The sequence below is a fragment of the Drosophila persimilis genome, unplaced genomic scaffold (assembly GCF_003286085.1).
Source record: "Drosophila persimilis strain 14011-0111.01,24,50 unplaced genomic scaffold, DperRS2 tig00000766-arrow-arrow-pilon, whole genome shotgun sequence".
Taxonomy (NCBI): domain Eukaryota; kingdom Metazoa; phylum Arthropoda; class Insecta; order Diptera; family Drosophilidae; genus Drosophila; species Drosophila persimilis.
In genome coordinates, this window is record NW_020825350.1 from 839,492 (window position 1) to 902,199 (window position 62,708).

Consider the following 62,708-nt stretch of genomic DNA (forward strand, 5'->3'; position numbering starts at 1 on the left):
AGGACATCGAAGAGTCTATTAAGGGAGCGAATAGGTATGGTGTCACGATGAACTATGAAGAACTCACAGCTCCGATGCCAATGGTAGCCATTGAGAGGCTCGTCAAGAGTCTATAGGCCGCTAAGAAGGTGCAAGACCTGTCCGATCCCTATCGGAATCTCTGGGATCGGCCTGCATCTTCAGTAACCAAAGCAACATAATCCGTTGTAAAAAATTCTCTCTTGCTCTTTCACCTTTTTTCTCTTTCTCCACCGCTCCACGGCTGTTTGCAGCAGTTTTCCAAGCCGCTCCGCAGCAGCAGATTTGAAAATCGTATAAATGATGTCCACATTTTAAGTATCTCAACCTGCCCGACTCGCATCTAAAGTTGCTCCCGCGTTGCATTTGAGGCTGGGATATAAAGTATACGTTGGAATTACTTGAGGAAACCAGCTACAGCGCGGGCCGAAATCTTAAGACAGATCTGTACAAATTTTATTTGCAAAAACGATCTATTTTCTTTTTATCTCTCTTCGTCTTGTCTTCTCTTTAATTACAGTACACTTTAATGGTGCCACTTCATGCCATTCTGCTATATGGTGTCATTTCTGTAGCCACGATCGACAAGCAATGTATTTAAGCATTCAGACTCCCAAGGCTCGCCCGCGAAGGTAAGTGTAAGTATTTTAAAAGTATTATTTTAATTACAAATATTATTTGCTTATCTACCGCCTTATCAATCGTAAACACTGGTTTTTTTAATGGTGCGCCAAGACACATCGGCTCAGGTTCCACCGATAATTAAGTTTATGGAAATACAAAAAAAGGAGGGATTGCTGATAGTCGTTTTCCGTGCAGGTCCGCAGAGTCGCAACATTCATGTGAGCTTGGCTCCCATACCGGTATGCAAGGACAATCGTACTCTGGTTCGTACTCAAGCGCAATCAGTACAAGTTGTGATCAAATGATCCTAATATTTCTATAAATTTATTTATGTAGGTGAATAATTAGTTAAGTTTCCGAGTCAATAGTGTCTATGATTTCCGACTTCATAGCTCATTTCATGACTGTACCGATCAATCAATTCGTCATTTTACGTCAGAGTATTACGAGCCGGTCTACGAAGGCGGCCATAGCAAAGACCACATGATCCCCTCTGTAATGGTGAAACGCCTGGCGATATCGGATCATTTGCATAGCCATAATGAAGGAAGCATTTGCCGGTCAAGACTGAGTTTCCCGCAATCTTTTCTCTCTCTCTATCTCTGTCTATATCAGGGGTATCTTAAAAGTAAAGATTGGTTTTGTGAAGAATCGGAAGCAAATGCAGCGAGTCCCGACGATACGAGTATGATTAAACCAAGACGTTTGGATGATTTTTTATCTGATTGAACAATGGCTTGCTTCAACTTAAGATACGATCAGGAAATCGGCTGGAACTCCTGAGAAGCTTTGATCTGTTGCAGATCTTTTGGCATTTCAGACTGCTTCTGGTTCTGCTCTTTCGGATCAGGCTTTGAATATAAGCAAATGAATCGGTTGTACTGCTCGGGCAGTGCAGCACACTCGTAGGGATTATTCTGCCAGCAGGAGATCAGCTCGTCCTCCATCGGTTTGACTTCCCCAGCGACTCCTTTGGACCATTCACTTGGGTTTGTTGGAATCAAGAAACTTTCTATCCAAGCAGCATGTCCTATGTGAATGCCCCGCACTCTACTGGAGTAGGTCTTAACATATGAGTAGTGCTGCAATGCCTCTTCACAGGATTTCCATCAGCATCCCTGTGTAGAAAACAGCGCAAAGCCGTGCTAGTGCGCTTTCTTAGTGCTTTAATTCTGCTGGCATTGAACTCACCCGTTGTCCCTTGCTTATGCTGGCCAGTTGTTTCGCACATTAAGCTACTAAAGCAACTAGGTGGGATGGCGGTGCCCCCATTCGCATCCGCCTCTGTTGTCAGCTGTTTTATGGCTAAGTTATGACGTGCCTCAGTCAGAGGCTTAAGTATGTACAAAAAAATAGAACACGAAGAGAAGGCCAACGAGACGAAACGAAGCATTAGACACCCTTCACCGATTCATCGATATTTTAATCACAGTCAACATAACTAACAGTCAACAGGGGACTTGCCTTTAGTATATATTTTCAACTATATATCATACTTTTTGGGGTTGAACTGCAGCCTTTTTTCAGACAATTTAACCAGATTTATGTGTACAAGGGTCTTGGGGGATCAGTATTTAATGTCAATTAATGTCATTAAATGTCAATGTACAAATTTTTTTGAAATCGGAGTACTATATCTTTAAGATTGTGAATACCTCAGGATCTCCTTGCCATTCAATTAAATTACACAAAACATATCTCCGAAAGCTAAACGATTATAGGGTCTGAAATACTTTCCTCTCTGGGATCGGATGCCCTCTGAAAGAGTATAAAAATACGACGATGTTGGCCAAAAGGTGGAGGGCGCCTGAAAAGGCAAACTTTTATACGATGCTGATGTAGCTGGCATACACAACTTTTGGCTTTTACGAGCATGTCCTTTTCACGTCTCCTTGTTGTCGTCTTCTATCAGTAACGGCTTGCCTCTCATCTCTTCGAGAGTTTGGGACCGGGGCTAGGACTGAGACTGTGTGTGTCCTTATGGCGTTTTGTGTGACGTTTATTGTCATTTAACTGTGACAAAGTTTAGGGATAAGCACACACAGGCATACAAACATACGAGTTTGTGCCTAGTCAGGCATCACTCCGCCAGACTAACATGGTGAGGGAGATAATTCCACGTAGAAAAAGTTGAATATCACAACGGCTGTACTGTCTACAATTGCGGGATCCATAATACAAAAACCAAACGCCAAATAAACGTAAAAGTTCAATCAAAATTTAGCCACAGTCTCTTAAGGGATGAAAGTTTGTTAATCTTCTAATTAAAATCCTCGGATTGTAAATAGAATTTAATTTGTTCTATGAAATTTCCAATGAAAACGGAGTATTCGCTTGCAATTAAAATGCAAAAACTCAATTAAAAACGATGGAGCAAACGCTTGACAAAGTCCTGAGACTTGTAGATATTGTCAATGCAGCGTATAAAAACGAAAATTCTAATAATGCATCTGCCTCAGTGAAAACACATACCAGAGGCAGATATCATTTTGCATGCTACCTCCACTGCCTTGGTCATTAGCAAGAGCCTTAAGCAATAGGCCACCACCCTGTTTACCGTTCTGGAATTTCTTAAATAACACAGTCACCCGCTTAGTTTCAGTCAGTAGTTTGTGACTTGTTCTTTTGTTCATGTTGTAAGTAGTATTGATTTACAATTTACACATTTAGCAGGAGCAGCAATGTGTGGAACACCGCTTCGCAGTGCTACGATCGGCCAATTCTTCGAATTCAATTAAGAAAATGTTCAGCGTCTGCAAGTGGTAGGTATTTGATGTGTTCATTTGTACATAATGAAATACATACATATACTAGTGGGGTAATTCCATGAAATAGCGCTGCTTGTAGTTTGCGCACCTACTAAAAGACGGTTGCTGCTCATAGCACTGCAGGTCCATTCCATTTGAAATGGAAATTCTCAGCCATCGTTAGCTTCTTTCTGCTACTCTCATCAGACATAGGAATCTCCATCGATGTTTCTGTGAGTATTTGTGAATAAAGTATTTTTCAATTGGTTGATCGACATCTTTGCTTGCTGAAGAACGATGGGACCACAGCGATGGAACGCCAGCAACAACCGATTCTTCTGATACTTCGGACCCACCGACACCACCCATCAAGAAGCGGAAGACAATTTGAAGACCTTGACAGATGGAATTTTGAAGGAGGTGGGAGCACGGAACGAAATGCAGAGCGACGCCACCTTGCGATGCATTCGCGTGACGACATTACCTTCACAATAATTTGCCTTGAAGAACAAAATTATTCTTTACTGTTGCTGCTGGAGTGGTAACCTCAGCCAGTTGATGCCTTGATCATCATTAGGAGCCAGGATGCCTTGATCATCAACTGGCTGGTGAAGCCACTGCAGCAGCAACAGTCCAGACCATCTTGTTATTGAAGACAAAGTTAGGACCGGAGCCAAAGGAAATCTGGACTATTTCGGACTATCTGCTGATAATATTTTGATAACGTTTTTACAAATTGAATAAAATTAGATAACTAAATACTCGAACTAATTTAAAAACGAGGGTGAACGTTGTGAGTCGCTGCTACGGCCGCGACTCTACACTTATACCCGATACTCAGTCAGTACGGCTTACCTCCGCCAGAGTGCGCACACATTCATGAAGAAGAGTGTGTAAGAAAGAGACAGACGGAAAACTGGTAGATATGGTTATTCTCTACGCTTATGTCTATACGTTTTTTAATTTTCTCGCATCTTAAAAATTTTGGATGCCACAGACTTTCGTCTTTTGCAGTGTCGGAAGGGGGCCAGGCGAAATTTTGAAATAAACTTGTAACAGTGAGATATCACAGAAGTGTGGATACCAAATTTGAATACTCTAGCTTTAATAGTCTTTGAGGTCTATGGATGCCACAGATTTTCGTCTTTTGTGGGAGCGGAAGGGGGTGGAGCGAAATTTCGAAATGCACTTGTGCAGGTTCGATATCACAGGAGTGTGGATATCAAATTTGGTTGCTCTAGATCTTATAGTCTCTGAGATCTAGGCGCTCATAAGGACGGACAGACAGACATGGAGGAGGAGGAGCTCGATCTCTCTTTCTCGTTCTCTCACAAGATATTTACAAACATAGATGGCACCAAGCTCTGCTTTCCTGATAGCCCTGGGGTAAATGATGACAAATGATGATAAATTTGTTTTTATAGTATGTAAAAAACGTTTTCTGTAAAAGCTTTTATTCTCATCAAAGAATGTCTGTTAAATTTCTACATTCTACGAATTTTGAACGTTAAATTTGTCAGTCACCTGGTAGTCTGGTGAGAGCCAACAGCGGCTCCTCTGGCTGGAAGAGCATGTAGGTCAGCTCCCCCAAACGATCGTAGAGGGAGCGGCCAGTGATCAGGTTCGAAATGACCTTTAGCCAGTAGGAGAGTTGGGGGGGCACGGGCGTCAGCTGGAACATATCCTCCACGTAGTGGATGTTGCCCATCGTCTGGGGGTAGCAGTAAACGAACTCCCGGAACAGGAGGCAGGGCACCGTGACGTGGGCCATGAAGTCTCGTCGGTCCTTAAGGACATAGCAGAGGACAAAGTAGCGGTGCTGCTTTGGCCGGTGGCACAGATACATCTGGAACTGCAGGACGTCGGCGAAGCGGAAGAACAGTTGCATATCCTCCGTCCGCGGTATGGCACGATCGTTGATCCGATCCACCAGGTCCCCAAACGCGGAGAACGCCAGCCTCGCGTTCACCCCCAGCAGCTTCTTCTCCAGATTTAGGCGAGCGGCCACCGAGAAATCGGGAGGAATCGGCAGGGGGCCAATGACCCGGGCGAGAGTCGTCGAGGATATAGTAATCACGGGGACGTCATCGGTCATGAGCGGACAATCGAACGACACTGGAATCTGCCCCTTCGACTCCTTTATGGATCGCACGTCCAGCAGGGCGACCACACCGTTCTCGTCCGGTCTCGCGCTCATGCTCCTCGCTTCCTCCTCCTCCGCTTCGATTATCCTTTGATATCGGATCTCTTCTTCCTCGTCTAGCTTCTGGCGGAATCTTCGACGGATCTCCTGTATGGTGGTACTCAGCCGCAAAGTGTTCCTGGCCTCCGCATTCCTCCGACTCGGACTCCGCGCCCGTGTAGCCTCGTACCGCAGCCCCTCGCAGGCCACTGCCTTCGATCCCAAGAGATCCCCTTCCCGCTGCCGGTGCTCTGCCCTGATAATCTTTTCGGCACTTACGTCTCGCACCTTTCGTGGCCTTCTGGGTAGGCGGTGGGGGGCGCGTGACTCCCTCTGCCGATGGAAGTATCCGGGGGAGCTATCCAGACAGGTGTCTGTATTTTTCGGGTAAGCCATTGTTCATTAATTTTTTTCACTTATAATACCACTAAAAACTACTACAATTTTTCCAGTTTCTGGTTTAAAACTTAAACTTTTTTAAATGAAAGAATTTCCAAAACCTGAATGAAAGATGATAAATTTGTCAGGGATCCCGTTTAGAGGGGCTTATTTCATTTCGTTTGTCAAAATATAGAAGAATCGATGGAGAAACGTTTGAAATACATACATATATTATCCGTCGATAATCTGCCATCTCTGCAGCCCCTTCCTTCGATCGTTGTTTTCTTTATTTTTATTCCCGACGATTCTTACATATTCCGCTTTGCTGATACTCGTAGGTACCCACGGACGTGCCCTCGGATTTTTCGCATTACCCACCAGGGGATACTACATGCCCGATGGGAAATTTCTGGTTTTCTGTCATTTGAGCGGTAGCAAGTTGGTTGTACCTTTGTGAAACGTACAATAAATTGATATATATTTGGGTTGGTGTGCAGTATCGTACGCAAAGCCCAAATGATGATCAGATCTCTAGACACAACGAGCGAAAACGAAGATACGATCCCTAAACACAATGAGCAGCAACGATGATCCCATTGCTAAGATAACGACGAGCATCCCATCGCTAAGGAGACGATGAGAAACGAAGAGGCCATCACAGAAATAAAACGACGACGGTAAACGACAGACGAAAAAACCAGGACGGGAACGCAAGAGTGTGTTCACACAAAACTAAACAACGTAAAAGAAAGAAGACAATTATCCCAAATTTACTAAACATGAACTAAAAATTAACCATTAAATCCAAAATAAATAGAGAGAATATCCAATTACTACAGAAACCACACCACCTTCAATTTAATGGAATATTAACATGTCGGGTTTCTATTAAAACTCCGATCTGCTTCCATTGCAACACGTCAAAAAGCGAATAGCTCCGCTGGGAAACTCCAATAACTCAACTACTCTCTGAGCATTGCCCAGCCATCCATTGTAGAGATGTGCCAGCTTATACACCGAACATGTGTCAATCGAACTCTCTGGATTAGATCCCAGGGTCTTCTGCTCTGGCCGAACGGCTACCGCCGCGTCAATATGAGGTCCGGAGGTCCAAGGGATTAGCTCCTGGCTGTACTGTGGCAGGCACTAATCATGATGACGCTAATGTGTTGCTGAGTCGACAATGTGTCGTCCCGTTTGCTGGATCAGAGACAGACTAGTGATTGTCTGGGAACCGGGAAATATTGTCAGCAACCCTCCATTCTTACGCCGCCGAATCAAACGCTGGGCCTCAGCTTCGAGACGGGTAAGTGAATCGTTATATAATTGTTGATATATTTCACAATATATCTTCCTTCGCAGAGAACATATATACCCTACGATTTTCCACAAAACACAAAACAATACGATTTCCACCCGCCACACGGAGTCCTATCCAAGCATTTCCGAGCCGTATTCGAGATAGGCGTTTTCGTATCCGCCACTTGCAAGATCCGAAGCTAACAAGTCATCGTCATTCTTCGACCTGGCCATCGACAACACGGACTTTGACTACGGCAACCATATATAGATCTCGTTGTTGTTAGGTTTAAGGATATACGCGTCCATTCAATTAGATAGTAGAAACAATTGTTTTCCACTTGTTTATTTATTTATACTAAGCTAAGTTTACGTTTACAAACTAAGCCAATTTGCACTAGAATCAACTCTTTGTATGCCTCTCAAAATCGAAATCGGCGTACCTCGATTTCTCGAGACAAAAATGCTGACCCATCAGTGCATTACATAGATATCTATCTGTACAAGTGTACAAAAGGATACGTACCTAGATTGATTCCGGATACGGACACGGCATATAAAAGTTGCATGAAAAACATCGAATAATAAAACACTAAATTAAAACCTGACAATGGAGAAATTTTATTCGCAAATGTGGAGCCAGACTTGCCGAAAATGCTCGGCATTTTATAATTTGTCATTAGCTTGTAGAAAACAGATTAGTTTGTATGCATTTTTGCAAGAAATTTATTTATTGATTTAAAAAAAAAAAGAAATTTTACTAATCTTATAACATTTGTGAAAAGAAGAGAAGTTTTTTTGTCTTCGGTTGTACATATTATAAAGTAAGCCAGAAATTTAAGATTTTCGCCTCTTCCAAAGTTTCAAAGCAACGCGCAGAACTCGTGAGGTTTCTTTGTGCTCTCTTTGTATTAATCACAAGTGCTACGGAGAAAGAAGTGCGGAGAGAGCCGACTACCAATCGAGCTTTCGATTTGTTCGCTTTGCCGATTCTCCTCCATTGTTTTGCTGTGTTTACTTTGGAAGCGAAATGCAGCTTTGACAGTTATTTGTGTGCTTTTTGTCCACGCTGTCGAAGCACGGTCCCGTCGCAAAACACGTTTGAAACTGCCACCGTCGAAAAAAAAGATAAGAGCAAGCCTGTTTACTGTCCCCGAAGCGTTTGATGCCCTTTAAGATGGATAGTTCGTGTGATAACTGCATACATTCATACGTACATCGTATGATGTATCGACCCTGTTTCGATAATCTTGGAGAAACTGTACACACGTACGGGGTATGTTTGCACTTCTAAATTTTATATTTATATTTATATTAGTCTTCCCGTCTAATGGGTTGTTTATGCTCTGGATAATCAGGAATATACCTTATGGGTCGGATATGCTTTCTACTGTGTGTTGCAAGCATCCAGTCGAAATCAAAATACCCTCTTCAGGGTGTATGTATGTGCTCAGGTGAAATGGAAAACAAACGCATAGAAAGGCGGGAACAAAGCAAACAGAGCCATAAGCGAAACAAGGCGCAGGACGGATGTGCGGTAGCTGCGGATGTCAGTGCGGAAGCGGATGGTGGAATAGTTAGGTAAGTGAACAAATAACGAGATATTATTGCATTCGAATAAAAATTCCGTAAAAACTGTCAATATCTCTCAATTTGTAAGGTTTGTTTTATTTATTTGTATGCATATGTATGTACACTAGGTTTTGGCTGCTTTTGACGTGTGCCACTGTACCTTTACCGGCACTCGGATCTGTACGGATTCCCATTGGACTGAGACTTGTAACTCCTTGCTCTCTTGACGCCTTGTTCCAATACTTCGACACTGCTCTTAACCAAAGTTTGCAGAGCGAATAGAAAAGTCACAATTTTATTGACAGACAATCAGAGCCTTCGACAGTCTTCCATATAATTCTTCCCCCTGCCACCGACTCTACTGACATACAAGTGGCCCCCTAAAACAAGGACAATTCAAGCGCAGAAAAGGGAAAGAATGAGACGTACAATAGAGAGAGAGATAAGCTGGCTTAGAGAGACGAGTGAGAAACCTAACCTGATAAGCCACTTTTAAGCTATGACTTTTCCGAAATGGTCGCAAAACCCCCATTCCGAGCGGATCCCGCTTCTGTATATAGAATGCACTGATGAACCAGCATTTTTGTCTCGTGAAATCGAGGTACGCCTATTTCGATTTTAAGAGGCATACAAAGAGTTGATTCCAGTGCAACTTGATTCGCCTCTAGTCACAAAAGATCCCAAAAGAGAGACTTTGCTTTTAAGTTTCGATGTAGAAATTGGCTTAGTTTGTAAACGTAAACTTAGCTTAGTATAAATAAATAAACAAGTGGAAAACAATTGTTTCTACTATCTAATTGAATGGACGCGTATATCCTTAAACCTAACAACAACGAGATCTATATATGGTTGCCGTAGTCAAAGTCCGTGTTGTCGATGGCCAGGTCGAAGAATGACGATGACTTGTTAGCTTCGGATCTTGCAAGTGGCGGATACGAAAACGCCTATCTCGAATACGGCTCGGAAATGCTTGGATAGGACTCCGTGTGGCGGGTGGAAATCGTATTGTTTTGTGTTTTGTGGAAAATCGTAGGGTATATATGTTCTCTGCGAAGGAAGATATATTGTGAAATATATCAACAATTATATAACGATTCACTTACCCGTCTCGAAGCTGAGGCCCAGCGTTTGATTCGGCGGCGTAAGAATGGAGGGTTGCTGACAATATTTCCCGGTTCCCAGACAATCACTAGTCTGTCTCTGATCCAGCAAACGGGACGACACATTGTCGACTCAGCAACACATTAGCGTCATCATGATTAGTGCCTGCCACAGTACAGCCAGGAGCTAATCCCTTGGACCTCCGGACCTCATATTGACGCGGCGGTAGCCGTTCGGCCAGAGCAGAAGACCCTGGGATCTAATCCAGAGAGTTCGATTGACACATGTTCGGTGTATAAGCTGGCACATCTCTACAATGGATGGCTGGGCAATGCTCAGAGAGTAGTTGAGTTATTGGAGTTTCCCAGCGGAGCTATTCGCTTTTTGACGTGTTGCAATGGAAGCAGATCGGAGTTTTAATAGAAACCCGACATGTTAATATTCCATTAAATTGAAGGTGGTGTGGTTTCTGTAGTAATTGGATATTCTCTCTATTTATTTTGGATTTAATGGTTAATTTTTAGTTCATGTTTAGTAAATTTGGGATAATTGTCTTCTTTCTTTTACGTTGTTTAGTTTTGTGTGAACACACTCTTGCGTTCCCGTCCTGGTTTTTTCGTCTGTCGTTTACCGTCGTCGTTTTATTTCTGTGATGGCCTCTTCGTTTCTCATCGTCTCCTTAGCGATGGGATGCTCGTCGTTATCTTAGCAATGGGATCATCGTTGCTGCTCATTGTGTTTAGGGATCGTATCTTCGTTTTCGCTCGTTGTGTCTAGAGATCTGATCATCATTTGGGCTTTGCGTACGATACTGCACACCAACCCAAATATATATCAATTTATTGTACGTTTCACAAAGGTACAACCAACTTGCTACCGCTCAAATGACAGAAAACCAGAAATTTCCCATCGGGCATGTAGTATCCCCTGGTGGGTAATGCGAAAAATCCGAGGGCACGTCCGTGGGTACCTACGAGTATCAGCAAAGCGGAATATGTAAGAATCGTCGGGAATAAAAATAAAGAAAACAACGATCGAAGGAAGGGGCTGCAGAGATGGCAGATTATCGACGGATAATATATGTATGTATTTCAAACGTTTCTCCATCGATTCTTCTATATTTTGACAAACGAAATGAAATAAGCCCCTCTAAACGGGATCCCTGACAAATTTATCATCTTTCATTCAGGTTTTGGAAATTCTTTCATTTAAAAAAGTTTAAGTTTTAAACCAGAAACTGGAAAAATTGTAGTAGTTTTTAGTGGTATTATAAGTGAACAAAATTAATAAATTAAGAATGCCTGCCCCGAAAAATACAGACACCTGTCTGGATAGCTCCCCCGGATACTTCCATCGGCAGAGGGAGTCACGCTCCCCCCACCGCCTACCCAGAAGGCCACGAAAGGTGCGAGACGTAAGTGCCGAAAAGATTATCAGGGCAGAGCACCGGCAGCGGGAAGGGGATCTCTTGGGATCGAAGGCAGTGGCCTGCGAGGGGCTGCGGTACGAGGCTACACGGGCGCGGAGTCCGAGTCGGAGGAATGCGGAGGCCAGGAACACTTTGCGGCTGAGTACCACCATACAGGAGATCCGTCGAAGATTCCGCCAGAAGCTAGACGAGGAAGAAGAGATCCGATATCAAAGGATAATCGAAGCGGAGGAGGAGGAAGCGAGGAGCATGAGCGCGAGACCGGACGAGAACGGTGTGGTCGCCCTGCTGGACGTGCGATCCATAAAGGAGTCGAAGGGGCAGATTCCAGTGTCGTTCGATTGTCCGCTCATGACCGATGACGTCCCCGTGATTACTATATCCTCGACGACTCTCGCCCGGGTCATTGGCCCCCTGCCGATTCACCCCAATTTCTCGGTGGCCGCTCGCCTAAATCTGGAGAAGAAGCTGCTGGGGGTGAACGCGAGGCTGGCGTTCTCCGCGTTTGGGGACCTGGTGGATCGGATCAACGATCGTGCCATACCGCGGACGGAGGATATGCAACTGTTCTTCCGCTTCGCCGACGTCCTGCAGTTCCAGATGTATCTGTGCCACCGGCCAAAGCAGCACCGCTACTTTGTCCTCTGCTATGTCCTTAAGGACCGACGAGACTTCATGGCCCACGTCACGGTGCCCTGCCTCCTGTTCCGGGAGTTCGTTTACTGCTACCCCCAGACGATGGGCAACATCCACTACGTGGAGGATATGTTCCAGCTGACGCCCGTGCCCCCCCAACTCTCCTACTGGCTAAAGGTCATTTCGAACCTGATCACTGGCCGCTCCCTCTACGATCGTTTGGGGGAGCTGACCTACATGCTCTTCCAGCCAGAGGAGCCGCTGTTGGCTCTAACCAGACTACCAGGTGACTGACAAATTTAACGTTCAAAATTCGTAGAATGTAGAAATTTAACAGACATTCTTTGATGAGAATAAAAGCTTGTACAGAAAACGTTTTTTACATACTATAAAAACAAATTTATCATCATTTGTCATCATTTACCCCAGGGCTATCAGGAAAGCAGAGCTTGGTGCCATCTATGTTTGTAAATATCTTGTGAGAGAGAACGAGAAAGAGAGATCGAGCTCCTCCTCCTCCATGTCTGTCTGTCCGTCCTTATGAGCGCCTAGATCTCAGAGACTATAAGATCTAGAGCAACCAAATTTGATATCCACACTCCTGTGATATCGAACCTGCACAAGTGCATTTCGAAATTTCGCTCCACCCCCTTCCGCTCCCACAAAAGACGAAAATCTGTGGCATCCATAGACCTCAAAGACTATTAAAGCTAGAGTATTCAAATTTGGTATCCACACTTCTGTGATATCTCACTGTTACAAGTTTATTTCAAAATTTCGCCTGGCCCCCTTCCGACACTGCAAAAGACGAAAGTCTGTGGCATCCAAAATTTTTAAGATGCGAGAAAATTAAAAAACGTATAGACATAAGCGTAGAGAATAACCATATCTACCAGTTTTCCGTCTGTCTCTTTCTTACACACTCTACTTCATGAATGTGTGCGCACTCTGGCGGAGGTAAGCCGTACTGACTGAGTATCGGGTATAAGTGTAGAGTCGCGGCCGTAGCAGCGACTCACAACGTTCACCCTCGTTTTTAAATTAGTTCGAGTATTTAGTTATCTAATTTTATTCAATTTGTAAAAACGTTATCAAAATATTATCAGCAGATAGTCCGAAATAGTCCAGATTTCCTTTGGCTCCGGTCCTAACTTTGTCTTCAATAACAAGATGGTCTGGACTGTTGCTGCTGCAGTGGCTTCACCAGCCAGTTGATGATCAAGGCATCCTGGCTCCTAATGATGATCAAGGCATCAACTGGCTGAGGTTACCACTCCAGCAGCAACAGTAAAGAATAATTTTGTTCTTCAAGGCAAATTATTGTGAAGGTAATGTCGTCACGCGAATGCATCGCAAGGTGGCGTCGCTCTGCATTTCGTTCCGTGCTCCCACCTCCTTCAAAATTCCATCTGTCAAGGTCTTCAAATTGTCTTCCGCTTCTTGATGGGTGGTGTCGGTGGGTCCGAAGTATCAGAAGAATCGGTTGTTGCTGGCGTTCCATCGCTGTGGTCCCATCGTTCTTCAGCAAGCAAAGATGTCGATCAACCAATTAAAAAATACTTTATTCACAAATACTCACAGAAACATCGATGGAGATTCCTATGTCTGATGAGAGTAGCAGAAAGAAGCTAACGATGGCTGAGAATTTCCATTTCAAATGGAATGGACCTGCAGTGCTATGAGCAGCAACCGTCTTTTAGTAGGTGCGCAAACTACAAGCAGCGCTATTTCATGGAATTACCCCACTAGTATATGTATGTATTTCATTATGTACAAATGAACACATCAAATACCTACCACTTGCAGACGCTGAACATTTTCTTAATTGAATTCGAAGAATTGGCCGATCGTAGCACTGCGAAGCGGTGTTCCACACATTGCTGCTCCTGCTAAATGTGTAAATTGTAAATCAATACTACTTACAACATGAACAAAAGAACAAGTCACAAACTACTGACTGAAACTAAGCGGGTGACTGTGTTATTTAAGAAATTCCAGAACGGTAAACAGGGTGGTGGCCTATTGCTTAAGGCTCTTGCTAATGACCAAGGCAGTGGAGGTAGCATGCAAAATGATATCTGCCTCTGGTATGTGTTTTCACTGAGGCAGATGTACTACAGATCCAGAGTTTCATATCCATATATGAATAACTAGAAATATATGGAACCAATAAGGGTATACCTTAGGAGGTGGACACGAACATCCCAGATTTAAGCAAATGCCAGCCGATGCACGAAAACACGAAGCTATAAGTTATTTAAAGACGTTCTGATGTATTTGGTTGGGAATTAAAGACTCTAAATAAATAAAATAAAATAAAATAAAAACAAAACCATACCATACAAAAAATGTATAGAAAATGCCGAAGTTGAAGGAATGTAAAAAAAAAGGTAGAAGGCTGAATATAAAATATTTTTAATTTTTCTTTTCATTTTTTCGGTATCGGCGCTTTGATATTACATATTTATTACGGTCAAACAAGCTTTGAACAAGCTCCAAAAAAGGTATTAATTCCAAAAACTTAAAACCTTTTCTATACGCGATTATTAAAAAAGAGTATAGGGGTATATTACTTCCATGGCGGATGTGTCGAGTCGGTATAGCCATGTCTGTCTGTCTGTCTGTCCGTCCGCCAGTGCGTCCGTCCGTCTTGTTTGATGCCTAGTTCTTAGAGGCTATAAAAGCAAGATCAAATTTTGATATCACACTGAATCAAGTCTGCTTCGAACAAGAACAGAGAGAGTCAGATGTAACATCGTTTCCGCTCGTTTCATTGTTATGAATGACCAAGAAAATTTTGCAAGCTTATATTGTGACGAGTCCAATAAATCCGATCGCGTAAATCGTTATTGTGACTTTTACCACTCATAGGGGCATTGCCCTTAACCTCCGTTACAGTACCGGCTCCCCTTCCGAGCTGTTTTTTCGTCTCCCTTTTCCCTACGTTTTGTGAACAGTGTGAGCGCTGTGTGTCACGTAAATCTCTTCAATGTAGCTCCGTCCCGCTCTTATTGGCCGTCTCCCCCCCGGACGTGTCCTCAGCCGTAACTTAAACTTCAAGCTGTACGCGGAACCGTACACAATTTTAAATTTTTGCCAGCCGCACGCACTTAGGGGGTGGCAAGGGTGTGTTTTGGGTTTAACAGTGAATTAATTCAGGCAACAGAAAGTGGGAAAGCACCATAACTAAGATGAGCGTTCACGGGGCAATTATGTGACATCGACTCGCCAATTTTTGCAGTCTGGGTGCAGTCTGAAAGTCTTTGGGGAGGAAGGTAAGGCACAGTGGACTAAAAATGATGAGTTAGGGGTAAAAAACAAACATTTGAGATTGCTGTCACAACAGGACTCAGCTCGAAACACACAAATAAAGATTTTGCCACTCAAAAATTAAGCCTTGGATAAACCTGTCAATAGAAAAAAACGAGAAAAAGAGCGTAGGTGATTATTTTAGACATTTAAAAACAAAAACAGAAAATAAAAACACCCGGATATATTTGCTTTTTTTTAAAGAACCAACCAGAATGAGTTGTGAAGAAGCATCGGGCGATAAGGCGGTTGACCAGCATCCGAACATGCACCAGGCCATTGTCGGGTTGGTGGAGCATGCCAAACGCCTGAAAATGTTGACTGTGGACGGAATCGGAGCGGAATGGTCCGCAAGCGTTGGCCGCCCGACGAGCTCCGGCCAAGGCTGGCGCGGGCCTGCGCTCCCATCTCGCTTTGTTAAACGCAATAGGAAATTTGAAACCAAGATGTTGCGTCTGTTGCGGCGCTGGGATTCTGATCGTGAGGCTACCACAAAGCCACCAGCACCACCACCGTCCCAACAATCGTTGGCAAACGCCCTGAAACTGACCAGCAATATGATCGAAAGCTACAAAACGTCAGAGATCCTGGTTGACAAGTTGATTGGGGACTCGCTGTCCCTGTACAGCAACCTAGTCACCCAGACACAGATGCATCGCAACATCCAGCTGATCCAACAGCTGGAGATAGAGACAAATGACCGCATCCTGGACCAGCTGCACATCGACTTTGATTTAGAGTACGAGTCCGGGAATGTGCTGGCGAACCCTCGTAGCTACCTCCAGCCCTTCCAGTGCCCTTCGTGCTCCAAAGGATTTCCAGAACAAAAGTCAGTGGGCATCCAAACTCAGGAGCATTATTACTTGCCATCGCTCCGAGGCCAGGATGGCGCTCTCGTCGTGGCTGCCATCGTCAATATGGACCATCCTGAGGGTGACTCCAGCCAGGGCGGCAGCAACAACTCGATGGAGGAGATAGTCCAAGGTCTGAAGGGTATCTCTAACTTTTGCCAGATCATGACCAACTATAACGACCGTTTCAAACACAACAAATCTGTATTGACCTGCGGAGACGTATCGAAGGCAGACACTCAGTTGCTCCAGGACAAAATTCGTGTTCGGTGCCAACTCAATATTTACTTCTACAAAATGATGATCATAGCGGAGTCCGAGCTAATGAACCAACTGCCACACAAAGAAGCAGCCATTGGGACAGGCGGAGCAGGTGCCGATGCCGGTGCCGGTGCCTGGGACGAAAGCTGTGGCGATGGCCAGGCAAAGATGTAAGGCCACCTGTAATAATATAACCACATCAATAAATGTTGCATATATTTTGTTAACGTTCGACACACTGTGCACGACTCTCCCTCTAGATGTGCATCCTCGAGTGTGTACATACATATGTACATATGTATGTATGTATGTATGTATGTATGTAAGAGAGCAAACTTTTCTTGTTAAGCTGCAGATTGAATGGCGCCGGTAAACACAAATTGAGAGGCAGGAGAACCCCTTGGGGGCGCCGTCTCGATCCCCCCACGCACCCCCCATTCCGCCTTCTGCCGCCAGTGATTGAGCCAAATCCATGCTCATAACTAATTGCCAACCCCGACGAAGTCGCCGTCGCCGTCGCCGTCGTTAGTAGCCTTTGGCAGCACTGCAAAGTTTAAATTAAGTTGCGTGTCATAGTCGAAAAGTTTTCCACTTATTCAAAAGAAGAACGTGCTCCTCCTGTCCTCTAGTACCCAAGAATAGGAGCAGTAGCAACAGCACCAGCATCAAGCCACAAACATGTAAAAACAAGAAAAAAAGAAAAAAGGCTGCATAAGTATGTAATATCCGGGCCCGAAGCCCTCAATTTCTCTGCAGCTATGTATATACATACATATGTATATGTAGGATCCTAATATTATTCACAGTGAATTTTTGTCTGTTTTCTGTCCACGAACTCACTACGAGATTGTTCACAGTGGCATCTTACGTTGCCTTCTTTACGACTTACCGTTTGCTATTATCCACTGCCTGTCCCATTATTATCATTATTATTTTGGAGAAACAAACGCGATGCAAACGCAGTAAACAGTTATATTTTAGAAAATATGAACGAAAACTGTCCAAACGAATGCAATTCACCGAAATGCAATGCATGTTGGACTGATTCAAATCAAATCACGCACGGGGGTTTTCATCTAACATGGTTTTAGCTATTGGGAAGCAACAAATGACACTATGCAATAGAATGGTCGAAAGCATATCAAATACAGGATCGCGCCTTAAAAGTAAATTAGCATCTGAGCTGGCCTCAGAACAAGGGCATTCAACTTTACTCCTTGTAAAACGAGCCAGAAGTGCCCTCTGTATCAAAGAAAACCATGAGCAAACTAGTTGCTATAAACAACTGGATTCGATTTTTTGACTTTGTGTTAAGAACTCCTTGTAAGTAGTATTGAGTTGAAGAAATGTCGCGTCAAATGACATGAAGTGTATGCAAGAGAAGTTGTGGGCTGAACTAGGCCCAAATGTATATGCACCTAAACAGAATGAAAGCGGTAATAGCAATGAGGGAAATACTGCAATACGAGCATTCTCGAATGGTAAGATATTTTTTCGTCTGTTTTAGATTTGGATTACAAAATCATTCACACTTCTTCTAAGCACATAATTGATTCCGAAAAATGTAAACCCCTACCTTTAGCCCCAACTGTGCACAAAATATTGGTACAAGGAATTATCATGGTACAATTATGAACACCTCAGAGGCGCGGAAGAAAGTACATACATAAATAGAGCGATAGAAAATTGCATGCCAGAAAATGTAGCCGATTAGCAAAAATTACAGATGTATTCAATAGAGCATTGAGTTCTTCCGATCGATAACATTCAATACTCATATGCTCATCATTGTATTTTCCCGCTTAAGTGGCTAGTTTTACGCGCATAGGTGTGTTGGTATCGCTCATGTCCAAAACACAACTGTAACGCCACCAATATTAAATAAGCACTATATTATAAAACGAGGGGGAACGTTGTGAGTTGCTGCGGCGACCGCAACTCTACATTTATACCCGATACATAGTCAGTATGGCTACATTGACCGACAATGTGTGCGTGCGGGAGAGACAGAAAACGTGTCTGAACAAGTCGGGCGCTGCATAGCCACTGCAAATTAATTAGTTCCTTTTGGCCATAAAAATTATCTGATCTGATCAATGGTAGTAGAAAATAATTTATTTTAGCCAGAAAACCATGCACTTAATAAGCGATGATTTCTGTGGAAAAATCATGCATTTAATATAAAAAAAATAATACATTTTTTTATTTATTTTTCCAATTACCTTTATTTATAAAAAATTATTATTAATTATTTTCTAAGGTGGCCAGAGCTTTGTATTTTTTTTCTCTTGAGGTCTTCTGAAAATGACTATTCTTAATGTTGTGAATAGCCTTCCGAATCACTTTTTCTGCTGGCTCGTTGGGTATTTTCATCTTCACCGCCGCTGAAATAATATGAATAAATTAATTAATTAGTTATTATGTTTTTTTAAAGTTATTTTTAGACCTACATTCCAGGACATTGTAAAATTCTTTACAATTTTTTAGCGAGCTCTTCCCCGAAGTACCGTCTAAGTTGTATTCCAAAATGAGCTTCTCGTCCAGCACATTTTTTAAGCTGCATGCCATCGATGTGCTCGTCCCCATTAAGTTCCGTAATTTGTTGATCTAATAAAAGAAAATAATGAAAAAATAACAACTAGCTGCCATAGAAGGATAAGCTACCACTCACATAGAAATCCGTGAGCTCCGGAGTTATGATAGAGTTGAAACGCTCCAACTCCATTGTCGACTCTATCGGGAAATTCATGGCATTTGGTGATAGATCTGGCTCTTTTGTGATATGTAGCTTGAGCAGAGCCACCGCCTCCGCCAATGTTTCTAATAACACATCAACTTTTTTTTCTAAATTAGAAAATTTTTCTGAAATATAGACAACAAAATATAAACAACATATTTGTATACATGGACTTTAAACTTTCAAATCGATAGCTTACTTTTAAATGCAGCCATTATACGTTGCTCTGTCGAAACTGTAATCAAAATTTGTTTAGCTATTGTGCATTGTGTACAAAGTAATTAAAAATTCATGTACTTACGCGATATTGGCTGTTCTTCTGGCACAGGTTCTGTGAAAACTATGTCAATTGGGTCAATACTTATTTCATCCATCAAGCACACAAATTATATACTTACGCTCTGCATCGAAGATTAAACGCCTAATTTTGGAGCCATCCTGCACTATATCAATATCATCCTGAGCTATTTCAATATCTTCCTGCACTACTTCATTATTTTCTTGGAGAACTAGCTCTGCGCTATCTAATTCTCTCTGATTATCCCTTTCTACTCCTTGGCGTTCGAGAAGTTCTAATTTTCTAGCTATCTCATCCCTTTCTTTTTTAACTAATCTTCGCAAATGTCGATTACCAACCATTTTGATATCTTTACTTATTTTAATTTGGTTTTTGTTTTATAATATGAACTACTTTTTTTATCAATTAGTAAATAAGAAAAAACGCTTTAAAATTTGAAATTATCGCAATCTGTAAATGAATAAATTTAATAAATGAGTGAGTATAAGTTAAATATAAGTTTTAATATTATATATATATATATGTATGAGAACATGCATATATGTACATATATACACTAGTGGACAGCTCAATGTGGCTCTCTATTCATACAAATTTGTGATAATATAATATTTCTCGAAGAAGTAAATTATATTGGACTATAGAGAAACTGAATTTTTAGCACATAATGAACATCACACAAAAGCAGAAATCTAAAACTGAATAAAATAACCCAAAAACTGCGGCAAAACGACTTAACCATCGAAATAATCCGAAATCTAATAGATCAATGTATAATATATTTTTATACCCTATACTCAAAAAACCAAAAGGAACAAATAAATTTGCGGGGGCTACGCTGCGCCCGACGATACGTTCAGACAGATTTTCTGTCTCTCTTGCACGCACTCTGTCGTGTCGTTTAATATTAGCGGCGTCTGACGGAGGAGAGCCATACTGACTAAGTATCGGGTATAAATTTAGAGCTGCGGTCGGAGCAGCAACTCACAACGTTTCCCTCGTTTTTAAATATAAATAAGCTTTTTATTTGTGAAAAGCAACGAAATCATTATTTTTTTCACTGTCCACATTTAGTTGTACGCTAGTGTATATATGTATGGACAATTACCCCATTTTCTTTTTCCATTTATTTTCTTTAATATTTTAATAAGCTATTAATAATTCGGTTCAATTGTATAAAAAGAAAGAATTCGTTCGCTTTTAAAACGGATGTTTGTTTTAACAAAAACAATGTTCACTGTAGGTCAGCGGTGGCCTGTTCATTTACTCCAAAACAACAAAAACAAAACACGCGCAAAAATAGGTACATACCTGCTCGAGCCAAGCCGCACAAATAAGGGTTACTTTTTGTTGCTTTTGTTTTGTTGTTTGTTTTGCTGCTGGACTGCTCAAAAATTGCAATTTCGTGCCTACCGCAGATTATTACAATTTAATTCGCTACTACGGATTTATATTCTATTTCTTTATTCTTCTTTTATTCCCGAGCATAAGAGAAGAATAAAGAAATATAATGTGAATGCAGCGAAACATTAATATAATTTGAACAGTTTTTTTCACAAATTTGACTTTTTATACAATTGAAATTTTCTTTATTTACCACGCGCGCACACATATTATTAATTATTTAAACACTGCACTTACCTGATAATAATAATAATCACAGGACTTTCGCTTCGTTTGCGCACAATTTGACGATTGCAAATAGCAAATGCAAAGCGAAGAAAGAAAAAAAGTTCTGACGACGCAGTCGCAAAAGAGACGAAAAGAAAAAACGAAGATCTCTGCTACTGCGCACGGTCGGCAGAACCGAATTACGTTCGGCACGCGCGAAAAAGAAAGAAACACAATTGTTACCCCAGAAATGTACACTACGGAATGATCACAAACCACTTAGTGACATATTTGTGGAAAGCAAGGGACCGATGGCCGTTAATTTGATCAGGATTCAACTATCATGTTGAGTATGTAAAAGGCACTTCAAATCAAGCGGATAACTTGTCAACGATTGCACAGGATACCAACAAGACGTGATCCTCTTTTAACAAAACTGTTAGTTGCAGTCGACAACGATTCTGTGTCGAAGCTGCAAGGTGAACAATAGAAGGAATTTAAACGGAAAGATAGCGAGCTCTCAGTGGAGCATAGATATGTACATATTATGGGTAAAGTTCTTAAGTATCTACATACACTTGTCACACTAGGGAGTAGTAAAGTCAAAAGCCATGGTAATATCACATACATATGTATATGGTGGCCGGGCATAGATAAGGACATAGAAAAGCTTCTAAGCAAATGCGATTGAAGGCAACAGTTGCAAGAAAGCACAAACAAAAGGTCATTGATACCATGGTATCCAGAAGAATCTGTTCGGCAACGCATTCATGTAGACTTTACAGGTCCACTTCCGATATCACCTCTCGTTTCACAGATACGGATTAAGTACTAGGCTTAATGCACTAAGACAAATGTTCGACAAATTTTGCTCGAACAAAGCAAAAATATTAACAACTATAAGATTAAAAGGGATGTTCAGTTTATTGGTCAGCATATCTGTATTAGAGATTACAGAAATGTTAATAGCTAGTTGGTCACCTGCGATAACGGCGACAGTCAAAATTCAGCTAAAGATTCGGAGAACACGACACAACCAGTTAATCGCGGACAGCACCATTCTAAGAGCGGGGAAAGCAATGGCGACACTTCGACTCCAGTTGGTGAGAATATAAAAACCCAAAAGCGGACCTTGAGACCCCGTGTTGATGGTAGATTATCTAAACCACAACCAAGTACTATGTTTAATATGTATCTACATATCTTACAAATAAACTCTAATGGATAGCGAGTTAGATATTTGACCTAACGACTATTTTGAATTTAAATTCTAAACGGTAACGCTTGTAATACATTAGGCAGCACTACAGAAGAAGATAAATGTAAGCTGGAGAAGTGACTGGAAGAACTTTTTCCTTCCAAGACATTTATGTGCAGAAGTCTCATGTAAAAGACATCACATAATTGTCATCAATAAATGGGATGTCTCAATCGATCTGCAAGGGGATTTAAGAAATAAATCTGAGCATTGGTTGTTTTACTGTAAAATTTCCAGCTTAACATATGTAATTTCTTTGGACATTCAGATTATGCAAAAAAACATCGACATTTATAAATGGAATGCCAGTTGCCACATAATGGAATACAGTTTTAAAATTTAATTTGTTTTCAACTTGGTCTGAGGCTGAGGCTTTGGCTTGCGACGTTGCGTCTCCTCGTAGTCGGAATAATCGGCAATGTCACGTCGCTTGGAAAGTGCCAGTGTCCAGCAGAGGATCCACAGGGGCAGGAAGACCGTGCTGACGACAAAGTACAGCCAGTTGCCATAGATCTAATAAGAAGAACGGGGAACGATGTGAAATGATAAGCTGGCGAATGCTTAAATGCAGAACTTACCACACAGTCAATGAGACCGTAAGCAGAGGCATCCATGGCGGCGGTGGCTGCGCGCAAAAGCAGCTTATCAAGCTTCAGCTCAGGGAACTGGTAGAAGCTCATGCACAGAACAATTAAATAGACAACAACCATAGGGTTGAGGAGCAGAGTGATGAGACGCGTCAGATTGCGCATTGAACCGTTCCAGTTCTTCTCACTAGTTTCCAAAGCAATCACCACCGGTACTGTGAGGACGGCCACAAAGAAGCCAAGGGCAAAGTTCAGCAGGCCGACGACGATCAGAGAGCAGCCAAAGATGAGTAGGAAGCCCACGTGCAGAAGTTCAAGGCCGCCCGCCGGCAGGACAACGACAAAGGGCAGAATGAAACCGATAAGGGTAAGAAAGCTAAGCACGGATGTGGTCAGTGGCGCAGCGCCCATCGGTATCTCCAGGAAGTACTGCTGCAGTGGCAACACATTGCCCAGATACCCGATGAGCAGTACAGCTGTCAGATAGATCAGCACGGAGCCGTAGGGCAGACCGTCCTCGACAGCGGTGTCAGGCTCAGACCCACTCTGTGTCTCAGCCGATGCTGTCGCTGTCGCTGCCGGTTGCAACTCAAAGTCTAGCGTTGACCAGGTTAGATAGGCCTTGAAGAAAGCGCAGGCGACGAGGGCCACCAGGGCAGGCATGTAATCGCCAATGGAGATGTACCGATCGTTGTTCACAATCACATAGAAGAAGAAGCTCTGATGGAAGCGCTCCAAAAGATTGTTGAGGCTGCGCGCAATACCCTCGATGGCCTTCAGAAGCGGCACGGCCGCCGAGCCGGCGTTACCCTTCAGAGTCGCATGCGTTTGGCGCTTGGCAGCGGCGATGGTCAGGGCATCGATGCGATAGCGGTGGAACAGTCCGTGATTGCCATTGGGCACGCCCGAGGACTGTGTCGCCAGCATGGACAGCATCTGGCGCAAATTCTTTTCGAAGACAGACGGGTTGGAGCGACGCTTCTTGCGCAAGGTCTGCTTGTACCCAGATGTGATGCCCTCCCGAGCCATTATGCGCTGCACCAAATTGAACATGTCCAGGTTGGGCAGCTTGCCATTGAGGCCTTCGATCTTTACATCCACATAGTCTGCAAGGCAATTATTAATTGATTTTGCTTTATTTTTAGTGACAATAACTTACCAATTTCGAGATCTTGTACTTCGATGTTGAGTGCCGCCTGCAATGAGCCTGCACGTGCTGGCAAGTTGCCTGGCAGCAGGTAGGCCTTACTGACATTCATCACGCGGTCGCCATCATGGTAGGCCTCCAGCCAGGCCTGCATTCCCAACTGCTCCTGTTCGGTGACCAGAAATATCAGATCCTTAGCCCAGTAGTTCTTGCCTGCGGAAGAGATTCAAATTTAATTGTGTGCTCCCATGCGATAGCGGCTCTCTGCTCGACACTTACGTCTAGCGAAATCGGCAAATGCCAGCAGCAGCGGCACACTGGGCGAGATATCCGGGTGCACGGAGGTGGGGGCACGGTAGGGAGCTGTGAAAACAATACCCTCGGTGGAAGCGATGCGAGGCGCCCGCAGAATACCGTATATGTTTTTTCCGTGATACTCCTTGCCACCACCAAAGGGATAGCGGAGGGTGTAGTTGTGTGTATGCGTTTCCAGGCCAAATTCATTAAATTTGGCCGCAATCCAGGCGTGTGGCGTAGTCGACTTGTGTTCCTTGCGTTCGCGCTGCAGCTCCTCCAACAGCTGGCTGGCTAGCCGATTGGAGTCGATGCGAATCTCGGGGTAGACCAGACCTAGCCAATTAAAGGAAATCACTTAAAATCGGTCTCAGTCATGGGTAGAGACACTCACCTGGCGACAGGGCGTTTTCTGACAGATAGGTGCCGTGGTTGAACTCGGGCAGGGCCAGGCAGGCGAGCCAAACCACGCCGAGAACATAAAAGCCGCTGCACACCTTGCGTACATGCTTTGCCAAACTATCTACTAGCTTGTTTTGCGTCGAGATCGACGGATCTGAAAGCAGGCCCATTTTTTTTCCAACGCTCCTTACTCACAACTCAAAATTTCCATTAAACAGACGAAACAATAACAATCAAGACAACAACATCTGAATGCAACCGGTAAAAGTGCACACTTATCTCTATCGATGTATCGATATGTCTTTCTAGCAAGGAATTCATATTGTAATTATTGTTGTCTTCCACTACACTACACACTGTATGAAGGAAAAATAATTAACCGGGAGCGAGATAAACATTTATAAGCTTAAGATTAAATTTTTAATCGATCTACTGACAGCGCGGCAGAAATTATTTTGATGTAGAACTTATTTCTGCAATCGATACTATCGATGTTTCTGCTTAAAATTTTCCACAGCAATCGCCTTTGAATTAGAACATATTTTTGGTTGTATTGATTTATTATTGTTATAGCATGAACTGAGGCACTATTTGTGCAATTATTTTTTCGATCTGTCCTATCGACCCAGCCATAATTGTTTCGAAGCAGCCAGCTTTCATACTAGCTTCCACGATATTATTAGTTTGAATTGCTGCCAATGAAAACCACTCCACTTGTTCTCTGCGACCACTAACCATACAGTATACTGTATGGTTAGTGGCATTATCCAATTATCTTGAAAACAAACAACAATGCGAATTGTAGGGCTATATGTAGTTAAGCCCATTTTCAAAGTAAACGTTTGGTTTATTTAACTTTGAATGTGTGGGCTGCGATTACAATGTAATGGGAATGAAAAACTGGTAATACTTTGCACTATCCGAGACTTACCATTGCATGTACATTATGTACACATGTTTGAGTATCAGTAGAACGAGTCTCAGAACTTAATGGTCACACAGGGATGTTCTTAGGGATCGAAGCAGTGCTATACAATTTAGGTTTTCTCAAATTTTATTTGCATTTGTTTGTTGTTGTTTTTTTGTTGATTACAGACTTACGTTAGGGTAGAACGTGTAATTTGTAACATGTACAATTTGTAATAATTTTTCAAAACAATTGAAATACAATTTGGGTGTTGCGTGTTGCATTTACATAATTCAAATACAAATTATGGAATTTGTTGCGTAATAATTTAGATACAATGAGACATAATAGGGGATAGGAAAGAGACAAAATATTTATCCTAAAGGACTACAAGTACTCACAAAAAAAAAAAAAATATAGAAAAAAAAACATGTTCTCTTACGAGTATTTGTATATTAGACCGCAATCTGACCAAGTGCTGTGGCATTGATTGGCAGGGGAGGTCGGGCTGGCGCCGGCATGTTGGTGGGGTTCCAGAACAGATAGCTGCGATCGATAGTCAGCTTGGGCTTCTTGAACTGCGGCAGCAGTAGGTGGTCGAAGATCGTCTTGGTTGTGACACATATGACGTTCTGGCCCTTCCAATATTTGATCATCTTCATGGACTGCAGCGTGTAGATGATGTCGTCGTGGGTAATGCCGCTCACCTCACTCAGCTCCTTGATGGTGGTCTGCTCCAGCGAAACGCGGTTCCGCATCAGCTCCAATAGCGTATAGGCCCAGTAGCTGCGGTAACTGAGTCGACCGAGGTCCGACAGCGGCTTCTCTGGGCTTCCAATGACGCCCTCCCTGCGGGACAGCTCGTAGCTGAAGGCGATCAACAGCTTGCCGAAGCCTTTGCGCTGATGCGGCGGCAGGACTAAAATGCATGCCACGTTGTTGTTGTCTGGGGATTTTTTCTCCTTGGAGAAATAGCCAACAATATGGCTGCCTTCCCTGTCCACCTCGCACAGAATGTAGAAGAAGAACGGATCCATATCAAAGTACAGCACCTTGTGGTCGAGAAAGAGCTTGGCCATCAGGCAGAGCAGCTGACAGTAGAGGGGCTCCTCCTTGCCGTTCACCTCAAAAATGGAGATGTTGCCCTTGCGGTAGATCTCGCGACCCGGCGGATGCCGCTTGCGGCACACATACGTATGGTAGCTGTAGCTCTTCCGCATCCGCATATACTTCAGGCAGTACTCGCACACGTACAGCGTGCGCGCCTTGCCGTAGTCGCCGGGAAAGGGGCTGAAGTACCAGGTGTCGATCTCGTAGTTGCCGAACTGAAGCTTGTCGATGTACTTGATCTTCGTGATGGACTCGTGCTCCTTCTCGAGGGCCGCCTGCGAGGCGGTCAGCTCCGCATGGCTCTTCTGCACGTGGTTGATCTCGTCGTAACGCCGCTTCTGGTAGCGCGTCATCTTCCGGTCACTGTAATCGTAGCGAGTATTCTCGCACGCCGACAGATAGTAGTCCTTGTTGCCCTCGCGCAGGGCTCGTTCCTTTTCCAGCTCGCGCTGTTGCTGTTGCTGCTGCAATAAAATCTGTTGTTGCTGCGCGAGAAGCGCCTGCTGCTGCAGCATCTCTCTACTGGTTCCCGGCTGATCGCTGTCCAATTGGAGGAGGCTGCTGGCGGTTTCTGTGATGCCTCCCAAGTCATCGGCGTTGTCCGAGATGCGGTGGCGACCAACCCACTCGTCCAGGCGGCGATTGAGGCCCACATAGTGCACGTAGTACTCGTTGGGCATCAGGACGTTCGCGGTGATGCGCGACTGGAGCACACGGCCGGCATGGACGGTGCCGTCTTCGCGCCGAATGTAGTACACCTTCTCGGAATCCTCGTTGACCACGATCCCATCGCCTAGATCACCCGACCCGGCCATTATCTCTGTCTCCGTCTCCGTCCCAGCCGAGTTGCTGTCATTCTCAATCAGGATGTAGTCATCATCCTCGTCCTCAGATTCGTTCTCGCTGCTGCTGCCGTCGCTGCTGCTACTCTCCTCAGCGTCGCTTATCTCATCATCATCCGAAATGTTCTCCATTTCCGCACCGAGCACAGTGCGCATGGGCCCTGGCGGTGGCATACGCCGTCGATCGCCCGACGGTGGTCTGTGTTTAATTTTATAGGAATCAATCAGCTGACGCGCCGGTACCCTCGGGGGCGGATACTTATCCTTGTCTTGCTCCGACTGCGCCTGGGGCGGAAATGCAAGCGGCTGGCGCGGGTACACAAACTGCTGATCCAGCGGCAGCTGGGTGCGCTGTTGTGCTGGATAGTCAAGCGGCTGGCGAGGATAGACGAACTGCTGGTTATCCTGCACCGATTGGACGCCGGCGCGCTGCTGGGACTGGTAGTCAAGCGGCTGGCGCGGATATATAAACTGGTGGCGTGTACTCTCCTGCTCCGGCTGCTGCTCGGCGCGCGGGGATATATAGTGATCTGGGATATAAGGAGGGAGATTAATATTATCACCGCAATCCTTGGCTGGCAGGCCGGGCATTGCCACCGCTCCATCATAGTCATCGGGATCAAGCTCGGGCTCGGAATCGACCGGCCGCCGAGGCGGAGGCGGGGGCATATGGTGCTGGATATTCGGCATTGGATAACGCAAAAGATTCACCCGCGGGGCGGGAATAGTCACCACCTCGGTGATAATTGGTTTGGTCGGAGCGTCAGGATCCATCCTAGGGTAGCTAATGGTTGGGGGCAGATCCTCCACATAGATGACAGTGTCCACGGAAGCATCGTCTTTGGTTGAATCGTCGTAATCATCAGAGTGCGAGCTGCTGTCGCTACCGGACGAGGTCGAGCTGCTGCTACTGCTGTCCTCCGTCACGGGGCTGTTCTCGTAGTGGGGCTTTTCCCGCTTAGCTGGCGGCTCTCCATCCTCGTCGGCTTCCAGTGCGGTATTGACACAACTCATGTCAATGGACTGATCCGGCTCCGCGCCCTCCGAGGCTGGCTGATCAACAATCTCCAAGGCATTCACATCGGCTTCCTCGTGAGCCGCCGTACTTTTTTCTTCAGAATCAACTTCAACCATATAGCAGTCGGTCGTGACATCCAAATACCGCGATTGTTCCTCGTATTGCGGTGGGCGCGGGGGATCCTCGTATGGTGCTACCTCGTAGGGCGAAGATTCTTCGTATTGAACCCAATCGCCACGCGGATGTTCATCGTAGCGCGTGTGTGCCTCGTCTAGCTGGTGTTCCTCGTCGCGTGAGTGCACGTCTGTCTGCGAGTGTTCCTGGCCCCCCAAGTGTTCCCCGTCGCGCGAGGTCTCCTCAACCTCAACGGGCAAGTGTTCCTCGTAGCACGACTGCTCTTCGTCGCGCAAGAGCCCTTCGTCACCGGAGTTTTCCTCGTTGCGCGAGTGCTCTTGGTTCGTTGAGGGTTCCTCGTCTCGCGAAAGTTCCTCGTGGGGCAAGTTTTGCTTATGGTGGGAGTGTTCCTCAACAAGCGAGTGCTCCTCTTCGTGCGAGTTCTCCTCCTCGCGGGAGTGTTCCTCCTCGTGCGAGTGTTCCTCCTCGTGCGAGTGCTCCTCCTCGTGCGAGTGCTCCTCCTCATGCGAGTGCTCCTCCTCGTGCGAGTGCTCCTCCTCGTGCGAATTCTCCTCCTCGTGCGAGTTCTCCTCCCCTCGGGAGTGTTCTTCCTCGTGCGAGTTCTCCTCCTCGCGGGAGAGTTCCTGCTCCTCCTCCCGTGGGTGCTCCTGGTGATCCACGCGCAAGTGCTCCTGCGCCTCCTCGCGCGAGGTTTCGTGGTCCTCGTCACGCGACCTATCCTCCTCGAAGGAGCGCTCCTCGTCGCGTGAGTAGTCTTGGTCGCGTGAGTTTTCCTCGTCGCGCGATCCTTTTTTTCCGCGCAATTGTTCCTCTTCGTGGGGGCGTTCTTCGTTGCGCGAGAACGCTTCCTCGCGCGAGAACTCTTCCTCGCGCGAATGTTCCACCTCCTCCTCGGACATCTTACCACAATAACTTTCGCTCATTCGCTATCGACAGTCTGTTTTTCCAATTTCAATTCGTCAAAGAAAAAAATGCTTCGTTTCTAGATGCCAAACAGCAGGGTAAAATATTAGAGGTCTATCGTTTTTCTAGTTCTTTCGATTTTTCCTCCCCTTCTAGGTCACACACCATGCAACTTCATGGAGATGCGCTCTTTTTATCGATGATACCGGTATCGTATACGTTAAAGCCTAGAACCACTAGTATATACTGTACATACATACTGTATGGTTAGTGCTAGTACTCAGATCAGCAGAATTTTCCCTCGACCGTGTCAGGGATGATATTCGTATGAAAACGATAAAAATGAGTGCCTGTATTTCATTCGAAAGAACATTTTTCAGCAAGCGTTTTGCAGACGAGTACTCAGATCAGATATGCCGATTAATATTGGAAAGGAAACCGATTAATACTGGAAAAACAAAGATGGTATATCGTGGGCACGAGCGGATTATAGACATATTCCATCATTCGCCGACAGCGAGAAAGTGCTAGAAAAATGAAATAATGAAGACAAATTTAATCTCATTAAGGCAAGCACGAAATTACGAAATATTGCGAGCCTTTCTCGGTACATTGCCAGCCTCCACCGGCACAACGCCCATAAATAATACATTCCCGCTTGCTTTTATACAAAATTTGAACTTTCAACTGATTTTATTTGTCAAAGCACACAGCACAGTAACCGTAGGTCATGCACACCTGGGCACACTCCCGCAGAAAAATATATGGCATTTTCTGAATTCCATCCGCGAGGCGCGCAAGATATTAAATGGGGAAACAACAGTGTGATATCTGTGGCAAAAAAAGCGAAGACAAAGAGAGTGATACTTTGTTATTTGGCGATTGGATGATTAGACAGACGCTGAGAGTCCACTACTTCTGCCTGGTAAGCCAAATTTCACTTGTGCCGCTATCAGGGAACTATATTTGTATCCTACCCGGTTCTCTAGCTATTATCCACAGACCTCCCTCAACGCGGTGGCGACTCTAGCGGCATTCTCGGCTTTCTACTGCGCGACATTCGCAAGGAAGCCGTCGCCGCCAAGAAACATAAATGTGTCTATTGCCATGAGAAGGGAGCTAGCATAGCATGCCACAAGTGCCACACACGCTTCCACTTGGACTGCAGCCTGAGCAATCGGTGCACCTCTGAATTCTGTGGAGACTTTCGCAGCTACTGCGATGCGTGCACACCCCTGGACGACTACAAGCGCCAGCTGTTGGCCAATCCCCCGCAGAATAAACGCTGCGATATCTGTCTGAAAGCCATTCTTCCCTTCTCCCTACACAATGTCGCCTATGGAGACTGTTGCCGGAAAGGCTTTGCCCACCGGATGTGCATGCGTCGCTACGCCCTTGCCTCAGGCTACTATCTGCGCTGCATCTGGTGCCGCAAGGAGAAATTCCGCGACATCATTCGCCAACAGTCGATCTTCGTCCCGGACCGCGACGCTTCCTGGGAGAGGCAGAAAAATGCTTACCAGGATCTGCACCAAAAGCACATGCGATGCGACCACAAAAATTGCCTCTGCCCTAAAGGACGAGACTACAACAAACACGGCTGGATCATATTTCCCTGCAAGCTGTGTGCCTCGATCGGAGCACATCTGAAGTGTCTTGCGGGAACTCTGAGACTGTCACGTGGCTCTGAACCCGTTGATTTCAAGTGCGATGTCTGCCTCGATGTGGAACAGAAACTCTTAAGTAACAAGCAGCTTTCCATGCTCAATGCATCGGACACTGGCATAACGAAGCAAAATGTCGAAATGTCCTTTTATGTGCCCAAGTCAAGTCCTAATCTACCCGTGGACTTGAACACTGAAACACAACCGGTTTTCTCCGACGAGGAAAATTCCGAAAATTCGGATGTCAGCGGGATAACAGTGATCGCATCCCAGCGGGCGTCCTGCATAGCCACTTCCAAAAAAGATATACCCGTCTCTGTGGAAGCAACTAAGCCATCGCCAGTAAATATCTTGAAAGAAACTATCGTCAACATCCCTGATTCCCCCCAGACCCAGCTGCAGTCCCAGCTCCAGAGTGATCAGGAATATTCCCCAGGTCTGGTAATACGGCAATCATACACCTGTGCGGGAGAGCCATTCTTCTACCTGGTAACCCACGAGTTCGATGAGCGTGGGTGGGGGGATTGCACGGGATCCTGTACCCTCCGATTTGCCACGGATGACCCCAGGCTCAAGGATCGGTCTCCCGAGGCCTTACAGAACCTACTGATCACAGAAGAGGACATTTGGTGTCGAGACACAGATCGTGGCATCTTTAGCCTAGTCCATTCTAAAATATTGTCTCCTTGTCATTAGCTAAAATAAATATAAGAACAAAATTCAATGCTTTGTCCCAGCAGCACACCTTCGTGGACCAATCGGCAAAGACAATGCAATTAAGTATTCTCTGATGTATCTTTGATGTTACGAAGCATAGCCCAAGAGAGAATGGAAATAAATTTAAATGGGTTTCGTTCCTGATGCCATGCCTGGGTATTTTATAGTCTTGACTCGCGATATTTTTTCAAATTTTTATTGAACATTTATCCTATGGAAATAACTCCAACAATTATTGGTTGACTTATGTGTGTGTGTGTGTGTGTGTGTGTGTGTGTGTATGTGGTGTGTTTGTGTGGTGTTTTCTATTGCTAAACATAGACAGCTAAAAGCACATTACGAATTGTTATTGTTAAATGCATCGATACCAATCGAAGTGTGGAGTAGTTCCAGGATGAGCCAGAGATACAGAGACCATGTTGATACTATTCCTTAATGAGTATACAGTTTGGGTATATACATACATACTATACTCGCGAATACTATAACCGCGAATATGTATGTACACTGTTATGGTTTTTGGGTGTTTTTATCATTTGGATTTGGTTTTCCATCACATCAAGCTTGTGTGTTTGGCTGAGTGATTGACTAGGCCAAGTACATACGAATATATGTACATATATATCCCGATTCCGATTCCGATCCCTATGACCGCCGTACCATGGGTTGACTAGCGCATTGGGCGCTGCTGTCCTCGATCATAGAACAGAAGGTACGCCGGCACACTGAGCACCTCGTCGATGGTCACCTCGCGCACAATCGTGTCCGATGTGTAGAACCATCTGAAAATACAGATTATACATCATATAGAGCGAGACAGAGAGTGAGAGAGAGAGAGAGACAGAGAGAGACATCGGCCACTCACCGATGGGCATTCCTAAGCGAGCCACGCCGATAGGTGACAAAGTGTCCGCTATTGGCCTCGCCCGTGTGCACCACCACGGCCAGCAGACGGTACAGATTCTTAGGGAACATCGTGCCGAATCCTTCGACACCACCTACGGCATTGTTCATCGGTAGGCTTGAAGAAAATAGGGACATCGTTGACCCCCAGGGTGTGGTGGCCTGCAGCAAAACAAGAGATAAACCATCAGATGCAATTTCCAGGCTGGTGGAGCACCTGGCCGCCACTCACCTGGCTGTTGAGGTGAGGCTGAACGAAGCTGTAGGGTGCCATGGATAGGCTCTCGGGAAAGTGGACATAGTCTCGTCGCTTGCACACCTGTCCCGTGGGCAGCCAAACGGTTCGGGCTATATGGATGCACAGGCAGCCAGGAAGCTTGGCAAACGTTACAGACTTTGTGTGTGTGGTGGTCTCGTTGCACGAGTCACACTTGACGTCGCTCAGGTCCTCCGACGTAATGTATTCGCTGAGAAGGTGGCCCAAGCTCAACCCGGTGCGACGCTGAGTCGGCAAGTTCAGGATGATGCTATCAAATTTATCGTAGCGCACCGAGGACTTGGAGCCGCAGCCGTTGCATACAAGCTGGGCGCCCATTGCTCCCTGGAAGGGATGGGCCACCTGGCTGGGCATCATGTTGGACCAGATTGATACTCGTCCGGGCCCACGATGCAGACGCTCTAGCGACCGGCAGGATGCCGACACCCGCCTATTGAGGCCCTCACCCACCTCCTGCGACTGTGGCTGGCGAGGGCGCGACAAACGCTCCCCACCTCCCACAGTAGGCGTGGTCAGAGAATCAATAGCCAGGGCCTCGCTACAGAGGGGAAATCCGAACGGCTGCTGTCCCATCAACGATGTGCCAGGCGAGATCGCATCTAGCAGGGATCCGATTCGATCGTTTCCCTCGCGCTCGCAAACCGACGCCGGCGAGTCGGGGGTGTGGGCCTCGGAGCGCACCAGGCGCGTCAGATTGGTCGACTCGTCGTAGTCCATGTTGAGAAAATCAGTGAGCATAGCGCTGGACGGGCGATTCGGTTGATCCCCCATCCGCTGGCTCGCACCGACGCCCACGGCCACAGAGTTCAGCGGCCTGAAGCCGCCGCCAGCCGGTGTTTCGATTCCAATGCTGCTGCTGCTATCGTCATCATGGCCCGGGGGACCGGGCAGCGCATCAGATAGACATCCCAATGGCTGTGGGCGAATGGCCTCCTCCTCCAACGAAGACAGCAGTACATGGAACAACTCATGGGCATCATGCTCCTCTTGTGGAATGACCCAGCCCAAGGTGTTAAGGGCCCGCAGAACGGCGCCGGGTGAGTGCGGGTCGCCACGCAGTGTAGTATGAGTACCATTAATTACCTCCAGGGTGTTCAGCATGGAACTGATCAAGCTTTTCCGATCCGGCGATGCTCCATTATAGAGCTGCAGCCAGGCTATGAACTGCGGGCACGCGGCTAGAGCCTGGAGAAGCGTATTGAGGAAGCATGTCCGTCCGAAGTTGTGGAGCCCTGCGATCTGGCCACGACGCTGACGCAACCGGGCACCTAAAGGAGGCGAACATTTAACATTAACAAAACATACCAGCACGAATCAACCGCACTCACCTGATGGTCCCCAGAGTACAAAGGCTCCTACGACGGCAGCTACCGTCACACCAGCAGCCATCAATATCTTCTCGCTCTCCATTTATTTAGCTTGGCTCTTGCGGACACTTTCGGTCGACGGGCGGACGGCTCTCGCGAGGACACACTATACCATTGGTTGGCGGTGGTCGGCCCTGATACTTGAGTTCAAGCCACCAACCAAAAGTTACGTAGTCAAACACTGAAAATCGTCCAGAATCCGCCGTAATTATACGAATTGGGAAATCTGTTTATTTCCTTTGGACCCTGTAGAAAAATTCGTCTGCTCCTGACGGTCGCTCGAGATGCCCAATTGTTGTTTCAGCGCTATTTTTTACCGATCAGGCAGGGCCAGTTGAATCTCGATACTATCGATGCATCGGACCATGCAAAAAGTTGAGAATTTTACAATATGGCTATTTTTCCATTGTCATTTTTTCCCGACGCAATATCTATTCTGAACTGGATGATAGCCATTTCTTATGTAGACATTTAGCAGCAGTTTAAAAAATAGGTTCTTATTGAAAGCTATCGATAGTGAGCTATCGATATTTATTACAGCTGTTTGAGTTGAAAAAAAAGTTGTTTTGGTGGGGGAGGGGATGGGAAAGGCATATGAAGAAAACAAACAAAGCTGGCGCTGCGTAATGGAAGCCAGTTTCGAAATTTTATTGTCCAGCACCATTTATAACACATTGGAGATTTGTCAGTACAGTGGGTGCTCGGATACAACATAAAAATTCAAAAATTAAATTTAAACAAAAACCAATTAAATTGATTGTTAAATTATTAAGTGACGGTTTTTTTTGGAACTCTTTCTGGAACTTTCTTCAGTAGCAGCAGTCTGGTAAGTTCTCGAAATAAATGCGAGTACCAACCACCCCCTACCGTTCGCTGTCCTTGTGTCCATTTCACAACGCTCCCTCCCTCCTACCCCCAGCGCGCCAAGCTGAAATTTTGTGCGCAATAGAGAAAATTTTCTCGTTTCTGTTTTCACTTTCTGCTTTATTGGGCTCTTTGTTTATGTCGCCCATTCGCTGGCTGGGCCTCAAACCTCAAAGCACCCAAAGCAAAGCAGAGGAACGACATTTCGTTGTGCAATTTGCTCCAATTTTCCTAGTTTTATTTTGGAATCTGTGTCATGAGATGCTGCAATCTTCAGCATCCACACATTTGAACATTTTTCACGTTATTATTCCAATTTTCCTCAGTATATAACCAGCGCTCGTTGTGACCAGGGGTACATATCAACAAACATACATATGTATATATTTATGTTTTTTATTCAGTGCAAATAGCAAATATCAGCGCATCGCAGTACAACGAGCAACAGGTATTCTTTTCTACAAATAACCTTTTACATAGGTAAAAATTTACAAATACATACATACATATGTATGTATGTATTGTCTACTAATGTAACAACTATTTCTGATTGGAGTTTTAATATGGTCCGAATGGGGAAAACAAGTTATTGCCTCTCCGCGTCTGTACTTGATGTACTTAGATTCCAATTAGAGGGCTCCTAGTGCAACACAAAGACACTGCGGAGGGGTTTCTTAGAGTCGTTCTCTTACAAATGTGTGCATAGTCTGTGTTCTACTGCGTTTTCTTTGTTCAACAACAGTACACACACACAAACGCAAGTGTCTTAACGGTTATTTCTCCGTATCTCCCTCCTTCCGTATTTATTCACGCACTTGAACATTCTCCACACAGACTACGACCGACCCAATCCCGAGAACCGAGCTTCATCTGACCTCTAACAAAGAAAGTGCAGGCAAAGTGCAATAGCGCCGAGAAGAAGAGCAAGCCAGAGCCAAATTCGGTTAAAACCGGTTACAGCCACAGCCGCAGCGACAGCCACTGCCAATTCATTTGCGTCGCAATTTCCCGAACAAAGAAACTAAGGAAAACTCGAGGCCAACCGACATGGAGAACAGGCAACAGCAGGAGCAGGACCAGAACCAGAGCCAGAAGTTAGGAGATCGCACCGAAAGCGAGAGCTCAGTTAACAGCATGACGCGCTTCGTGGTGCCCAGCCTGGATGGTAGCCCGCCGAAGATCGTTACTATTGACGAGGTGTCTGGGATTTTCAAGGACCTCAGGAACATGGAGCTGGCCCATGAGATTGCCCTGAATCCGGAATTCAAGCTGAAACAGTATGAACCGCCAACGCACAGGTGAGCAGTGGGATTGCCCTCTTTACGTACGACCAGTTCCCATCTAATCCCCCAAATCGTTGCAGCTTTGAGGGGCGCGTCAAGGCCATGGTGCACAAGGCCTACTGGGATGTATTGCGCACGCAGCTGGAGCGCCAGCCGCCCCAGTACGACCAGGCAATACGCCTGCTTGCCGAGATCAAGGAGTGTATTCCCCAGCTGGTCACACCCAACGAGCGCACGCTGGTGCGAATCAACGAGGTGCTGGACACCGACGTCATCAGGCAGCAGGCGGAGCAGGGCGTGCTCGACTTCAAGTCCTATGCCGATTTTGTGATTCTCATTCTGTCGCAATCGTGCAGTGCCGCCCGGGATGAGGCGGTGGCCGAGCTAAGCAAGATGGACGATGTAGTAGACACCTTCCGCAGCATTCTGGAGCTGATGGCGATGATGAAGCTGGACATGGCCAACTTCATGCTGGAGCTGGCCCGAAAGGAAATCTCCGCCAATTCGGTGCAGTACGAGAAGGAGAAGCTCAGCAAGTATCTGCACGAATTCCATGGCAATGGTTAGTATATCGTCCGTGGAAGCACTCCCACTCTTACACCAGTCCCATAAAATCTCTTATTTATTTCATTGGTCGGATCCCCAGTTGGTTTCCCGGCCACTGAGGACTGGCTGCAGCGTAATCGCTCTGATGTCAGCAGCATCCATACCATCTACAATGGATACATGGAACTGATCGACTATCCGGAAGACAAGGACTTCCCCGAGCTTCTGCGAATTGACAAGGAGCGCTTTGCGGGTATAAGCTGGCGGGCCCAGCGCCTGATCCTGTGCGCCTCGCTCATCTCGATTGCCCAGAGCCCCCCAATTATTTCGCAGCGTCCCAATAACCGTGCGAAGCTAGCCAAGCAGCTGGAAATCATTATGCAGGATGTCAAAAATGAAACGTGAGTCATTCACTCAAATTTCCGCGAAGCTGCAGCAGCATTTTCCCTTCAACTTTTACAGCCAAGTGGCCGCTGCTCTGGAGAGCTGCTACGAGCAGATCCGCTGCCTGGTGAACAGCGCCCTGTCGCAGGAACAACAGCCGGATATGGACGAGGCTACCTTGGCGAGCCTGAAGAGCCAGCTGATGCAGCTCAGCAACAAAACCTCACCAGTGCGCAGTCTCATGGGTGAGTTAGTGGCTCAATCCTCTCGAGAAGTTTCTCCTCTATCCCTTTCATTCCCTTTGTTCGTATTGCCCAGCCAAGCGCTTCTATCTCTTTGTCCGTGTGTCGTTGCGCGCCGACAACCACATTCCACCTCCGCCCGCCGGCTTCAAGGAATTTGAGGAGGAGCTGACTGCACTTATATCGTCGATACTGCGCTTGATATCCTACAATCATGCTGTCTTTGGGGATCAGTTCTTCAAAATCTTGGGAAAGACAACTCCCAGCGCTCCGGAGTCGACGTCCGAGCCTGCCGCAGCCACACCTATTAATGGCATTGCACAGGTGGCCAACCCTTAAAAAAGGTAATGTGGGACCCTGGACCTGGACCTACAGACGCCGAGAAAAAAAAATATAAATGTTAACACCCAAAAAGGACAATGAAGGATGCCGCGAAAAAAGGAATGTCTACTGGTATTATAGCACTGGAAACGCTATAGACCCCGAAAACTGGAAAAGGAGAAGTGAGGATGGTGACTAGGAGAAGGAAACGCCGTGCCCATTGAACTGAACTATCCATTCTTAGCTCTTTAAACATGTATATTCAAAAAGATAAATATCTTTGATTTGGATCATAATTAATATAATTTGAAAGTCAATCAACAGACACACTTGCAAACACCAAGAAACCAAACACCAAACACCACACCCGAGATGCGAGATCCGAAAAGGAAACTGTGCTGGAGCCTCTGTGATAAGATGGAATATATAAAATGTAAAGTATGCATATAGTACATATGGGGCTATATGAACACTGGCTCGCGTGCTATTCACCCCACTCTGACAGCATTAGAACGGTCAATAATTAATCATATATTGTTATATTGTTATATATTACCTAATCTAGCATTAAGCCCGATTCAAATTGTAACCCCACTGATTGTTAGTCGAATGTAGTTGCAGGTTCTATTGATCTGGTGTGTTCGCGGCAAGAGTCCTGAGAGGAGTAGGTATGGGACTATGAACCGATAATGATTACTCACAAACTTACATATTTATTACACATGAATGCATCATACATATATATGCATCTATTCAGATATTCGTAGTTAAGTTGTATGCAAATTGAGCTAAATCCTGACTCACAACGATTAAATAAAAGTTATTCAATTCGATTTGATTGTTAAATGCCTAGGAAAGATGGTATTTCGATCTTAAACGCAGAACACTTGGGACAGCTTATCGTCAGCTGATCCTTTGGTGCTCCGAATCTCTGGTGTTCACTTGGAAGACGAGAGCCAGGTAGACGTTTTCCATAGGCGACTGTTTTGCTTCCTGTTCTTGGAATTATAGGTGTTAGCGTGGATCGGTACATTGGCATTTAATATCTTCAAAGTATTAGATATGCATGTATGACAAAGATAGGTACATCACAAAGGTACATGGCTTTGGATACAGAACGTTTCGAAAGGAGAAACTGATTGCTATGAAAACTGAATTTGTAAAACTTCACAAGACAATAGCTAAGGTAAAGCCTACAGAATTTTCTTATAGCTAAACTAAATATACCCTTGCTGAGAGCATTCTCTTATGAGCAGATGAAGAACAGAAAACCGACTCCATGAAGGGTCACACATATAAGTGTCGTCTATCGGGAAGAAAAACCAAGTCCAATCGGTCCACCAGTGTTCTATGTATTTCTAAACAAGAGATTCTTGGGGTTAGTCACGGTAACGACTACGGTTCTTGTACATTAAATAAAAGAAAGAACCAATTACAAAGTTTATGGAAAACTAAAACATATTAAAAAAGGCAATTCTAAAGATTGGGTCGATACCAGGTCACATCCCCTTTGGCGCAGCCCGTGACGAGTAGGGGCTCCCGGGGACTGAACTTGGCACAGAGCACCGCATCCTGGTGCTCTTTCAGGTGTGCCAGTACCACCATTTGGCGTGGGCTCTGCTTCCCCTCCTCGAACGTCGTGTAGATGGGATAGTCGCTGCAGTCGGCGCTGTAGCCCAAGAGGCGCACGCCATTGTCGTAGGGCGAGCAGATGATACGACCGTCGGCGGAGAAGCCCGGCTCCTTGATGTAGGTAGGCTTGACGTTCGCCTCGGAAATATAGTACATGAGCTTTTTGGATTTCGGTTCTGGGTCCACAAAGGGACGATGGCGTTGGCTTGCCGGTATCGCCTGACGCAATGGCAAGACCTCACTGCTAATGACATGCACTGAATTATATGCAGTTGGGCGTATGGCACGCTGTTGGACGGTTAACTCGGCTGCCCAGATGTCGCGCGGAAAGCTTTCGGGTTGTTCATGCAGATGCTGTGCGTGTGCGGCGGTTCCACCACGGCCGTTAGTTCTATTATAGTTCGATATGCGGCGTGTCGGAGGCGTCGAAGACCCGTCTTGGCCGCTGCCAGAGGCACTGGCTGCACGACCGGAAGTGCTGGATGGGTGGCGTTTTTTCATGTTGGTCACGTCCTCGTTAATGTCGTGTATGCATGTCCACTCTCGATTCTCATCGTAGCTCACACGCGTCAGCATGCAGCGGGAGTTCGGATGAATCTGCAGTGCCAGTATCATATCGGCATCGTTGCGCTCCGGAAAATCTGTGACCAGCTCCACGCGGTTCCTCTTCTGGCGCCTCGAGAACAAATGATCGAATTTGGCCGCCACTGGCATGTACTGATCAACCATCTGCATGAGACGATAGACGCCAGGTTTGAAGCCACCGAGGTCATCGTTTAATGTGGTCAAGTCCAGGCGATGGATGACCATGATATATCCACCGCTGGTGCACAGCACCAGTTTGTCGCCCATCGGGGAGATGCGGCATCTCAAGAGGCCACTGACATGGAATACGCGCTCTGAGATGAGGCCCTGTTCCGTGTACGAGGCGGTGTCCCAGCTCAAGATGCTGCCATCGAAGCTGGAGGTGACTAGCAGCTTGTCCTTGGGCGAGTACTCGATGTTCTTCACCCAATTGGAATGGCCATGCAAGACACGAAGCTTTTCGCGCATGTTGCGCAGGTCCCACATTGCGACGGTTAAATCGTCAGAGCCCGTAGCAAAGATGCGCGCGTCGACGAACTTGATGCAATTGACCCAGTCGGTGTGGGCATCGGGTACCTTGAAAATTTCCTTCTGTGTGATGGCATCGAACACCAACACGGACTTCCGCTCGGTGGCGGCCACCATTACATTTCCATCGGCATTGAATTCCAGATTAAAAATGGCTCCACCGACGCGTACAGGCTCGCCGGATTCCTGGTTGGTATGATAGCTGTTAAACATGTTTATGCTTGTGTATATGCGACGCATTATGAAGTTCTCATCTCCCCACGATTGGAAGCCACGCTCGCGCCGACTTAGATATTGCTCCATAGTTATAATTTTCATGCCAGGATCAAACCAAAAAGTTAAAAATAAAAAATGGCCGTCCAACTCAACCATCAAATCGATAGTACTTGTTGCGGTCAATGGGCAGCGCTTTTGTTTTATTTAACGACGTCCGTTTTTCCGTTTCTATGACCGTATACATGTAAGCATGCATGTCATATGTATGTATGCATGTATGTTGCGTGTAATTAAGTAGCTGACATCGAAACGAGCGGTCTGAAACGGTATTAAAAGCAGTCTTTTCATTTCTTGCTGAGCTCACTGCATCACTCTGTGACAGACAGCAAAGCTCCTCTCCCCATAACGTGGCGATAATCCCATCCCACTGATCGCTCCAATTTGCCAATTGTTACATTAATTATTATTATTATTTACATTAATTGGTATTTAATGCATTGAACCGGTTTTTGTCCAAGAACGGTCACATTAGCCAAGGGCCAAATTCAAAAGCAAACGAGAAAAACCAAAAAGCGCAAAGTCAACAGAAAAGAAAAGAGTAAGAAACCAAATGATATCGGAAAATTCACAGGCAGCACCACGTGGTTTGTGACACTTATGGAGCGGAGGATGAATCTTTCGTTCGCCGACTGCGGCTTCTTGGGCATCTACCACGTGGGCGTGGCCGTGTGCCCCAAGAAGCACGCCCCCCAACTGCTCCTGGAGCGGATTGGGGGTGCCTCGGCCGGGGCCCTAGCCGCTTGCTGCCTGCTCTGCGACCTGCCCATTGAGACAATGGCCGCCGACTTCCTGCGGGAGTCCCTTCTGCGGGGAGAGCGACATCTGTCCGCGGGACCGCAGCTCGCACCTGTTCCACCTGAACATTAACTGGGCCAATACTTGCATCCGAATCTCGCGGCCCAATCTGCGGCGTATGTTGCGAATCGTACTACCGGGCCGGGCCGAGTTCCTCTCTTCCTTCTGCCAACAGGGCTACGACGACGCCCTATATTTCCTCAACCGCAACAATCTCATCGGACGCCTGCAGATGTGGGACCAGTGCCAAGAGCACCTCCTGCCGCAAGCGGTCCGCGACACCATCGACGGCTACGGCTACATGGAGCAGGCCAACAAGGAGCTCGGTCAGTGGCTCTCACATCCACAGTCGGGCATTCAGCTATTCTGCCTGCCCTGATTTTCAAGGACCTCAGGAACATGGAGCTGGCCCATGAGATTGCCCTGAATCCGGAATTCAAGCTGAAACAGTATGAACCGCCAACGCACAGGTGAGCAGTGGGATTGCCCTCTTTACGTACGACCAGTTCCCATCTAATCCCCCAAATCGTTGCAGCTTTGAGGGGCGCGTCAAGGCCATGGTGCACAAGGCCTACTGGGATGTATTGCGCACGCAGCTGGAGCGCCAGCCGCCGCAGTACGACCAGGCAATACGCCTGCTTGCCGAGATCAAGGAGTGTATTCCCCAGCTGGTCACACCCAACGAGCGCACGCTGGTGCGAATCAACGAGGTGCTGGACACCGACGTCATCAGGCAGCAGGCGGAGCAGGGCGTGCTCGACTTCAAGTCCTATGCCGATTTTGTGATTCTCATTCTGTCGCAATCGTGCAGTGCCGCCCGGGATGAGGCGGTGGCCGAGCTAAGCAAGATGGACGATGTAGTAGACACCTTCCGCAGCATTCTGGAGCTGATGGCGATGATGAAGCTGGACATGGCCAACTTCATGCTGGAGCTGGCCCGAAAGGAAATCTCCGCCAATTCGGTGCAGTACGAGAAGGAGAAGCTCAGCAAGTATCTGCACGAATTCCATGGCAATGGTTAGTATATCGTCCGTGGAAGCACTCCCACTCTTACACCAGTCCCATAAAATCTCTTATTTATTTCATTGGTCGGATCCCCAGTTGGTTTCCCGGCCACTGAGGACTGGCTGCAGCGTAATCGCTCTGATGTCAGCAGCATCCATACCATCTACAATGGATACATGGAACTGATCGACTATCCGGAAGACAAGGACTTCCCCGAGCTTCTGCGAATTGACAAGGAGCGCTTTGCGGGTATAAGCTGGCGGGCCCAGCGCCTGATCCTGTGCGCCTCGCTCATCTCGATTGCCCAGAGCCCCCCAATTATTTCGCAGCGTCCCAATAACCGTGCGAAGCTAGCCAAGCAGCTGGAAATCATTATGCAGGATGTCAAAAATGAAACGTGAAGCTGCAGCAGCATTTTCCCTTCAACTTTTACAGCCAAGTGGCCGCTGCTCTGGAGAGCTGCTACGAGCAGATCCGCTGCCTGGTGAACAGCGCCCTGTCGCAGGAGCAACAGCCGGATATGGACGAGGCTACCTTGGCGAGCCTGAAGAGCCAGCTGATGCAGCTCAGCAACAAAACCTCACCAGTGCGCAGTCTTATGGGTGAGTTAGTGGCTCAATCCTCTCGAGAAGTTTCTTCTCTATCCCTTTCATTCCCTTTGTTCGTATTGCCCAGCCAAGCGCTTCTATCTCTTTGTCCGTGTGTCGTTGCGCGCCGACAACCACATTCCACCTCCGCCCGCCGGCTTCAAGGAATTTGAGGAGGAGCTGACTGCACTTATATCGTCGATACTGCGCTTGATATCCTACAATCATGCTGTCTTTGGGGATCAGTTCTTCAAAATCTTGGGAAAGACAACTCCCAGCGCTCCGGAGTCGACGTCCGAGCCTGCCGCAGCCACACCTATTAATGGCATTGCACAGGTGGCCAACCCTTAAAAAAGGTAATGTGGGACCCTGGACCTGGACCTACAGACGCCGAGAAAAAAAAATATAAATGTTAACACCCAAAAAGGACAATGAAGGATGCCGCGAAAAAAGGAATGTCTACTGGTATTATAGCACTGGAAACGCTATAGACCCCGAAAACTGGAAAAGGAGAAGTGAGGATGGTGACTAGGAGAAGGAAACGCCGTGCCCATTGAACTCAACTATCCATTCTTAGCTCTTTAAACATGTATATTCAAAAAGATAAATATCTTTGATTTGGATCATAATTAATATAATTTGAAAGTCAATCAACAGACACACTTGCAAACACCAAACACCACACCCGAGATGCGAGATCCGAAAAGGAAACTGTGCTGGAGCCTCTGTGATAAGATGGAATATATAAAATGTAAAGTATGCATATAGTACATATGGGGCTATATGAAGACTGGCTCGCGTGCTATTCACCCAACTCTGACAGCATTAGAACGGTCAATAATTAATCATATATTGTTTAATACATACCTAGTATACTTATGTAATACCTAATCTAGCATTAAGCCCGATTCAAATTGTAACCCCACTGATTGTTAGTCGAATGTAGTTGCAGGTTCTATTGATCTGGTGTGTTCGCGGCAAGAGTCCTGAGAGGAGTAGGTATGGGACTATGAACCGATAATGATTACTCACAAACTTACATATTTATTACACATGAATGCATCATACATATATATGCATCTATTCAGATATTCGTAGTTAAGTTGTATGCAAATTGAGCTAAATCCTGACTCACAACGATTAAATAAAAGTTATTCAATTCGATTTGATTGTTAAATGCCTAGGAAAGATGGTATTTCGATCTTAAACGCAGAACACTTGGGACAGCTTATCGTCAGCTGATCCTTTGGTGCTCCGAATCTCTGGTGTTCACTTGGAAGACGAGAGCCAGGTAGACGTTTTCCATAGGCGACTGTTTTGCTTCCTGTTCTTGGAATTATAGGTGTTAGCGTGGATCGGTACATTGGCATTTAATATCTTCAAAGTATTAGATATGCATGTATGACAAAGATAGGTACATCACAAAGGTACATGGCTTTGGATACAGAACGTTTCGAAAGGAGAAACTGATTGCTATGAAAACTGAATTTGTAAAACTTCACAAGACAATAGCTAAGGTAAAGCCTACAGAATTTTCTTATAGCTAAACTAAATATACCCTTGCTGAGAGCATTCTCTTATGAGCAGATGAAGAACAGAAAACCGACTCCATGAAGGGTCACACATATAAGTGTCGTCTATCGGGAAGAAAAACCAAGTCCAATCGGTCCACCAGTGTTCTATGTATTTCTAAACAAGAGATTCTTGGGGTTAGTCACGGTAACGACTACGGTTCTTGTACATTAAATAAAAGAAAGAACCAATTAAAAAGTTTATGGAAAACTAAAACATATTAAAAAAGGCAATTCTAAAGATTGGGTCGATACCAGGTCACATCCCCTTTGGCGCAGCCCGTGACGAGTAGGGGCTCCCGGGGACTGAACTTGGCACAGAGCACCGCATCCTGGTGCTCTTTCAGGTGTGCCAGTACCACCATTTGGCGTGGGCTCTGCTTCCCCTCCTCGAACGTCGTGTAGATGGGATAGTCGCTGCAGTCGGCGCTGTAGCCCAAGAGGCGCACGCCATTGTCGTAGGGCGAGCAGATGATACGACCGTCGGCGGAGAAGCCCGGCTCCTTGATGTAGGTAGGCTTGACGTTCGCCTCGGAAATATAGTACATGAGCTTTTTGGATTTCGGTTCTGGGTCCACAAAGGGACGATGGCGTTGGCTTGCCGGTATCGCCTGACGCAATGGCAAGACCTCACTGCTAATGACATGCACTGAATTATATGCAGTTGGGCGTATGGCACGCTGTTGGACGGTTAACTCGGCTGCCCAGATGTCGCGCGGAAAGCTTTCGGGTTGTTCATGCAGATGCTGTGCGTGTGCGGCGGTTCCACCACGGCCGTTAGTTCTATTATAGTTCGATATGCGGCGTGTCGGAGGCGTCGAAGACCCGTCTTGGCCGCTGCCAGAGGCACTGGCTGCACGACCGGAAGTGCTGGATGGGTGGCGTTTTTTCATGTTGGTCACGTCCTCGTTAATGTCGTGTATGCATGTCCACTCTCGATTCTCATCGTAGCTCACACGCGTCAGCATGCAGCGGGAGTTCGGATGAATCTGCAGTGCCAGTATCATATCGGCATCGTTGCGCTCCGGAAAATCTGTGACCAGCTCCACGCGGTTCCTCTTCTGGCGCCTCGAGAACAAATGATCGAATTTGGCCGTCACTGGCATGTACTGATCAACTTTCTGCATGAGACGATAGATGTCAGGTTTGAAGCCACCGAGGTCATCGTTTAATGTGGTCAAGTCCAGGCGATGGATGACCATGATGTATCCACCGCTGAGGCACAGCACCAGTTTGTCGCCCATCGGGGAGATGCGGCATCTCAAGAGGCCACTGACATGGAATACGCGCTCTGAGATGAGGCCCTGTTCCGTGTACGAGGCGGTGTCCCAGGTCAAGATGCTGCCATCGAAGCTGGAGGTGACTAGCAGCTTGTCCTTGGGCGAGTACTCGATGTTCTTCACCCAATTGGAATGGCCATGCAAGACACGAAGCTTTTCGCGCATGTTGCGCAGGTCCCACATTGCGACGGTTAAATCGTCAGAGCCCGTAGCAAAGATGCGCGCGTCGACGAACTTGATGCAATTGACCCAGTCGGTGTGGGCATCGGGTACCTTGAAAATTTCCTTCTGTGTGATGGCATCGAACACCAACACGGACTTCCGCTCGGTGGCGGCCACCATTACATTTCCATCGGCATTGAATTCCAGATTAAAAATGGCTCCACCGACGCGTACAGGCTCGCCGGATTCCTGGTTGGTATGATAGCTGTTAAACATGTTTATGCTTGTGTATATGCGACGCATTATGAAGTTCTCATCTCCCCACGATTGGAAGCCACGCTCGCGCCGACTTAGATATTGCTCCATAGTTATAATTTTCATGCCAGGATCAAACGAAAAAGTAAAAACTAAAAATGGCCGGCCAACTCAACCATCAAATCGGTAGTACTTGTTGCGGTCAATGGGCGGCGCTTTTGTTTTATTTAACGACGTCCGTTTTTCCGTTTCTATGACCGTATACATGTAAGCATGCATGTCATATGTATGTATGCATGTATGTTGCGTGTAATTAAGTAGCTGACATCGAAACGAGCGGTCTGAAACGGTATTAAAAGCAGTCTTTTCATTTCTTGCTGAGCTCACGGCATCACTCTGTGACAGACAGCAAAGCTCCTCTCCCCATAACGTGGCGATAATCCCATCCCACTGATCGCTCCAATTTGGCAATTGTTACATTAATTATTATTATTATTTACATTAATTGGTATTTAATGCATTGAACCGGTTTTTGTCCAAGAACGGTCACATTAGCCAAGGGCCAAATTCAAAAGCAAACGAGAAAAACCAAAAAGCGCAAAGTCAACAGAAAAGAAAAGAGTAAGAAACCAAATGATATCGGAAAATTCACAGGCAGCACCACGTGGTTTGTGACACTTATGGAGCGGAGGATGAATCTTTCGTTCGCCGGCTGCGGCTTCTTGGGCATCTACCACGTGGGCGTGGCCGTGTGCCCCAAGAAGCACGCCCCCCAACTGCTCCTGGAGCGGATTGGGGGTGCCTCGGCCGGGGCCCTAGCCGCTTGCTGCCTGCTCTGCGACCTGCCCATTGAGACAATGGCCGCCGACTTCCTGCGGGAGTCCCTTCTGCGGGGAGAGCGACATCTGTCCGCGGGACCGCAGCTCGCACCTGTTCCACCTGAACATTAACTGGGCCAATACTTGCATCCGAATCTCGCGGCCCAATCTGCGGCGTATGTTGCGAATCGTACTACCGGGTCGGGCCGAGTTCCTCTCTTCCTTCTGCCAACAGGGCTACGACGACGCCCTATATTTCCTCAACCGCAACAATCTCATCGGACGCCTGCAGATGTGGGACCAGTGCCAAGAGCACCTCCTGCCGCAAGCGGTCCGCGACACCATCGACGGCTACGGCTACATGGAGCAGGCCAACAAGGAGCTCGGTCAGTGGCTCTCACATCCACAGTCGGGCATTCAGCTATTCTGCCTGCCCTGATTTTCAAGGACCTCAGGAACATGGAGCTGGCCCATGAGATTGCCCTGAATCCGGAATTCAAGCTGAAACAGTATGAACCGCCAACGCACAGGTGAGCAGTGGGATTGGCCTCTTTACGTACGACCAGTTCCCATCTAATCCCCCAAATCGTTGCAGCTTTGAGGGGCGCGTCAAGGCCATGGTGCACAAGGCCTACTGGGATGTATTGCGCACGCAGCTGGAGCGCCAGCCGCCCCAGTACGACCAGGCAATACGCCTGCTTGCCGAGATCAAGGAGTGTATTCCCCAGCTGGTCACACCCAACGAGCGCACGCTGGTGCGAATCAACGAGGTGCTGGACACCGACGTCATCAGGCAGCAGGCGGAGCAGGGCGTGCTCGACTTCAAGTCCTATGCCGATTTTGTGATTCTCATTCTGTCGCAATCGTGCAGTGCCGCCCGGGATGAGGCGGTGGCCGAGCTAAGCAAGATGGACGATGTAGTAGACACCTTCCGCAGCATTCTGGAGCTGATGGCGATGATGAAGCTGGACATGGCCAACTTCATGCTGGAGCTGGCCCGAAAGGAAATCTCCGCCAATTCGGTGCATTACGAGAAGGAGAAGCTCAGCAAGTATCTGCACGAATTCCATGGCAATGGTTAGTATATCGTCCGTGGAAGCACTCCCACTCTTACACCAGTCCCATAAAATCTCTTATTTATTTCATTGGTCGGATCCCCAGTTGGTTTCCCGGCCACTGAGGACTGGCTGCAGCGTAATCGCTCTGATGTCAGCAGCATCCATACCATCTACAATGGATACATGGAACTGATCGACTATCCGGAAGACAAGGACTTCCCCGAGCTTCTGCGAATTGACAAGGAGCGCTTTGCGGGTATAAGCTGGCGGGCCCAGCGCCTGATCCTGTGCGCCTCGCTCATCTCGATTGCCCAGAGCCCCCCAATTATTTCGCAGCGTCCCAATAACCGTGCGAAGCTAGCCAAGCAGCTGGAAATCATTATGCAGGATGTCAAAAATGAAACGTGAAGCTGCAGCAGCATTTTCCCTTCAACTTTTACAGCCAAGTGGCCGCTGCTCTGGAGAGCTGCTACGAGCAGATCCGCTGCCTGGTGAACAGCGCCCTGTCGCAGGAGCAACAGCCGGATATGGACGAGGCTACCTTGGCGAGCCTGAAGAGCCAGCTGATGCAGCTCAGCAACAAAACCTCACCAGTGCGCAGTCTTATGGGTGAGTTAGTGGCTCAATCCTCTCGAGAAGTTTCTTCTCTATCCCTTTCATTCCCTTTGTTCGTATTGCCCAGCCAAGCGCTTCTATCTCTTTGTCCGTGTGTCGTTGCGCGCCGACAACCACATTCCACCTCCGCCCGCCGGCTTCAAGGAATTTGAGGCGGAGCTGACTGCACTTATATCGTCGATACTGCGCTTGATATCCTACAATCAGTTCTTCAAAATCTTGGGAAAGACAACTCCCAGCGCTCCGGAGTCGACGTCCGAGCCTGCCGCAGCCACACCTATTAATGGCATTGCACAGGTGACCAACCCTTAAAAAAGGTAATGTGGGACCCTGGACCTGGACCTACAGACGCCGAGAAAAAAAAATATAAATGTTAACACCCAAAAAGGACAATGAAGGATGCCGCGAAAAAAGGAATGTCTACTGGTATTATAGCACTGGAAACGCTATAGACCCCGAAAACTGGAAAAGGAGAAGTGAGGATGGTGACTAGGAGAAGGAAACGCCGTGCCCATTGAACTCAACTATCCATTCTTAGCTCTTTAAACATGTATATTCAAAAAGATAAATATCTTTGATTTGGATCATAATTAATATAATTTGAAAGTCAATCAACAGACACACTTGCAAACACCAAGAAACCAAACACACCAAACACCACACCCGAGATCCGAGATCCGAAAAGGAAAATGTGCTGGAGCCTCTGTGATAAGATGGAATATATAAAATGTAAAGTATGCATATAGTACATATGGGGCTATATGAACACTGGCTCGCGTGCTATTCACCCAACTCTGACAGCATTAGAACGGTCAATAATTAATCATATATTGTTTAATACATACCTAGTATACTTATGTAATACCTAATCTAGCATTAAGCCCGATTCAAATTGTAACCCCACTGATTGTTAGTCGAATGTAGTTGCAGGTTCTATTGATCTGGTGTGTTCGCGGCAAGAGTCCTGAGAGGAGTAGGTATGGGACTTAGAACCGATAATGATTACTCACAAACTTACATATTTATTACACATGAATGCATCATACATATATATGCATCTATTCAGATATTCGTAGTTAAGTTGTATGCAAATTGAGCTAAATCCTGACTCACAACGATTAAATAAAAGTTATTCAATTCGATTTGATTGTTAAATGCCTAGGAAAGATGGTATTTCGATCTTAAACGCAGAACACTTGGGACAGCTTATCTTCAGCTGATCCTTTGGTGCTCCGAATCTCTGGTGTTCACTTGGAAGACGAGAGCCAGGTAGACGATTTCCATAGACGACTGTTTTGCTTCCTGTTCTTGGAATTATAGGTGTTAGCGTGGATCGGTACATTGGCATTTAATATCTTCAAAGTATTAGATATGCATGTATGACAAAGATAGGTACATCACAAAGGTACATGGCTTTGGATACAGAACGTTTCGAAAGGAGAAACTGATTGCTATGAAAACTGAATTTGTAAAACTTCACAAGACAATAGCTAAGGTAAAGCCTACAGAATTTTCTTATAGCTAAACTAAATATACCCTTGCTGAGAGCATTCTCTTATGAGCAGATGAAGAACAGAAAACCGACTCCATGAAGGGTCACACATATAAGTGTCGTCTATCGGGAAGAAAAACCAAGTCCAATCGGTCCACCAGTGTTCTATGTATTTCTAAACAAGAGATTCTTGGGGTTAGTCACGGTAACGACTACGGTTCTTGTACATTAAATAAAAGAAAGAACCAATTACAAAGTTTATGGAAAACTAAAACATATTAAAAAAGGCAATTCTAAAGATTGGGTCGATACCAGGTCACATCCCCTTTGGCGCAGCCCGTGACGAGTAGGGGCTCCCGGGGACTGAACTTGGCACAGAGCACCGCATCCTGGTGCTCTTTCAGGTGTGCCAGTACCACCATTTGGCGTGGGCTCTGCTTCCCCTCCTCGAACGTCGTGTAGATGGGATAGTCGCTGCAGTCGGCGCTGTAGCCCAAGAGGCGCACGCCATTGTCGTAGGGCGAGCAGATGATACGACCGTCGGCGGAGAAGCCCGGCTCCTTGATGTAGGTAGGCTTGACGTTCGCCTCGGAAATATAGTACATGAGCTTTTTGGATTTCGGTTCTGGGTCCACAAAGGGACGACGCGCTAGGCGATGGCGTTGGCTTGCCGGTATCGCCTGACGCAATGGCAAGACCTCACTGCTAATGACATGCACTGAATTATATGCAGTTGGGCGTATGGCACGCTGTTGGACGGTTAACTCGGCTGCCCAGATGTCGCGCGGAAAGCTTTCGGGTTGTTCATGCAGATGCTGTGCGTGTGCGGCGGTTCCACCACGGCCGTTAGTTCTATTATAGTTCGATATGCGGCGTGTCGGAGGCGTCGAAGACCCGTCTTGGCCGCTGCCAGAGGCACTGGCTGCACGACCGGAAGTGCTGGATGGGTGGCGTTTTTTCATGTTGGTCACGTCCTCGTTAATGTCGTGTATGCATGTCCACTCTCGATTCTCATCGTAGCTCACACGCGTCAGCATGCAGCGGGAGTTCGGATGAATCTGCAGTGCCAGTATCATATCGGCATCGTTGCGCTCCGGAAAATCTGTGACCAGCTCCACGCGGTTCCTCTTCTGGCGCCTCGAGAACAAATGATCGAATTTGGCCGTCACTGGCATGTACTGATCAACTATCTGCATGAGACGATAGATGTCAGGTTTGAAGCCACCGAGGTCATCGTTTAATGTGGTCAAGTCCAGGCGATGGATGACCATGATGTATCCACCGCTGAGGCACAGCACCAGTTTGTCGCCCATCGGGGAGATGCGGCATCTCAAGAGGCCACTGACATGGAATACGCGCTCTGAGATGAGGCCCTGTTCCGTGTACGAGGCGGTGTCCCAGGTCAAGATGCTGCCATCGAAGCTGGAGGTGACTAGCAGCTTGTCCTTGGGCGAGTACTCGATGTTCTTCACCCAATTGGAATGGCCATGCAAGACACGAAGCTTTTCGCGCATGTTGCGCAGGTCCCACATTGCGACGGTTAAATCGTCAGAGCCCGTAGCAAAGATGCGCGCGTCGACGAACTTGATGCAATTGACGCAGTCGGTGTGGGCATCGGGTACCTTGAAAATTTCCTTCTGTGTGATGGCATCGAACACCAACACGGACTTCCGCTCGGTGGCGGCCACCATTACATTTCCATCGGCATTGAATTCCAGATTAAAAATGGCTCCACCGACGCGTACAGGCTCGCCGGATTCCTGGTTGGTATGATAGCTGTTAAACATGTTTATGCTTGTGTATATGCGACGCATTATGAAGTTCTCATCTCCCCACGATTGGAAGCCACGCTCGCGCCGACTTAGATATTGCTCCATAGTTATAATTTTCATGCCAGGATCAAACGAAAAAGTAAAAACTAAAAATGGCCGGCCAACTCAACCATCAAATCGGTAGTACTTGTTGCGGTCAATGGGCGGCGCTTTTGTTTTATTTAACGACGTCCGTTTTTCCGTTTCTATGACCGTATCATATACATACATGTAAGCATGCATGTCACTTGTATGTATGCATGTATGTTGCGTGTAATTAAGTAGCTAACATCGAAACGAGCGGTCTGAAACGGTATTAAAAGCAGTCTTTTCATTTCTTGCTGAGCTCACTGCATCACTCTGTGACAGACAGCAAAGCTCCTCTCCCCATAACGTGGCGATAATCCCATCCCACTGATCGCTCCAATTTGCCAATTGTTACATTAATTATTATTATTATTTACATTAATTGGTATTTAATGAATTGAACCGGTTTTTGTCCAAGAACGGTCACATTAGCCAAGGGCCAAATTCAAAAGCAAACGAGAAAAACCAAAAAGCGCAAAGTCAACAGAAAAGAAAAGAGTAAGAAACCAAATGATATCGGAAAATTCACAGGCAGCACCACGTGGTTTGTGACACTTATGGAGCGGAGGATGAATCTTTCGTTCGCCGGCTGCGGCTTCTTGGGCATCTACCACGTGGGCGTGGCCGTGTGCCCCAAGAAGCACGCCCCCCAACTGCTCCTGGAGCGGATTGGGGGTGCCTCGGCCGGGGCCCTAGCCGCTTGCTGCCTGCTCTGCGACCTGCCCATTGAGACAATGGCCGCCGACTTCCTGCGGGAGTCCCTTCTGCGGGGAGAGCGACATCTGTCCGCGGGACCGCTGCTCGCACCTGTTCCACCTGAACATTAACTGGGCCAATACTTGCATCCGAATCTCGCGGCCCAATCTGCGGCGTATGTTGCGAATCGTACTACCGGGCCGGGCCGAGTTCCTCTCTTCCTTCTGCCAACAGGGCTATGACGACGCCCTATATTTCCTCAACCGCAACAATCTCATCGGACGCCTGCAGAAGTGGTACCAGTGCCAAGAGCACCTCCTGCCGCAAGCGGTCCGCGACACCATCGACGGCTACGGCTACATGGAGCAGGCCAACAAGGAGCTCGGTCAGTGGCTCTCACATCCACAGTCGGGCATTCAGCTATTCTGCCTGTCCTGATTTTCAAGGACCTAAGGAACATGGAGCTGGCCCATGAGATTGCCCTGAATCCGGAATTCAAGCTGAAACAGTATGAACCGCCAACGCACAGGTGAGCAGTGGGATTGCCCTCTTTACGTACGACCAGTTCCCATCTAATCCCCCAAATCGTTGCAGCTTTGAGGGGCGCGTCAAGGCCATGGTGCACAAGGCCTACTGGGATGTATTGCGCACGCAGCTGGAGCGCCAGCCGCCCCAGTACGACCAGGCAATACGCCTGCTTGCCGAGATCAAGGAGTGTATTCCCCAGCTGGTCACACCCAACGAGCGCACGCTGGTGCGAATCAACGAGGTGCTGGACACCGACGTCATCAGGCAGCAGGCGGAGCAGGGCGTGCTCGACTTCAAGTCCTATGCCGATTTTGTGATTCTCATTCTGTCGCAATCGTGCAGTGCCGCCCGGGATGAGGCGGTGGCCGAGCTAAGCAAGATGGACGATGTAGTAGACACCTTCCGCAGCATTCTGGAGCTGATGGCGATGATGAAGCTGGACATGGCCAACTTCATGCTGGAGCTGGCCCGAAAGGAAATCTCCGCCAATTCGGTGCAGTACGAGAAGGAGAAGCTCAGCAAGTATCTGCACGAATTCCATGGCAATGGTTAGTATATCGTCCGTGGAAGCACTCCCACTCTTACACCAGTCCCATAAAATCTCTTATTTATTTCATTGGTCGGATCCCCAGTTGGTTTCCCGGCCACTGAGGACTGGCTGCAGCGTAATCGCTCTGATGTGACAAGGACAAGGAGCGCTTTGCGGGTATAAGCTGGCGGGCCCAGCGCCTGATCCTGTGCGCCTCGCTCATCTCGATTGCCCAGAGCCCCCCAATTATTTCGCAGCGTCCCAATAACCGTGCGAAGCTAGCCAAGCAGCTGGAAATCATTATGCAGGATGTCAAAAATGAAACGTGAGTCATTCACTCAAATTTCCGCGAAGCTGCAGCAGCATTTTCCCTTCAACTTTTACAGCCAAGTGGCCGCTGCTCTGGAGAGCTGCTACGAGCAGATCCGCTGCCTGGTGAACAGCGCCCTGTCGCAGGAGCAACAGCCGGATATGGACGAGGCTACCTTGGCGAGCCTGAAGAGCCAGCTGATGCAGCTCAGCAACAAACCTCACCAGTGCGCAGTCTCATGGGTGAGTTAGTGGCTCAATCCTCTCGAGAAGTTTCTCCTCTATCCCTTTCATTCCCTTTGTTCGTATTGCCCAGCCAAGCGCTTCTATCTCTTTGTCCGTGTGTCGTTGCGCGCCGACAACCACATTCCACCTCCGCCCGCCGGCTTCAAGGAATTTGAGGCGGAGCTGACTGCACTTATATCGTCGATACTGCGCTTGATATCCTACAATCAGTTCTTCAAAATCTTGGGAAAGACAACTCCCAGCGCTCCGGAGTCGACGTCCGAGCCTGCCGCAGCCACACCTATTAATGGCATTGCACAGGTGACCAACCCTTAAAAAAGGTAATGTGGGACCCTGGACCTGGACCTACAGACGCCGAGAAAAAAAAATATAAATGTTAACACCCAAAAAGGACAATGAAGGATGCCGCGAAAAAAGGAATGTCTACTGGTATTATAGCACTGGAAACGCTATAGACCCCGAAAACTGGAAAAGGAGAAGTGAGGATGGTGACTAGGAGAAGGAAACGCCGTGCCCATTGAACTCAACTATCCATTCTTAGCTCTTTAAACATGTATATTCAAAAAGATAAATATCTTTGATTTGGATCATAATTAATATAATTTGAAAGTCAATCAACAGACACACTTGCAAACACCAAGAAACCAAACACACCAAACACCACACCCGAGATCCGAAAAGGAAAATGTGCTGGAGCCTCTGTGATAAGATGGAATATATAAAATGTAAACTATGCATATAGTACATATGGGGCTATATGAACACTGGCTCGCGTGCTATTCACCCAACTCTGACAGCATTAGAACGGTCAATAATTAATCATATATTGTTTAATACATACCTAGTATACTTATGTAATACCTAATCTAGCATTAAGCCCGATTCAAATTGTAACCCCACTGATTGTTAGTCGAATGTAGTTGCAGGTTCTATTGATCTGGTGTGTTCGCGGCAAGAGTCCTGAGAGGAGTAGGTATGGGACTTAGAACCGATAATGATTACTCACAAACTTACATATTTATTACACATGAATGCATCATACATATATATGCATCTATTCAGATATTCGTAGTTAAGTTGTATGCAAATTGAGCTAAATCCTGACTCACAACGATTAAATAAAAGTTATTCAATTCGATTTGATTGTTAAATGCCTAGGAAAGATGGTATTTCGATCTTAAACGCAGAACACTTGGGACAGCTTATCTTCAGCTGATCCTTTGGTGCTCCGAATCTCTGGTGTTCACTTGGAAGACGAGAGCCAGGTAGACGATTTCCATAGACGACTGTTTTGCTTCCTGTTCTTGGAATTATAGGTGTTAGCGTGGATCGGTACATTGGCATTTAATATCTTCAAAGTATTAGATATGCATGTATGACAAAGATAGGTACATCACAAAGGTACATGGCTTTGGATACAGAACGTTTCGAAAGGAGAAACTGATTGCTATGAAAACTGAATTTGTAAAACTTCACAAGACAATAGCTAAGGTAAAGCCTACAGAATTTTCTTATAGCTAAACTAAATATACCCTTGCTGAGAGCATTCTCTTATGAGCAGATGAAGAACAGAAAACCGACTCCATGAAGGGTCACACATATAAGTGTCGTCTATCGGGAAGAAAAACCAAGTCCAATCGGTCCACCAGTGTTCTATGTATTTCTAAACAAGAGATTCTTGGGGTTAGTCACGGTAACGACTACGGTTCTTGTACATTAAATAAAAGAAAGAACCAATTACAAAGTTTATGGAAAACTAAAACATATTAAAAAAGGCAATTCTAAAGATTGGGTCGATACCAGGTCACATCCCCTTTGGCGCAGCCCGTGACGAGTAGGGGCTCCCGGGGACTGAACTTGGCACAGAGCACCGCATCCTGGTGCTCTTTCAGGTGTGCCAGTACCACCATTTGGCGTGGGCTCTGCTTCCCCTTCTCGAACGTCGTGTAGATGGGATAGTCGCTGCAGTCGGCGCTGTAGCCCAAGAGGCGCACGCCATTGTCGTAGGGCGAGCAGATTATACGACCGTCGACGGAGAAGCCCGGCTCCTTGATGTAGGTAGGCTTGACGTTCGCCTCGGAAATATAGTACATGAGCTTTTTGGATTTCGGTTCTGGGTCCACAAAGGGACGACGCGCTAGGCGATGGCGTTGGCTTGCCGGTATCGCCTGACGCAATGGCAAGACCTCACTGCTAATGGCATGCACTGAATTATATGCAGTTGGGCGTATGGCACGCTGTTGGACGGTTAACTCGGCTGCCCAGATGTCGCGCGGAAAGCTTTCGGGTTGTTCATGCAGATGCTGTGCGTGTGCGGCGGCTCCACCACGGCCGTTAGTTGTATTATAGTTCGATATGCGGCGTGTCGGAGGCGTCGAAGACCCGTCTTGGCCGCTGCCAGAGGCACTGGCTGCACGACCGGAAGTGCTGGATGGGTGGCGTTTTTTCATGTTGGCCACGTCCTCGTTAATGTCGTGTATGCATGTCCACTCTCGATTCTCATCGTAGCTCACACGCGTCAGCATGCAGCGGGAGTTCGGATGAATCTGCAGGGCCAGTATCATATCGGCATCGTTGCGCTCCGGAAAATCTGTGACCAGCTCCACGCGGTTCCTCTTCTGGCGCCTCGAGAACAAATGATCGAATTTGGCCGCCACTGGTATGTACTGATCGACCACCTGCATGAGACGATAGACGCCAGGTTTGAAGCCACTGAGGTCATCGTTTAATGTGGTCAAGTCCAGGCGATGGATGACCATGATGTATCCACCGCTGGTGCACAGCACCAGTTTGTCCCCCATCGGGGAGATGCGGCATCTCAAGAGGCCACTGACATGGAATACGCGCTCTGAGATGAGGCCCTGTTCCGTGTACGAGGCGGTGTCCCAGGTCAAGATGCTGCCATCGAAGCTGGAGGTGACTAGCAGCTTGTCCTTGGGCGAGTACTCGATGTTCTTCACCCAATTGGAATGGCCATGCAAGACACGAAGCTTTTCGCGCATGTTGCGCAGGTCCCACATTGCGACGGTTAAATCGTCAGAGCCCGTAGCAAAGATGCGCGCGTCGACGAACTTGATGCAATTGACGCAGTCGGTGTGGGCATCGGGTACCTTGAAAATTTCCTTCTGTGTGATGGCATCGAACACCAACACGGACTTCCGCTCGGTGGCGGCCACCATTACATTTCCATCGGCATTGAATTCCAGATTAAAAATGGCTCCACCGACGCGTACAGGCTCGCCGGATTCCTGGTTGGTATGATAGCTGTTAAACATGTTTATGCTTGTGTATATGCGACGCATTATGAAGTTCTCATCTCCCCACGATTGGAAGCCACGCTCGCGCCGACTTAGATATTGCTCCATAGTTATAATTTTCATGCCAGGATCAAACGAAAAAGTAAAAACTAAAAATGGCCGGCCAACTCAACCAGCAAATCGGTAGTACTTGTTGCGGTCAATGGGCGGCGCTTTTGTTTTATTTAACGACGTCCGTTTTTCCGTTTCTATGACCGTATCATATACATACATGTAAGCATGCATGTCATATGTATGTATGCATGTATGTTGCGTGTAATTAAGTAGCTGACATCGAAACGAGCCGTCTGAAACGGTATTAAAAGCAGTCTTTTCATTTCTTGCTGAGCTCACCGCATCACCCTGTGACAGACAGCAAAGCTCCTCTCCCCATAACGTGGCGATAATCCCATCCCACTGATTGCTCCAATTTGCCAATTGTTACATTAATTATTATTATTATTTACATTAATTGGTATTTAATGCATTGAACCGGTTTTTGTCCAAGAACGGTCACATTAGCCAAGGGCCAAATTCAAAAGCAAAAGAGAAAAACCAAAAAGCGCAAAGTCAACAGAAAAGAAAAGAGTAAGAAACCAAATGATATCGGAAAATTCACAGGCAGCACCACGTGGTTTGTGACACTTATGGAGCGGAGGATGAATCTATCGTTCGCCGGCTGCGGCTTCTTGGGCATCTACCACGTGGGCGTGGCCGTGTGCCTCAAGAAGCACGCCCCCCAACTGCTCCTGGAGCGGATTGGGGGTGCCTCGGCCGGGGCCCTAGCCGCCTGCTGCCTGCTCTGCGACCTGCCCATTGAGACAATGGCCGCCGACTTCCTGCGGGTGGTGGGCGAAGCGCGTCGACACCCGCTGGGCCCGTTTAGCCCGTGGTTCAACCTGCAGAGATGCCTACTTGAGGGGATGCAGCGTGAACTGCCCGAAGACGCGCACCGGAGGGTGAGCGGGCGGCTGCGCATCTCACTGACGCGTGTGCGGGACCGGTGCAATGTGGTGATGTCAGAGTTCGGGTCGCGCCAGGAGCTACTGCAGGCCCTGCTCTGCTCCTGCTTTATTCCGGGCCTCTCTGGACTGATACCGCCGCAGGTGCGGGGCGTCCGCTACATGGACGGCGCCTTCTCGGACAACCTGCCGCTGCTGGACGAGGACACGGTTACGGTGAGTCCCTTCTGCGGGGAGAGCGACATCTGTCCGCGGGACCGCAGCTCGCACCTGTTCCACCTGAACATTAACTGGGCCAATACTTGCATCCGAATCTCGCGGCCCAATCTGCGGCGTATGTTGCGCATCGTACTACCGGGCCGGGCCGAGTTCCTCTCTTCCTTCTGCCAACAGGGCTACGACGACGCCCTATATTTCCTCAACCGCAACAATCTCATCGGACGCCTGCAGAAGTGGGACCAGTGCCAAGAGCACCTCCTGCCGCAAGCGGTGCGCGACACCATCGACGGCTACGGCTACATGGAGCAGGCCAACAAGGAGCTCGGTCAGTGGCTCTCACATCCACAGTCGGGCATTCAGCTATTCTGCCTGCCCTCCGCCCTGATCACCGCTGCCGCTAGACTCGCTCCGCCGCTGGCAAGGCAAGTCGTCCGAATGATCGGGCGGCGCCTCAGCCAGTCGCTGACGTTATGCGAGCAGCCGCACTTTGATCTAGGCCTGCTGATGATGCACTGCAGCTCTGTAGCTCCGCTGCCGCCGCCGCCACCGCTGCCTCGGACACGACATTCTATTGATAACGTTGACGCCGATGGAATCAAGGTTCCACAAATATTGGACTCTGGGAAAGGGGAGGAGAATGACGGTCACTGCGATCGTGTAAGCTCTGGCTCTGCCTCTGCCGCACCACTACCCCCGCCCGACACAGCCCTCGCCAGGCCAGACTAAGACGCCACCCGATTTATCAGTGGTCGACAATCTCTATCGGGGTCAACTGTGCTTCAATTTGATTTCGCAAGTTTTGTTGTTTTATATTTATATTTTCTGTGATTATCCCGTTTCAAGAATCCCTCCCCTCTCTTATCTGGTACAAAGAGCAAATGTGTGCAAGTAAATGCTGCCATCTATTTCACTTTAGGTGCCAAAACTGCTAGCTGCTGGCTGCTTGCTCTGAAAATGCTTTGCTATGATAGTTGTATGTGTGTCTCATATGTACATATGTATATACTAAATAAAATTTGTATTGATTCTCAATTCTGCGTTCTAGGCTTAAAGAATGTGAAAGCTCGCTGCTCTGACACCAAAATATGAATAAAGAAAAATAAATGATAAAAATATGTATAATTATTATAAATACAAATGTTTAATTATAAGATTAAAGATGTAATCCCAAGGAAAGCCCAATCTTTGATAAAAAAAATTTAACTATTTTTGGAAAATCTCTATTTTACAATTTACTGTGTCTTTAAATTTGAAATATCCTAAAATATATACATACGTTCATATGTACGTACTACGTATGTAGTTATATGTAAAATACTAAAATCACACTTATTTTGGCCGTTTAAACGAAGCATAACAAATATCTAATCCATAATCCAGTGAAAACACTCGTTAAGAAACATTCTTATTTGGGCGACTTCACCCTTGGGCAAACCGAGCCAGACGGATCCATAACTGATCCAAGGTTTCGTCGGCTCTCGGCGCTTCCTAATAAGTGAGAGGGAGAATGGGAAATTGACGCAGACACGCTTCCTCTCCCCAACAAGATGAGAAAGACAGTGCGAGAGCAGAGCTCGGAATATTTCACACACATAATAACAGTAAAAAAAAAAGAAAGAGAGAATCATAGGAATCACGCCACTGTCTGTACTTTGCCCTCTGTCGCAGTCGAAGACTCACTCACTCGCACTTTTGCTGATTGCTCAATGCCACGCATCTTCCGCTGCCTCTCTGGCCGCCCCTACAGCCAGTATGGGACAGTGCTCATCCTGAGGCATCATCACTTACCCCAGCCCTCCGCTCGTCATCTCCTCTTCATTGCGCTCTTTGGGCGTATAAAGTCATTCATTTTTTTGCTTAAACATCAAAATTTGTGATTACGTTTATAGTTGGAACGCCTTTATGGGTCTCACGATCTCGTTCTCGTTCTCGCTCTTTCTCACTCTTTGATAAGAAGTGTCGGTGGTGTACGAGTTACCAGTTGCCAACTGGCTACTACCCCCCGAACACCCGCCCCGCAACAAACATGCTCGTGCATCGTCATCGCGGGGTTGGAAAGCGAGAATGGATCCAAAGTCGAAGCCCACTTTAACATTCATCCATTGCTATATTTTGCGGTTGGTAATTCTATCAAATCACCATCACGGCGCTGTGTGGACTGAAGTATAGCTGATAAGTATAGTTTGCTCGTCTATCGTATCCACTGATAGTATAGTACCATTCAGACAGTAAATATGGTAAAATACAAGTTATTTTCCAACTTTCTTTTAAACTCTAACTGTAACCACCAAAATCCAGTTTCATCAGCATTGAAAACATGGAAAGTATCCTCTTCAATTCGCTCTGATTCCTTGAAATTCTTGGCGCTTCTAATTTAATTTGCATGCCATGAATGGAGAAATTTTTTTTTTAATTTTTAAATTGCCCACTAAATAAAATCTGTGCTGGAAGATGCATCTCCGTTTTGCTTGAGCAGTTCATAGAACCAGAGGTTCATTGGTGACTGATTCACTGGCTTAAAAGAGCTTTCATCTATCATAATGCGAAGTGCTCTTTCCATTTCGCAATGTCTTGCTGTCTCCCAGAAAACATTTTCTTTCGCCAAAGAGTCGCAGACGACTCGTCAAGAAGTTCAATTTGATCGCCCGCGAAATCGCATTCTGATCTTTATTTGGGACAAAGTGACATTTCCAGAAGAGTCGGAGGAGAGTCTTTTGGAAGTTCCAGAAGGATCACCTGAGAGACACCTAATAGAATCGCAGAAGAGTCGCTCAGAAGGTTCGCCGGAGAGTCTCCTAAACACTAAAATATTTTCTTTTCATATGCATTAAGGTTAATCAAAATCAATTATTCATAGGTTATACGTACATATTTAGCTTTTAAAGTTACGTACTAAACCATAGAACAATTATTTTGTTCAACATCTGGAAAGTATAATCAATTATTATCACTTGATCACTATTCCTTTGATCACTAACATTAGTTTCACTTCCTATAAAAGAAGAATACAAACATACATAAAAAAAATTTTATGTTTTCTTACTTTCCGGACTTTTTTATAGAAATATATAAATGCTTACACATACTTAGTTTATAAACATTTTAATTTAACTAAATTGTACAGCGCGTACCTCAAGTT

General features: G+C 46.6%; 13 protein-coding genes and 1 pseudogene across 14 annotated transcripts; 7 read left to right on the top strand and 7 right to left on the bottom strand.

The window, feature by feature from the left end:
- Positions 1–15,414: 15,414 nt before the first annotated feature.
- Positions 15,415–16,617, top strand: LOC6600381. Its single transcript, XM_002025433.2, has 2 exons — positions 15,415–15,426; positions 15,503–16,617. The coding sequence occupies exon 2, from the start codon at positions 15,514–15,516 to the stop codon at positions 16,582–16,584; it is 1,071 nt and encodes a 356-aa protein (XP_002025469.1). The 5' UTR covers positions 15,415–15,426; positions 15,503–15,513; the 3' UTR covers positions 16,585–16,617.
- Positions 16,618–22,528: 5,911 nt separating this feature from the next.
- Positions 22,529–24,950, bottom strand: LOC6600380 (glycosylphosphatidylinositol anchor attachment 1 protein). Its single transcript, XM_002025432.2, has 5 exons — positions 24,737–24,950; positions 24,328–24,678; positions 24,061–24,261; positions 22,893–24,007; positions 22,529–22,827 (listed from the first exon to the last, which is right to left on the bottom strand). The coding sequence occupies exons 1-5, from the start codon at positions 24,912–24,914 to the stop codon at positions 22,654–22,656; spliced, it is 2,019 nt and encodes a 672-aa protein (XP_002025468.1). The 5' UTR covers positions 24,915–24,950; the 3' UTR covers positions 22,529–22,653.
- An 850-nt stretch (positions 24,951–25,800) lies between these two features.
- On the bottom strand, positions 25,801–29,655 carry LOC6600379. The gene has a single exon (XM_026992568.1). It carries the CDS (start codon positions 29,653–29,655, stop codon positions 26,107–26,109), a length of 3,549 nt encoding a protein of 1,182 aa, XP_026848369.1. The 3' UTR covers positions 25,801–26,106.
- Positions 29,656–30,191: 536 nt separating this feature from the next.
- Positions 30,192–32,184, top strand: LOC6600378 (G2/M phase-specific E3 ubiquitin-protein ligase). The gene is made up of 2 exons (XM_002025430.2): positions 30,192–30,584; positions 30,649–32,184. Exons 1-2 carry the CDS (start codon positions 30,468–30,470, stop codon positions 32,017–32,019), a joined length of 1,488 nt encoding a protein of 495 aa, XP_002025466.2. The 5' UTR covers positions 30,192–30,467; the 3' UTR covers positions 32,020–32,184.
- Positions 32,185–32,214: 30 nt separating this feature from the next.
- On the bottom strand, positions 32,215–34,922 carry LOC6600377 (ubiquitin carboxyl-terminal hydrolase 30 homolog). Its single transcript, XM_002025429.2, has 4 exons — positions 34,549–34,922; positions 33,176–34,488; positions 32,906–33,105; positions 32,215–32,822 (listed from the first exon to the last, which is right to left on the bottom strand). The coding sequence occupies exons 1-4, from the start codon at positions 34,628–34,630 to the stop codon at positions 32,711–32,713; spliced, it is 1,707 nt and encodes a 568-aa protein (XP_002025465.1). The 5' UTR covers positions 34,631–34,922; the 3' UTR covers positions 32,215–32,710.
- Positions 34,923–35,218: 296 nt separating this feature from the next.
- Positions 35,219–39,055, top strand: LOC113566540 (T-complex protein 11-like protein 2). Of its 2 annotated transcripts, none has more exons than XM_026992581.1 (6): positions 35,219–35,413; positions 36,286–36,749; positions 36,815–37,296; positions 37,381–37,681; positions 37,743–37,909; positions 37,983–39,055. In XM_026992581.1, exons 2-6 carry the CDS (start codon positions 36,499–36,501, stop codon positions 38,243–38,245), a joined length of 1,464 nt encoding a protein of 487 aa, XP_026848382.1. In that variant the 5' UTR covers positions 35,219–35,413; positions 36,286–36,498; the 3' UTR covers positions 38,246–39,055. The 2 variants fall into 2 exon arrangements, with proteins under 2 accessions (XP_026848382.1, XP_026848383.1); XM_026992582.1 differs by lacking the exon at positions 35,219–35,413 and adding an exon at positions 35,848–35,899.
- Positions 39,056–39,559: 504 nt separating this feature from the next.
- On the bottom strand, positions 39,560–41,275 carry LOC6603776 (DDB1- and CUL4-associated factor 10 homolog). The gene has a single exon (XM_002028707.2). It carries the CDS (start codon positions 41,273–41,275, stop codon positions 39,704–39,706), a length of 1,572 nt encoding a protein of 523 aa, XP_002028743.2. The 3' UTR covers positions 39,560–39,703.
- A 582-nt stretch (positions 41,276–41,857) lies between these two features.
- On the top strand, positions 41,858–44,285 carry LOC6604291 (T-complex protein 11-like protein 1). Its single transcript, XM_026992569.1, has 6 exons — positions 41,858–42,072; positions 42,124–42,513; positions 42,579–43,060; positions 43,145–43,445; positions 43,484–43,650; positions 43,724–44,285. Exons 1-6 carry the CDS (start codon positions 41,858–41,860, stop codon positions 43,984–43,986), a joined length of 1,818 nt encoding a protein of 605 aa, XP_026848370.1. The 3' UTR covers positions 43,987–44,285.
- Positions 44,286–45,440: 1,155 nt separating this feature from the next.
- On the bottom strand, positions 45,441–47,027 carry LOC6604413 (DDB1- and CUL4-associated factor 10 homolog). The gene has a single exon (XM_002029275.2). It carries the CDS (start codon positions 47,012–47,014, stop codon positions 45,443–45,445), a length of 1,572 nt encoding a protein of 523 aa, XP_002029311.2. The 5' UTR covers positions 47,015–47,027; the 3' UTR covers positions 45,441–45,442.
- A 568-nt stretch (positions 47,028–47,595) lies between these two features.
- On the top strand, positions 47,596–49,706 carry LOC6603777 (T-complex protein 11-like protein 1). The gene is made up of 6 exons (XM_002028702.2): positions 47,596–47,810; positions 47,862–48,251; positions 48,317–48,798; positions 48,883–49,183; positions 49,222–49,388; positions 49,462–49,706. The coding sequence occupies exons 1-6, from the start codon at positions 47,596–47,598 to the stop codon at positions 49,704–49,706; spliced, it is 1,800 nt and encodes a 599-aa protein (XP_002028738.2).
- Positions 49,707–51,035: 1,329 nt separating this feature from the next.
- LOC113566541 (DDB1- and CUL4-associated factor 10 homolog) lies at positions 51,036–52,776 on the bottom strand. Its single transcript, XM_026992583.1, has one exon. The coding sequence runs from the start codon at positions 52,761–52,763 to the stop codon at positions 51,180–51,182; it is 1,584 nt and encodes a 527-aa protein (XP_026848384.1). The 5' UTR covers positions 52,764–52,776; the 3' UTR covers positions 51,036–51,179.
- A 577-nt stretch (positions 52,777–53,353) lies between these two features.
- Positions 53,354–55,706, top strand: LOC6600376 (annotated as a pseudogene).
- A 1,023-nt stretch (positions 55,707–56,729) lies between these two features.
- Positions 56,730–58,484, bottom strand: LOC6600375 (DDB1- and CUL4-associated factor 10 homolog). Its single transcript, XM_002025427.2, has one exon. The coding sequence runs from the start codon at positions 58,470–58,472 to the stop codon at positions 56,874–56,876; it is 1,599 nt and encodes a 532-aa protein (XP_002025463.2). The 5' UTR covers positions 58,473–58,484; the 3' UTR covers positions 56,730–56,873.
- A 343-nt stretch (positions 58,485–58,827) lies between these two features.
- On the top strand, positions 58,828–60,601 carry LOC6600374 (1-acylglycerol-3-phosphate O-acyltransferase Pnpla3). The gene has a single exon (XM_002025426.2). The coding sequence runs from the start codon at positions 59,036–59,038 to the stop codon at positions 60,293–60,295; it is 1,260 nt and encodes a 419-aa protein (XP_002025462.2). The 5' UTR covers positions 58,828–59,035; the 3' UTR covers positions 60,296–60,601.
- The last annotated feature ends 2,107 nt before the right edge of the window (positions 60,602–62,708 follow it).

Bases quoted from the DNA above. Each gene is read 5' to 3' on its own strand.
- LOC6600381 (XM_002025433.2), top strand. From the start codon at position 15,514: ATGAGTTGTGAAGAAGCATCGGGCGATAAGGCGGTTGACCAGCATCCG.
- LOC6600380 (XM_002025432.2), bottom strand. From the start codon at position 24,914: ATGGGCCTGCTTTCAGATCCGTCGATCTCGACGCAAAACAAGCTAGTA. The intron at 24,008-24,060 runs GTAAGTTATTGT...ATTGCCTTGCAG, and splicing joins AGTACAAGATCTCGAAATTG to ACTATGTGGATGTAAAGATC. The intron at 22,828-22,892 runs GTAAGTTCTGCA...TCTTCTTATTAG, and splicing joins ACGGTCTCATTGACTGTGTG to ATCTATGGCAACTGGCTGTA.
- LOC6600379 (XM_026992568.1), bottom strand. From the start codon at position 29,655: ATGTCCGAGGAGGAGGTGGAACATTCGCGCGAGGAAGAGTTCTCGCGC.
- LOC6600378 (XM_002025430.2), top strand. From the start codon at position 30,468: ATGGGGAAACAACAGTGTGATATCTGTGGCAAAAAAAGCGAAGACAAA. The intron at 30,585-30,648 runs GTAAGCCAAATT...CCGGTTCTCTAG, and splicing joins GAGTCCACTACTTCTGCCTG to CTATTATCCACAGACCTCCC.
- LOC6600377 (XM_002025429.2), bottom strand. From the start codon at position 34,630: ATGGAGAGCGAGAAGATATTGATGGCTGCTGGTGTGACGGTAGCTGCC. The intron at 34,489-34,548 runs GTGAGTGCGGTT...CGCCTCCTTTAG, and splicing joins TGTACTCTGGGGACCATCAG to GTGCCCGGTTGCGTCAGCGT. The intron at 33,106-33,175 runs GTGAGTGGCGGC...GTTTTGCTGCAG, and splicing joins AGCCTCACCTCAACAGCCAG to GCCACCACACCCTGGGGGTC.
- LOC113566540 (XM_026992581.1), top strand. From the start codon at position 36,499: ATGGAGAACAGGCAACAGCAGGAGCAGGACCAGAACCAGAGCCAGAAG. The intron at 37,682-37,742 runs GTGAGTCATTCA...CAACTTTTACAG, and splicing joins CAGGATGTCAAAAATGAAAC to CCAAGTGGCCGCTGCTCTGG. The intron at 37,910-37,982 runs GTGAGTTAGTGG...CGTATTGCCCAG, and splicing joins ACCAGTGCGCAGTCTCATGG to CCAAGCGCTTCTATCTCTTT.
- LOC6603776 (XM_002028707.2), bottom strand. From the start codon at position 41,275: ATGGAGCAATATCTAAGTCGGCGCGAGCGTGGCTTCCAATCGTGGGGA.
- LOC6604291 (XM_026992569.1), top strand. From the start codon at position 41,858: ATGAATCTTTCGTTCGCCGACTGCGGCTTCTTGGGCATCTACCACGTG. The intron at 42,073-42,123 runs GTCCGCGGGACC...TTAACTGGGCCA, and splicing joins CTGCGGGGAGAGCGACATCT to ATACTTGCATCCGAATCTCG. The intron at 43,651-43,723 runs GTGAGTTAGTGG...CGTATTGCCCAG, and splicing joins ACCAGTGCGCAGTCTTATGG to CCAAGCGCTTCTATCTCTTT.
- LOC6604413 (XM_002029275.2), bottom strand. From the start codon at position 47,014: ATGGAGCAATATCTAAGTCGGCGCGAGCGTGGCTTCCAATCGTGGGGA.
- LOC6603777 (XM_002028702.2), top strand. From the start codon at position 47,596: ATGAATCTTTCGTTCGCCGGCTGCGGCTTCTTGGGCATCTACCACGTG. The intron at 47,811-47,861 runs GTCCGCGGGACC...TTAACTGGGCCA, and splicing joins CTGCGGGGAGAGCGACATCT to ATACTTGCATCCGAATCTCG. The intron at 49,184-49,221 runs GTGAAGCTGCAG...CAACTTTTACAG, and splicing joins CAGGATGTCAAAAATGAAAC to CCAAGTGGCCGCTGCTCTGG.
- LOC113566541 (XM_026992583.1), bottom strand. From the start codon at position 52,763: ATGGAGCAATATCTAAGTCGGCGCGAGCGTGGCTTCCAATCGTGGGGA.
- LOC6600375 (XM_002025427.2), bottom strand. From the start codon at position 58,472: ATGAAAATTATAACTATGGAGCAATATCTAAGTCGGCGCGAGCGTGGC.
- LOC6600374 (XM_002025426.2), top strand. From the start codon at position 59,036: ATGGAGCGGAGGATGAATCTATCGTTCGCCGGCTGCGGCTTCTTGGGC.